The 69445-nt window shown below is 42.9% G+C and overlaps 1 protein-coding gene across 1 annotated transcript; it reads left to right on the forward strand.

Moving 5' to 3' along the window:
• The first annotated feature begins 12214 nt into the window (after window positions 1-12214).
• RAB12 (RAB12, member RAS oncogene family) lies at window positions 12215-37069 on the forward strand. Its single transcript, XM_025886450.2, has 6 exons — window positions 12215-12731; window positions 25981-26041; window positions 32589-32727; window positions 33788-33877; window positions 34497-34601; window positions 35854-37069. Exons 1-6 carry the CDS (start codon window positions 12215-12217, stop codon window positions 35965-35967), a joined length of 1026 nt encoding a protein of 341 aa, XP_025742235.2. The 3' UTR covers window positions 35968-37069.
• Window positions 37070-69445: the final 32376 nt, after the last annotated feature.

Here is a 69445-nt window from a genome sequence, read left to right on the forward strand (position 1 = left end):
AAAAAAGCCATGAATTCTTTGTGCAGTATTCCCCTAGCCCTGGATTTCTGCTTGTTCCCATTGATCGGTAAACCTGGTCTTGGCTGGCTGTTCTTGCTGATCTTCTGGGGGGAGGGGCTTGTTGCCATGGTTCCCAAATGTCTTTGCCAGAGGCAAAGTCTCCCCGGATCTCCCACTTTTTGGGTCCCTGCTGGAAGAGCAGTGGCCCACCTGCACAGCAGATCACGGTTTATGGCAAACCCGAGCTGAGAGTTCAATCCTTGGCTCTGTCTTTGCAGGCAGCTTCCCCGCTCCAATACCTGGGAGCTCTGCCACACTCGGGCACTCCCGGTCTTTCTGTAACCCCAAGGGTCCTGAGACCACAATGTCCCGGCGAGGGTTTCACCCCCACGCTTAGCCACTGGAGCGATATCCCTCAGCAGAGACAACTTCTAAAAGTTCCGATTTTGTGCTCCGCAGCTCTATCACTTGCCATAAGCGGCTGACTGACGCCCCCTCCTCTGCTGTTTATCTTCCTGAATATCACCTCGGATTCACTTCTCCGCACGTCCTACCTTCCAGAAAGGGGTCGCTTTTCTGTTCAAAAAGTTGTTGCCATTCTTTTCTTCAATCTCCTGTTGAGTTCGTAGGTGTTCAGAATGGTTTGATCCCTATCCAGCTGAATTCCTGGGACCAGTTGAAATCCAGGTCTCCTACACCTCCGCCATCTTGTTCTGCCCATACCTAGGCTCTCTATTCTGTTCCATTGATCTATGTGTCTGTTTTTGTGCCAGTACCATACTGTCTTGATGATGACAGCTTTGTAATAGAGCTGGAAGTCCGGAACTGTGATGCCGCCAGCTTTGCTTTTCTTTTTCAACATTCCTCTGGCTATTCGGAGTCTTTTCTGGTTCCATACAAATTTTAGGATTATTTGTTCCATTTCTTTGAAAAAAGTGGATGGTATTTTGTTAGGGATTGCATTGAATGTGTAGATTGCTCTAGGTAGCATTGACATCTCCACAATATTTGTTCTTCCAATCCATGAGCATGGAACGTTTTTCCATTTCTTTGTGTCTTCTCAATTTCTTTCATGAGTATTTTATAGTTTTCTGAGTACAGATTCTTTGCCTCTTTGGTTAGATTTATTCCTAGGTATCTTATGGTTTTGGGTCGAATTGTAAATGGAATCGACTCCTTAATTTCTCTTTTTTTCTGTCTTGTTGTTGGTGTATAGGAATGCCACTGATTTCATATCCTGCAACTTTACTGAATTCCTGTACGAGTTCTAGGAGTTTTGGGGTGGAGTCTTTTGGGTTTTCCACATAAAGTATCATATCATCTGCAAAGAGTGAGAGTTTGACTTCTTCTTTGCCAATTCGGATGATTTTATTTACTTTTGTTGTCTGATTGCTGTGGCTAGGATTTCTAATACTATGTTGAATAGCAGTGGTGATAGTGGACATCCCTGCCATGTACCTGACCTTAGGGGGAAAGCTCTCAGTTTCCCCCCATTGAGAATGATATTCGCTGTGGCTTTTATGATATTGAGGTATATACCCTCTATCCCTATACTCGGAAGAGTTTTGATCAAGAAAGGATGCTGTACTTTGTCAAATGCTTTTTCTGCATCTATTAAGAGGATCATATGGTTCTTGTTCTTTCTTTTACTAATCACATTGATTGATTTGCAGATGTTAAACCAACCTTGAAGCTCAGGGATTAAATCCCACTTGGTCGTGGTGAATAATCCTTTTAATGTACTGTTGGATCCTATTGGCTAGTATTTTGGTGAGAAATTTTGCATCCATGTTCATCAGGGCTGTTGGTCTGTAATTCTACTTTTTGATGGGGTCTCTGTCTGGTTTGGGGATCAAGGTAATGGTGGCCTCATAAAATGAGTTTGGAAGTTTTCCTTCCATTTCTATTTTTTGGAACAGTTTCAGAAGAATAGGTATTAATTCTTCTTTAAATGTTTCGTAGAATTCCCCTAGGAAGCCATCTGGCCCTGAGCTTTTGTTTGTTGGGAGATTTTTGATGACTGCTTCAATTTCCTTAGTGGTTATAGGTCTGTTCAGGTTTTCTATTTCTTCCAGGTTCAGTTTTGGTAATTGGTCCATCTCTAGGAATGCATCCATTTCTTCCAGATTATCTAATTTGCTGGCATAGAGTTGCTCATAATATGTTCTTGTAATTGTATTTCTTTGGTGTTGGTTGTGATCTCTCCTCTTTCATTCATGATTTTGTTGATTTGGGTCCTTTCTCTTTTCTTTTTGATAAATCTGGCCGGGGGTTTATCAATCTTGTTAATTCTTTCAAAGAACCAACTCTTAGTTTCGTTGATCTGTTCTACTGTTCTTTTGCTTTCTGTTTAATTGATTCCTTTTTTTTTTTAAGATTTTATTTATTTGACAGAGAAAGACACAGCGAGAGAGGGAACACAAGCAGGGGGTGTGGGAGAGGGAGAAGCAGGCTTCTCGTAGAGCAGGGAGCCCGATGAGGGGCTCCATCCCAGGATGCTGGGATCATGACCTAAGCCGAAGGCAGACGCTTAACACCTGAGCCACTTGGCGCCCTATTTCATTTATTTCTGCTCTGATCTTTATTATTTCTCTTCTCCTGTGGAATTTAGGCTTTATTTGCTGTTCTTTCTCCAGCTCCTTTAGGTGTAGAGTTAGATTGTGTATTTGACACCTTTCTTGTTTCTCGAGAAAGGCTTGTATTGCTATATACTTTCCTCTTAGGACTGCCTTTGCTCCACCCAAAGATTTTGAACAGTTGTGTTTTCATTTTCATTGATTTCCATGAATTTTTTTAATTCTTCTTTAATTTCCTGGTTGACCCATTCATTCTTTAGTAGGATGCTCTTTAGCCTCCAGGTATTTGAGGTCTTTCCAACTTTCCTCTTGTGATTGAGTTCTAGTTTCAAAGCATTGTGGTCTGAAAATAGGCAGGGAATGATCCCAATCTTTTGGTACCGGTTGAGACCTGATTTGTGACGTAGGATGTGATCTATTCTGGAGAATGTTCCATGGGCACTAGAGAAGAATGTGTATTCTGTTGCTTTGGGATGGAATGTTCTGAATAGATCTGTGAAGTCCATTTGGTCCAGTGTGTCATTTAAAGTCTTTATTTCCTTGTTGATCTTTTGCTTAGATGATCTGTCCATTTCAGTGAGGGGGGTGTTAACTGTATTGTTGTGGATGTGTTTCTTTGTTTTTGTTATTAATTGGCTTATATAATTGGCTTCTCCCATGTTAGGGGCATAGATATTTACAATTGTTAGATCTTCCTGTTGGATAGACCCTTTCAGTATAATATAGTGTCCTTCCTCGTCTCTTATTATAGTCTCCGGTTTAAAATCTAATTTGTCTGATATAAGGATTGCCACCCCAGCTTTCTTTTGGTGTCCATTAGCATGGTAAATTGTTTTCCTCCCCTCACTTGCAATCTGGGGGTGTCTTTGGGTCTAAAATGTGTCTCTTGCACACAGCTTATCGATGAGTCTTGTTTTTTTTATCCAATCTGATAGCCTGTGTCTTTTGATTGGAGAATTTAGCCCATTTACATTCAGGGTAACTATTTAAAGGTAAGAACTTAGTGCCATTGTATTGCCTGTAAGGTGACTGTTACTCTACATTGTCTGTGTTCCTTTCTGGTCTATGTTTGAGAGAGCTTTTAGTCTCTCTCTTTGCTTAGACCACCCCTTTCAATATTTCTTTTAGGGCTGGTTTTGTGTTTGCAAAGTCTTTTAGTTTTTGTTTGTCCCGGAAGCTTATTATCTCTCCTTCTATTTTCAATGACAGCCTAGCTGGATATAGTATTCTTGGCTGCATATTTTTCTCGTTTAGTGCTCTGAATATATCATGCCAGTCCTTTACAGCCTGCCAGATCTCTGTGGATAGGTCTGTTGCCAATCTAATGTTTCTACCATTGTAGGTTACAGATCTCTTCTCCCGAGCTGCTTTCAGGATTTTCTCTGTCTCTGAGACTTGTAAGTTTTACTACTAGATGTCAGGTTGTTGACTATTTTTATTGATTTTGAGGGGGGTTCTCTGTGCCTCCTGGATTTTGATGCCTGTTTCCTTCCCCAAATTAGGGAAGTTCTCTGCTATAATTTCCTCCAATATACCTTCTGCCCCTCTCTTTCTTTCTTCTTCTTCTGGGATCCCAATTATTCTAATATTGTTTCATCTTATGGTATCACTTATCTCTCAAATTCTGCCCTCGTGATCCAGTAGTTGTTTATCTCTCTTTTTCTCAGCTTCATTTTCCATCATTTGGTCTTCTATATCACTAATTCTTTCTTCTGCTCCATTTATCCTAGCAGTTAGAGCCTCCATTTTTTATTGCACCTCATTAATAGCCTTTTTGATTTCGACTTGGTTAGATTTTACTTCTTTTATTTCTCCAGAGAGGGTTTCTCTAATATCTTCCATGCTTTTTTCAAGACCAGCTAGTATCTTTAAAATCGTCATTCTGAACTCTAGTTCGGACATTGTACTAATGTCCATATTGATTAGGTCCCTGGCAGTTGGTACTGCCTCTTGTTCTTTTTTGTTGAGGTGATTTTTTTTCCGTCTTGTCATTTTGTCCAGAGGAGAATAGATGAATGAGAGAACAAAATGCTAACAGGTAACAACGACCCCAGAAGAGTATACACTAAACAAATGAGAAGAGTCCTCAAACCAGGGGAAAAGAAAGGGAAAGAAAGAAAAAGAAGAATATGATCAAATATGATCAGGTTGGTGAATAGATCATTGCCACACACTAGATTTTGGGCATATTTCAGTCTGTTAGAAAAACTGTGTCCCAAAATTTTAAAGAAAGAATAACTTATATTTGTACAAAAATAAGGGTAAATACGATAAAGGGATGGAATACGACTGTAAAGATGCAAATTATAAAAGATTTTATAAAAGGAATAGGTAAGATAAGAAAATGGTTGAAAAAAGAAAGAAGAGAAATTTAAAAAAAAGGGGGGTGAGAATGTGATCGGGCAGGAGAGTAGAACAAAGCCATACACTAGAGATTTAGGGTATATTTTGGTCTGTTAGAAGAAACTGTATCCCAAATTTTAAAGAGAGAACAACTTATATATATACCAAAAATAAGGTTAACTACAATGAAGGGACAGAATATGATTCTAAAAATGAAAAATAAAAAAGATTTTAAAAAAGGGATTGAGGGGAGCCTGGGTGGCTCAGTCATTAAGCCTCTGCCTTCTGCTCAGGTCATGATCCTAGGGTCCTGGGATCGAGCCCTGCATCGGGCTCCCTGCTCAGCAGAGAGCCACTTCTCCCTCTCCCACTCCCCCTGCTTGTGCTGTCTCTCGCTATCTCTCTCTCTGTCAAATTATAAATAAGATCTTTAAAAAAAAAAGTATTGATAAGATGTTGGCTGAAAAAGAGAAAAAGAAAAAAAAAGAAAATTTAAAAATTAACTTTGAAAGACTAAAGAATACGGGAAAAAAGCCATGAATTCTATGTGCACTATTTCCCTAGAGCTGGAGTTCTGCCGGTCTCATTGATCAGTAAACTTGGTCTTTGTTGGCTGTTCGTGCTGATCTTCTGGGGGAGGCGCCTGTTGCCGTGGTTCCCAAATGTCTTTGTCGGAGGCGGAATTGCCCCGCCCTTGCCAGTCGGGCTAAGTAATCTGCTCGGGTTTGCTCTCGGGAGCTTTTGTTCCCTGCAAGCTTTCCGTACAGCTTTGGAGGATGACAGTGAAAATGGCAGCCTCCCAATCTCCGCCCCACAGGAGCGGAGAACTCGGGGCCCCGCTCCTCAGTGCGCCCCCCGAGAAAAGCAGTCAGTCACTCCCGTCTCCCCGGTCTCTGGCCGCACTCCGTGCTCACCCGGCCTGTGACCGAGCGTTTCTATCTCTGGCACTCGACCCTGTGTGGAGTCTCCAAACCCAGCAGATCCCTGCGGTGTGCTCCCGCACCGCTCCTCCTGGGGGAGGAAGGGGAGTCTCCCCAGGTCTGCCGCTTGTTGGGTCCCTGCTGGAGGAGCAGTGGCCTGACTGTGTCACTGATCACGGTTTATGGCAACCCCGAGCTGAGAGCCCGCGCCTTGGCTCCGTCTCTGCAGCCGGCTTCCCCGCTCTGATACCTCAGGCACCCCCAGTCTTTCTGTGACCCTGAGGGTCCTGTGACCACACTGTCCAAGTGAGGGTTCCACCCCCCACTTAGCCACTGGTGCAATGTCCCTCAGTGGAGCCGACTTCTAAAAGTTCCGATTTTGTGCTCCGCGGCTCTATCACTTGCCAGAAGCTGCTGACGGAGGCCCCCTCCCCTGCTGTCTATCCTCCCAAATATCGCCTCAGATTCACTTCTCCTCATGACCTACCTTCCAGAAAGTGTCACTTTGCTGTTCAGAGACTTGCTGCTATTCTTTACTTAGATCTCCTGTTGAGTTTGTAGGTGTTCAGAATGGTTTAATACCTATCTAGCTGAATTTAATAATATATTTATATTACATTTCATCTGCTTTGTCTTTTCCAGTACATACAGAGAAGGCACTGGTGGATGACACACTCTCCAGAGCTTAGGGCTTCTGAAGTCTTGATCTGGCCTTGGACTTCATAGAGATAATAACATAATGATGGTTAAGAGGCCCTGAGCATTCTTGACACGATTTTTTTTCCCTCTTCTTGCAAAATTATTGATCACCATCCACCACCCCCTTCTCTGAGGAAAGGGTCAGCACTCATTCTCCCATATTTTCCAGGGTTGACTCTATTGATTATTCCCACATTAAATTTCTAACTCTCCCTTGTCAACAAATTCTTACTCAGAATCCCCAAATATAACAGATGTCTTTTTCAAGTGTAAATATATTTGAGACATTTATTCATCTTAATTGAGTAACAAGGAGGAAAAGATTATTTTGATTTTGGTTAAAATATAAGCATGGAGTTGGGATTTATGCAGCTGCAGATTTATCATATGGAGCTTAAGCTTTAGGATCCTTTGTTTGCAGAGGCCTGGGAGTGATCTCAGCACTGTGTTCTCATAACCAAGAGTCTGTAAAGTTTAGAGGAAAATAACTTGAGTGCAATTTCTTAAGGCTGCGGCCTCTTCCCGAGCTTTCTCTCCTTCCGTCACACTTCCCTGTGTGTCAGGTGGCGTTTGAGTGGCCATACCTATGGGGACATTGAACTGGGCATATTTTTAGTTTAGGCTTAATGGGATATACTATGTGGATCGCAGTCACTTATATGTACAGTCAAATTACTATGCTATTAATTTCCGGGAAGGAATTAGCTTTCTGACCACTATGCCAACTAACGTGACATCAAGGTTCATCTTCAGAAGTCATATTGCAATTAGAACATGTCCTGCTAGCTGGCACCAAAAATACATGGACACTGGAGGGGAAATGGCAGGTGCAGCCAGAAACGCATCTGAGGAGTGTTCTTCCAATAATCAGAAGCACAAAATTCTAAGTGGAAAATTCAGTCCTCATCAGTGCCCAAGCAAAGTGGAATTCTTTCCAGTAAAGGATGCACTTAATAGTGAAGTGTAGACAGGGAATCTGGGTGGTTCAGTCGGTTAAGCAACTGACTCTTGATTTCGGTTCAGGTGTTGAGCTCATGGTGGTGGGATGGAGCCTGGCTCCTCGCTCAGCGGGGAGTCTGCTTGGGAGTCTCTCTCTCTCCCTCTCCCTCTGCTCCTCCCCCGCCCCGCTCTCTAAAATAAATGAATAAATCTTTTTTTAAAAAAAAGCGAAGTGTAAACAATTATAAACACATGATACATTTTGTTTTCTTTTTGAATGAAAATGGTGTTGATCAGAATTCCTGTGTTTGTAGGACAAAAACCTATAGCAGAATGTGAACAGAGAGTATGTCTGGATAGGAAGTCTCATGTGTTTTACTTGTTCCAACAATCAGTAACAAAATGTTAAAAATTCCAATCAACCACGCTAGAAGAAAGACTGCATTTCAATTCTCTCTGTAAAAGATATTACAAAATTATTTCGTATAATCAATGTATGCAGCCAACAAATGTAGTAAAAATAAATTCCAGATACGATTCAGGCAATTCACTAAAGAAAATACTAAGTTTTAAAATTTTGTTCAGAGCATTTATCAGCTCTTTTAAATTTGTGAATTATTGTTTATTTTATCATTCAGAAAAAATATTTACATTTTACCTAAATTTTGTTGGGAGATAATTTTCTGTGGGTCTCTTGTGCTTCTGCACATCTTGTAAGCAGGGGCACTGACAACCTTTGTTCCTGACAATCTTTTCAGGGATGTTTGTATAGCAAATGCCCTTGGAAGAATAAGATCCTAGCTCCTTTCAAGCCAGAGGGAGGATTTATCTGCTTACCAGTGTAATAGAGACAATGACTCCCTCCTGGCAAAGGCTGGGCTGGTTTGTTTGCATCCCTGTTAAAGACTGGGGTTCCCAAGCCTGAGGCTCCTCAGCTGCCTTGCAAACCCCACTCTGTCCAGCATCTGCCTGGACCCAGTTCCACAGCAGTTGTGGGACTTGGGGACAAAGGGAACTGAGGTGAATATGATGCTCATGTTGCTCGCTGTGCTAGGAGTAATAAAGCAATAAGGTCAACTAATAAAATGTGTCCTTCTGTTGGTGGGATTATAAATGGGTGTGGCCACTGTGGGAAACAGTATGGAGGTTCCTCAAAACATTGAAAATGGCACTACCATCTGGTCCAGCAATTCTACTTCTGGGTAGTTATCCAAAAAAATGAAAGCACTATCTCAAAAAGATATCTGCGCCCCATGTTCACTGCAGCATTGTTTATAATAGCCAAGACATAGAAACAAGTGAAGTGTACATCAATGGATGAATGGATAAGAAATTTGTTATGTGCACATACACACATGGAATATAATTCAGCCTTTAAAAAGAAGGAAATCCTGCCATTTGCAACAATAAGGATGGAGCTTGAGGGTATCATGCTAAGTGAAATAAGTCAGAGAGACAAATACTGTATGATCTCATTTTTATGTGGAATCTAAAAGAAGTGAAGTTGAAGATACAAAAAACAGATTGGTGGTTGCCAGAGGTGGCAACGTGAGAGTAGGTGAAATGGGTGAACGGGGTCAAAGAGTACAAACTTCCAGTTATAAAATAAGCAAGTCATAGGCGGTAATGTACAGCATGGAAACTGTAGTTAACAATACTGTGGTGTATATTTGAAAGTTGCTAGAAGAGTAAAAAAAAGAGGTCTCATTACACACAAAAAATCCTAACTATGGGAGTTGATGGGTGTTAACTTTGTTGTGTTGATCATTTTACAATATATAAAAATATCCAATCATTATGTTTCACACTTCGGACTAAAATAATGTTATATGTCAGTTACATAGTAAAACTTGGGGGTTGGGGGCAAGGCAGTGTGTCTTGGCAGGAAAAAAACCGAGACTTACTTGCCTCTCCACGTGTCCATGCCTTTGACCCAGGAGCCTCCTGTCTTTTGCCAGCACCCATGAAACTGTGTTGAGCTAACTTGTTAGCTTGCAAGTATGTAACATCTCAGACCCTGAGCAGTTCTCCATTTCCTGATGGTTTTGCATTTGTAATTTTGAAATTTCTTTTCTTAAAAAATGACCCCCAAATTGCCACGCTCCACAAAACCTGGATCTACTCTGAGTTTTTGGATGATGCTTTTTTATAGCAGTCTCCATGTCCAATAGAATGTTATTTGGACTTCTGATTTAGGGAAATATATTGAATTTGGTATTCTTCTTTAGCTATTCCCGCCTGTTGCCTTCCCTTCATTGCTAGTACGCAGCCCAGTTCTGAATGGCAGGACCACGAAACACTTGTGCGTTGTGACCAGTTGTCAGGCACATCACAGGTAATTTGTTACTGATAAAGTACATTCTTTAAAAAAGATTAGGGCTGATTCAAGCTTACCTCTATAATATATTTGTAAGCATGCATTCCCTGTATTTGTTAGGATTCTCTCAGCTCCATATATGAAAAAACCTACCTCAAAAGACTTAAACAACAATTATTCTCTTGCATGGTAAGATGTCCCTAGGTGGGGTGGGGCAGGGCTCTCTCCATGGTTGGTTAATTCAGTGCCTTCACAACCACATCTAAGTCCCAGGGTTTTTTTCATCTGTCCACTCTGCCATCTACAACCTGTCAGCTAGCTCAAGACAGCAAGATGGCTGAAACTCCTATAAGCATTACACCTTTCACACAAAAGGTCAAAGGCAGAAGAGGAACTATCTCTTCCTTGGGCCTTTTTTGTTTTGTTTTTGTTTTTGTTCACCCTCCCCCCCCCCCCGAGTCTTTTTTAAAGAGCTGCAAAACCTTTTACCAGAAGCTCTGCCCTCTTAAAGATTTCCCTGCATTTCTCATTGACCAGACTTTGGTCAAATGCCCTTCTTTTGAGCCACTTACTGGCAAGGAGGATAGAATCTGAGTGACTGACTGAGACAAAACAACATTCTTCCCCCTGGTCCTGAAGCTTGGGCACACTTTACCTGAAGCACATGACTTGACAGAGCAGTGTGAGTGTCTGGACAAAACTCAGAGATCTGTTAGCAGAGAATGATGCAATCTGATTCCCACCCTTATTATAATGAACGCTTTTTGGTACAGACAGTAATCTCTTTGCAGGCTTGGATAAGCAGAAATTTCAGTTACCACAATTTAGTTAAATAACACCATTTCCCCAACAGTTCAAGTTTCCCTTACCACAGTATATTGACTATGAGTAATTGCATAGAGCACAAACTTCACAACTAGCTCTTCAGGCCACAGAGCATTACAAAAATACCAGGTGCGCATCATTATCAATGACCAACATGTCTATCATGGACACACCGGACAACAGGAGGGACTCCCACCAAAGTTTGGTATGGACGTCAGGACTGATGAGGCCATGCATGCTCCAAGAGGGATGTGCTTGCTTCCTGACATTGCTAAATGGCAAGAGGGTCACTACTCTCCTTCCTTTGGCAGAGGAGAGAAACCCACAGTTGAGAGTGGTTCCTTGATTGTAAATGATGGAGCTGTGTTTAAAATTATAGAGATTTAAAATTATAGAGATCCAATCATATTTCAAATATCGTAAGAACTAGTGAAAAAAGAAAAAAACTATTATGATTGCTTTTGGAAAGCTAAAAGGACTCTCCTACAATTAATTTATGGGCAATACAAGATTTTTACAAATCAGGTTTGTAGAGTAACATCCACATGTACTATGCATTACCAAACCCAGTTCTAAATAAAGCTTAAATCCGGTGGGTTACGTGATCATTCTCAGCAAATGTGCCAGCTCCTATCATATTTAGAACCCTGTGTTCTAAGGTGCTCAAATTCACGCTGAGGAATTTGCTAAACAAATCCCTGGCGAAGAATCACAACAGTGATTTTCTGTATCCTTAAATCCTTTCAGCTAGAAGTGGCAAAACACCCTGCGCGAGTCCATAATTCCTAAATTTTGGCGTGTCAATCTTGGGAGTTCCTTACTACTGTTTGAGGTTTAACTCACTCGCTCCCCCAAAGGAGCATGCCATTTATTTATATTAAAAGTGAAACGGAATAAAAACTGCTGAACTCTGAATGAGGCAGCAATCAGGGCTAAAAATAACGGATTTCGTGTGTTTCCTATGGAAAAGACATGACATTTCTTCCTGTGAAAGACAGACATGACAGGGAAAGACGAAGAAATCTACCTCCCACAGGGAGAGAGTGGGACCTTGGCGTGATTGGGTCTGAACAGGAGTCCCCATTTGACAGGGTGTGACGGAGAAGGCCTGGCTCAGGCACTTGCGAGCGTCCCAGCTCGCACAGCTCAAATACAAGGAATGCATGCTTACAAACTCAAACCCATCTTGAGTTTGCAACACTGATTTGGGCATGTTATCTTGAGAATGTAACAGGTTTGGGGGATAGATGGCTAATAAACTGCGGTGGTGTTTGGGGACTGTGCTTAGTGAAAGAAGGGAAAGGACCAGTGAAAAAGGAAAAGGGGGGAGGATGAAGAAGAGAGAGAAGTTACAAGAGCCGACAGAAAGAAGAGACAGGGAAAAATGGGCAACGGAACCGGCGCAGCAGCCTACGGGAGAGTAAGGACGAGGTGTACGCAAACAGAAGACGGCAGCGACAGACCGGGAGCGCTAGGCGCGCGGTCCTCCCGCCGGCAGGGGACGCGCGAGCCCCTCGCGGGTCCCGCGGCCCCGCCCCGCCCCGCCCCGCCCGCCCCGTGCCTGCGCCTGCGCTTCCTGCCCCTCCTTGTCCGGGATGCTGCTGCCGCTGCTGCGGAGTAGCTGCTTCCCTTCCTCCTCCCCCGGCGGTGGTGGTGGTGGCGGCGGCGGCGGCGGCGGCGGCGCGGACGCTGTCGCGGGGGGCCGGCCGGCGGCGCAGTTGCAGCGCGGAGCCCACGAGCCGCCGGGGCCGATCGAGCGGGCGGACGCCGAGCCCGGGGTCGACCCCCGGCGCGCGGCGGAGGCCGAGGGGGCGCCGGGGCCCGGGGCGCGCGGCCCGGGAGCGGGCGGCGGCGGGCGGCGGGCCGAGCGGGAGCCGTATGCGTGCATGGATCCGGGCGCCGCGCTGCAGAGGCGGGCCGGGGGCGGCGGCGGCCTGGGCGCGGGCTCCCCGGCGCTGTCGGGCGGCCAGGCTCGCCGGAGGAAGCAGCCCCCCAGGCCGGCCGACTTCAAGCTGCAGGTCATCATCATCGGCTCCCGCGGCGTGGGCAAGACCAGCCTGATGGAGCGCTTCACAGACGATACCTTCTGCGAGGCCTGCAAGTCCACCGTGGGTAAGGGCGCCGGGGCTGGGCCGGACCCCGGCTGGGCCCCTCCGCCGCCGGCGCTGCCCTCCCGGGTGCCCAGCGCCCTACCGGCTTCGTTTCTCTTCGCGTTTGTGAGCCTTTCCCTCTCCAGCTGGGTGGCCTTGCATTCGGTGGATGGGCCTCTCGGTGAAATTTAGGGGGAGGGGCGGCCCCAGTGGAAGTCCCTCGATACTGTTCCTAAAGCCAGACCGAGGTTTTCGTGTAGTCTCCACGCAGACTTGTCCTTGGGGCCTCCGGGCCGTCCATTCTCCCCCGGCACAAACCCCTCACGCCCCTCCCACGTCCCTGATCCGAGCTGGTTATTGAACCAGCGTCCCCTCTCTCACCCCCCAAGGGCCGGTCATAAGACCAGGGTGATACATTGGTCCCGTCCAGCATTCAAGAACAGTGTGAGAATCTCTCCACGGAAACTCCTGGCCCTTCCATTACTCAGCCAAGAGAAAAGGTGATACGAGGTGGGAAGCAGTCGGGCAGTGTAGTGAAGTTGAAGCTGTGCGCCTGGCTAAATGGCCAAAGTGGGTCATCTTGAGCGAATTCCAGTGCTTACCCTCGCCTTGTGAGAACCAGGGCTTCTTTGCTAATTTTGAACTCACTTTTCTGATCCACTGAAATAATGAAGTTTGAAATTCCCTGCGGAGGATCTATGGAGAATATTAAGACTAAAACTGCACTAAATTTCTCGTTTTAACTGTCAATGCGGGTCAGAGGGACTTCAGCTGTACTTGGCCATGACCTCAGATAACCCTGAGGACTTGCTGAAATGGGGAGGAGTCCTCCAAAATCTCCTAGGTGGGTGAAGTACAGCAATAAAGTAAATGCAGTAACTCTCCAGGTCAGAAAGTATTTTGTCTTGAGGATCTAAAATTGAAACTGCAGAGGGGAAGTTTTTTTAATGAAGTCAAATTTTAGGGGACTTGGAATCGAGGTTTGTCAGGTTGGTGTGGGTAGTAGTTTTTTTCTGTGGAAAACCCGTTAAAGTTGTCAAAGCTAGGGGAACCACATAGATGAGGTAATTCTTCAAAGTAAAGGGCTGTCACCTTCAGTGATAGGCATTAAAGGATTTCCCCAAGGAGGTCCAAGAAACATTGAGTAGTATTTAAATGTGAAATAGAGAATTAAAAGTATCCTATTTAGCATTATAACCAGCGGTAGCCAAGGCAGTACAATTTGGTTAAGAATCGTTTTTTAAATGTCATGTAACAGAACAATGCTACATTTTCAATGTCTAATTGGAAAATTAAACCCCCAAATTTCATACTGTCTTTTTTGTTTCACCTTTGAGAAGTGTTTCCCTTGGTCCTTTTTTGGAATAGACTATTTGGGAAATACTTAGGCTCTCTGTACCCTTTGTTTTTAAAATGATGCCCTTGGGACCATGGTATTAAAATTGAGTAGCATAACCAAACCTGTTTTAAATATCCAGTCTTGGATCATATAAAGGATAGAGAGTTACTGAACGATCAAATGAGGTTTACATTGTTATTTTAGTACCTGATATAAATAGAGGTAAAAGCAATTTAGAAGTATCAGTATTTATGGCTGCACACTTCAAAATGTATAAAAATGAGGGATAATATGATGGTACGGTGTGATAAAGAGAAATCAGCCCATGCAATGATGGGTGGATAAATGAGAGGTTGGGTGGGTGGAGGGGGGCTTAGGAGATAGGCAAAGATGTGCTTTAGAGTGGGAAAGAGAAGAGGTGAAGAAGAGTTTTCTGAGTAGGGGCTAAGGGGTCAGTCGGGCAAAACTGCTCCCCCCACTTCAGAGCCAACTGCAGGTGCAGGTTTTCACTTGTACTTCTGAATGACCAGCTGTAGATCAGAGATTCCCACAACCACCTCCTTAGGCTTGATTAATTTGCTAGAGCAGCTCACAGAACTCGGAGAAACCTCCTTCCTAGATTATCAGTTGATTATAAAAGGATGTAATTCAGGAACGGGTCCAGTGTTTCCACGGTCTCTGAGCATGACATCTCCCCAGTATACCGCCGTGTTCACCAGCCCCCAAGCTCTGAACGTGCCCTTTTGGATTTTATGGAGGCTTCATTATATAGGCATGGTTAAATCATTAACCATTCGTGATTGGGCTCAGTCTCCAGCCCCTTTATTCTCCTTGGGGTGGGGGACAAAAATTCACACCCTCTAATCACTTAGTTGGTTCTTCTGTTGACCAGCCCCCATCTTTTAGTGAGCTGGGGGCATTCCAAAAGTCACCTCATTAACATACTAAAAGACACCTTTATAATTTGCTCCCTAGAAAATTCCAATCACAGAATCCAATTCTGTGATTGGAATGGGGACAAAGGCCAAATTTTTATTTCTTAGTGTAAATCACAATCTCATGGCCACATTCTGGGAAAGACTCATTAGTAGACTTTAGGAATAAAGCTTCAAGACTTGACTGCCATCCTAAGGAGCATGGACTTTATCCCATAGCAGTTGGAGCTGGAAAGGCCTCTGAATATAGCGTTGGCATGGAGACAGTGAAACTTAATTTGGCAGTATTACATAGGATATTTATTTGGGAATGATGAAGAAACAGGAGGCAAGGAGACCAGGCAGTTTGGTTCTCTGTCCTCTTGGCAAACATAAATATATACACTTCACATATCTCCCACGCTGCTACCACTGTGGGGTTCCTTATGTGGTTGGGTTTTTGTCTTGCTCATTTTTGTTTCTTCCAAATATAGCCTATAGTTCTTGGCTCGCTAACTGTTTATTAATTGTGGGAAGTTCAGAGAAAGTTGATAACCTCTGGTCTAATCCAGAGTATGAAGACACTTCAAGAATGCTAACTAGCCCCCCTTCAATCTCTGCCTCTGAGTTGTTTTTTCCTTCTTACTATCAGATCATTTACTGAGCACCTACTGGGTGTGAGTACTATGCTACCCACTGGAGATTCAGTGGTAAACGGGACATGGCCTCTCTCCAGAAGTGGCTCAGAGCCTGTGGGGAACAGGTTGACCCATGTTGGTAAGAGCAGTGGTGGAGATGTGTACGGAACATTTGAAGAACGCAGTGGAAGGCCAGGCCCCTCCAATGCGGGCAGTAGGAAGAGGGCTTGTTGTCTGGGAGGCTAGCTCCTGACTGGAATGCTGTAGAGATAAATTCATTCTGCAGGTTCCTTTAGAAAAATGCTATTTAAATGTAATGTTGGGTGTGGTGTAGAATTGTGGTTGCCTCACCTGAATGCCTACTGGCTGAGCAGTTTAGCTCATGGCAAATTGTCCTTCTGAGGTAGTTTTTCAAGTTTCAGTAGTACAGTTGGATCCACATAGAGAAAGATTCACTTCCACAGTGGACTTTCCCTGTCTGGGCTTACGGATGTGTACTGCTCATGACAGCAGAGTCTGGAAAAGACCCCAGGCCCCACAGCATGGCAGGGAAGAGCCTGAGAATACGCCAACCCAGGTGGGTCACTAAAGTGACGGCCTCATGTAATTCAGAGATTAGAAGAGTGGCCCCAGTAAGTACCTTTTTACAGAGAGTCAGATTCACTTGAACTTTCTATAAAAGATTGTAGTGGAAATCCCAAGGGATTTGAGATAACTTATTTTGTAAAATTATAAATGAGCAAAATGTTGATTTTTTTTTTTTTGGTATTGTTTATCAAATCAAGTTGATTTGGTTTAAAACACACACAAAATTTACCAGGATATGAAAAGCTAAAGAGATTGTATTTACTTAAAAAAATTTAAGTAAAAATTTTTTTTAAAAGACTATTTACTAATTGACCTATTTAATGGAAACTGTCTAGGTGGAGTATTATTTTCAAGTGGGATTTTGTATCCACAGAATTGAATTAGCCTGATATAACTAGCATAATTTGAGAGGTCCTTAAAAAAGTACAAGGCAGGCACGCCTGGCTGGCTCAGTTGGAAGAGTATGTGACTCTTGCTCTTGGGGTCATAAGTTTGAGCCCCACGTTGGGTGTACAGATTACTTAAATAAATAAACTTTAAAAAAGTACAGGAGCAGTTTTATGAAGTTTAAGAAATGGAAACAAATTAGTTCTATTGTAGAAGTTTACAACTATATAAGAAAACAAACCCATAAAATTTTATATTTCTCAGCCTTTGTTTTATTTTTGTGTAACTGTTGGAAGCTAGCTGTTAACTTTGAATTAAAATGATTGTACCACGTAGCATCCACCTTCACCCCCCCCTCACCCGCACCGGCAGCATTGCATTCTAGAAAAAAACTGGAGTAAGAATGAGGAACCTGGGCTTTTCATTTAAGGCTCTGTCACTAACTAGCTTGTGACTTTGGTTAAGTACTTTACTTGTCTGCGCATACAAAATGTAACATTCTATTCACAGTAGCTCCTATTTATTGAGCACTTACTATATGCCAGCAGAAGGGACACTGTCTGATCCTCACAGCAATCCTGGAATTTATTCCCATTTTACAGAGGAGGAAGCAAAGATTCAGAGAGGTAAGCACCTTACCCTCTGTGGCACTCTGGTCAGGGCCAGGACTACAAGTGAGTTTTTTGTTTGTTTCTTCGCTTACTCTGAGATTTAAAGTTACTTTGCTGTGTGAAAATTCTGTGGCTCAGAATCAACCACCACAGAGTCCTTCAAGACTTAATGGAATCTGGTCACCCTGCAGGCCTGTGAAGATAGTGAAGTCGTTGATCTATGGTATTACTGAAATTGACTTTCTTTAACAGTGCCACTATCATCACTTGTCACTTGCCCTGGATTTTAAAATATGCTCTAAGAATTGGATTTCTTACCTAAATATCAGTCATTCAAACATCTTCAGCCTTTTGCATATTTATTAAAATTTTCCAAAATTTTATATGTATGAATAGAGGAAAAGTAGGAGTAAGGCAGTCTAGACCAGAATTCTGATTTTCCTGGGTGGTAAGATTTCCCCCGGGGGGGCGGAAGCCAACCTGGGATTGCCAGTTTTATTTTGCCAATTAAAGACATTTTTTGAAAATCTGCTATCGCCAGGTTTTCAAAAAAAGGAAGAGGGAAAAAAGATGAAGTAGAACAAAAAAAAATTAGGAGAGACATACTATCAGAATTAAAAAGTTCTCTGAATTTAGTTCTGAGGACCTTACCATTCTTCATTTTCCTCATTGTGCATCAGTGCATTAGACTCCACAAGCTGGCCCCGGAGAGTAACTGGTCGTAGGTGATGGTGCTTCTCTCAGAGCCCAGAGTTAAGCCAAAGGTGCACTGAGGGTCCCTGCTTCCTGGGCAGGAAACAGCGGTACAGGTGGGGAACTGTATTTTAGCAGGAAAGAGGTGAATGCTAATCCCCTGCAGAAACGGCTTTCTGCGGGTCTGGCCTTGAGTGTTAGGGGACATGCTGGATGAAATGCAGCCCACGAGGGTCTGGTCAGCTTTACCTGGAAGCAGGGGAAGCTGACTGCTTGTGCTTCGTTCTGGAAACAGGTCGGACATTTTTGCCGGACAACCCAGAATGAGCATCTAGTACTGGATTAAAATTCTAAGTTGTGTATTTTATTTTGCTCTTGTTTGCTCATATGCAGTCTTCCACGCCATGGCTGATCTGCCTAAGTGTTTTCAGTTAAAAGAGAATCAGGGAGAGTCGTCCAGAATTCCCACCCCTAGAGCCCAATACCGAGCCTCTTCGGTGCTGTCTCACTCCCCTGCCAAAATGATGTAACACGATGACTCAGGGAGAAGTGAGTATGAAAGGAACAGATGCAGACGGTTAACATTTCGTTTTTATACCAGCAGATGCTGTGCATTGTCATTAGCTTGATTTATTTAATGAACTTGGTGCAAAGGGGTAGGCTTGTGCAGAGCACGTCCCTTCTTGTGGAATAGTTAGCTTTCAAAGAAAGTATGGAAATTTGGTTGCCGTCTGGTTGATTAAGTTGAATAAAAATCTATTTAAAGACCTGGCTTAAGTGCATTCAGCCTTTCTCTCACTATGCTGCATGGAAGAAGAAAGGTTTCATTATGCATGATGGAGATTCAGGTTCTTAGAGATTGCCTCTCTCCCTCTAGCCCATGGAATCTGCCAGGAACAATCTGCTAGCAGATCTTAGAACTGGTTTCAGAAGGCAGAGTAGGCTCCTTTGAGAATTGCTAAGTCTAAATTATTCTCCAGCCTTGAGTGCCAGGTATGTTTTTCTAATTAAGCATTTGTTGGCATGTGTAAAGAAAATGTAGCTTTGAATAGTGCAGTCAGTCAGCAGGTATTAGGCTAGAGGCTGTATTTATGTAAGACTGTTCTGCTAGCCATTTTGTAGGGCGCAAAGCTAGTGCCTCCTTACCTGGCTTGTCCTTTTTAGAAGGGTAAGGGAGGGAGTCATGGAGATAGCCACGATAAAATGTTAGAAAAGAGGTAAAATGCTATGTTGCTGTACTTGAACAGAGGAAGAAATTGATTATTTTCCTTTTGTCCTTTGATTGTACGTCTTTGACATTTGGAAAACCAAAACTACAGGACCTAAAATAGTGCCCTTGACTGAATGTGATTATGTTTTTTTCAGAAACTCCTTATCCTTTAAAACCAGAAAACACAATGCCGGCTTAACAGAACACTATATTCCCTCCAAAGCCTTCCCCCCATCTCATCCCCCCGCCCCCCGAATCTGACAGCCTCCACTGTTTGGTTTGTAATGCCTTCTTAGTTTACAAAACCAAACAAAAGCCTGCAACTCCACCTCAGGCAGGCTTATGGTGGAAGTAGCTGATGAATAAAATTCTAGTTTTCCCACCTTAATTAGGTAGGATTCAGGACCCCGTGAGCCTGAGCCGGGACCCAGGTGAAGGGACAGGCCTCTGGAGAGCTTTGGTATTCACATGCCTTCTCTCCCTCCTCAGGCCCACTGCACCAGAACCTCGGGCCTGGTTGACTGTTAATGAATCACACCTACAGTCTTTCACTTTTAATTTTCACTTCTCTTTAGAAGTGAAAAGCACTCCACCTTCTCCTTGGCCACTACTCCTAGAGATGCTCCTCCGTCCCCTACCCCAATGGTATGATAGGTGGAAGGATTGGATTTGAAAGGTGGATGCAGGGTCCCGGGTGGGAGTCCCCCCTCTGCCACAAGCAGTGTGTCTTTAAATGAGCAACTTAATTTCAGTTTCCTCATTCACGGAAAGAAATAGGTAGGACTTACATGCTTTTCTTATCTCCTGGTATAGGAGTAAATGGGGATGGAATATCTTGGGTACCTGGCCTGAAAGAGGCAATTATAAACATCAGTTATGTTCCCTTCTCCTAATTTATACCCTAGATGCAAAACCTCTGAAACACTCCAAAAATGAATCTTTATCCTTTAGAGATAACATACTGAAATATGTCGGTGAATATGAAAACCAAAATGTAGGGGTACCTGGATGGCTCAGTCGGTTGAGCATCTGACTCCTGGTTTCTGCTCAGATCATGATCTCAGTGTCATGGGATCAAGCCCAGCGTGGGGCTCCGTGCTTTGTATGGAGCCTGCTTAAGGTTCTCTCCCTCTCCCTCTGCCCCTGCCTGCCCCTATGCATGCTCTCTCTCTAAAATAAATAAACACATCTTAAAAAAATGTAAACACATGACCCAGGTGAAGTGCAAAATACATTTGACAGTCTGCATTTTTATGGACCCAATCTGAGTAATAGTCAAGTTAATGTTTTTTTGCATATGAAGAAAATACTACTGATCCACTGTTGATCATCTGAGGTTTTGGGTTTTTTTCCCTAGATTCTCCTCCCCTCCCTCAATATTCTCTTCCTCTTATGACAAGCAAGTTAATTCTGCCTTTTCAGAGAGGGTTCTGTCTGTAACCGGGGAGCAGGGGAAGGCTTGCTGGTACAGGAACGGTCTGTCCAAGGCAGCCAGCAAGCCTCACTCTTACTTTTTAAAAACATTTCCCTAGCAATGCAAAACTAATATATCTAAAGATATGTTTATACCTTCCAGCTGTGCCCTCCTCTTCTTATCCTTAGAGGAGGCTGCACAGTGAGGTGGGGGTATTGTAGCCTGGAGCCACCCACCAGGTTCAAATCGGTGCCCTAATACTTACCTGCTTGGTGACTCTGGGCAGCTACTAGCCCCTCTGACGTCAGTGTTCTCATCTGTAGAATGGGGACAACAGCATCTCATAAAATATATCCTCATAAGATTGTTAATTCACTGTAGTGAATTAGTAGACATAAAGCCCTTAGAATAGGGGCGCCTGGGTGGCTCAGTCGTTAAGCATCTGCCTTCGGCTCAGGTCATGATCCCACGGTCCTGGGATTGAGCTCCGCTTCGGGCTCCCTGCTCAGTGGGGAACCTGCTTCTCCCTCTCCCACTCCCTCTGCTTGTGTTCCCTCTCTTGCTGTGTCTCTTCAAATAAATAAATAAAATCTTTAAAAAAAAAAAAAAAGCCCCAGAATAGTACCGAAGCATAGTAAACAGCATAAAAGAGTTCTTAATCTATTAGGGAGGGAACAAACCCCTTCCTGTGAAAGTCTTTCCTAAGGGTATATACTTCGAGAAAATGCAGCCGCCTGCCCGTTCTGACGGGCTCTCTGAGGCACACACACTCACTTCCCTCCCTGTTTCTCCTTTGAAGTCAGTCACCTCAGATTCTCCCTGCCTCATGCAGTTCGTGGTACTCCTGTGTTTGTCCAGTGAAGTGCAAGGCTCCCTCTTTGTGCCGTGTGTGTCCGGGACGGGGAGACCCTGGCTGGCCTTTATTTGCTGGAGTGGAGGCATGTCCAGCTTGGCATGAAAGAGGCAGGTCTTACAGGATGGAGACTTCATGTCCTCGGGCCTGATGAGCATTTTTAATGTCATACCATCATTTTACTATTTTAATAATAGTACCAACTGCCGAATATTTTACAGTCATAGCACTTGGTTTCTATTGTGTTGAATCCTTTTCTTCACGTGGTGCTTTCCTGTGGGGACTTAACGTTGTACTCTCTTCTGGTAGGTGGCATTTGGGCAGAAGACTGGCTCCACGGTTGGGTGACTTGTTTTCCGATGTTAAATTTAACTCTCTCTATGTGACTTTGACGCCTTTCTTAATTTATTTTCTCACTCTCAACTCCATGAAAACACCGGAAATCCTCTCCCTTAGTAGAAATATCACGTCCGAAATTGGATGACACTATATAAAATCTTTATCCTTGGAAGAAAAGCCACTGTATAAACTTAAGATAGTTATTTTAAAAGTGGCAGTAACATCACAACCACTGTTTGAATGGAGACAAATTTAATTTCAAAGTCTGAAATCTTTCAACCTCCTAAAAGTGTTAAGTAAAATAAAATCAGATCTTGGGGGTGTGGGGGGGACGTGGGCAAAGAAGTAAAAGGGGAGAAGTCCATTCGGCTGTCATTGTAAGTGTGGATCATGGTGTTATTTTTGCTTTTATTTGTTTAGCTTTTTGCTGGAATGTGAAGAAAGAAGCTTCTGTTTGTTTTTGCATTTTCATTTTTGTAGCTTCTTATGGCCTGGCAGAAAGAAATATGGTAATGTTGTAGAAATGTTTTGCCTTAAGGGGAACTTAGAAATCTTACCAGCACTAATTATGCCAATTCTTTATGCTATTGCTAAGATTTATGAAAGACAAATACAAAGAAGGCCAAGTGCAAAGTTAAGCTTTGTCCTTTAACAGCTCAATTAGGGTGGTTCTGGGCCATTTACAGAACATTTCATACCTTGCCTTTTATTCCATGCATATGACTTTTATTATAACAAGTTTCCATTGTGGGCGGTGTTATAAATTTGACTCTAGGCTGCCACTCAGCTAGCATGTGAGATGACCTTAAAGCAAATCCCCTTGCCCGCTCTCCACCCTGGTGTCTCCCTCTGTAAAATGAGGATAATAATGCCCACTTCATTGGGCCGCTACAGGATCCCATGTCAGCAGAGAGGGTTTGACAGATGCCCACCATCATTGTTATTAAAGAAAAGTAAGATGAAGAAGACATGGTGACTCAAATAGAACCATCTGTGCTCATTGATAAAGGAATTATAGCCCTATGAATTGTGTCCTTTCTGAATAAAATATTTTTAGAAAGACTTCTGTAGCATTTGTAAGCTTAAAGAAAGGTAAGCTCCTACTGCAAGAATAATTCACTTAGTGAACCACTTCTCATCTAAGTGACTGAAGCAACTATTACCATAATAATTTCCTGGGATGAGTGCATTGGGGGAGAGGGTATGAGCATATTAGGACTGCCCCATCCTTTAAGGATTTACCATCAACAATTGGAATTGTAGGAGAAATGAAATACTCTGTTTCTAGGGTGACTGTGTGCTGGGCACCAGACAGAATGTCTGCTTTTCCTTCCTACTAAGGTGTTTTGTGTGAGTTTTGTTGTCTTGTTTTGTTTTTACTAATCAGTCCTCCTGAATTTCCTTAATTTTTCCAAAAAGAGTCAGCATTTCTCCTTATGTGTCCAGCATCTGTTGAAGAGGACGTGGCTTTCATTGATGAGATTTATCAAGTTGCTGTTGTGTGCCAGACAGTGTCCTAGGCTGTGGGGAGTCAGAGATGACGGTGTCCTCAGGGAGGCACCACACAACAAAGAAGGAATGATGTGAGAAGGGATAGGAGAGAGTTCAGGTCCAAGAACAGAGTGCACAGATAGGACTGTGGGGCAGGCAGAAGGGTTCAGATGCGGAATCACCTGGGACATAAAAGGTTTCCGGACAGACAAGGAGGTTCTCTAAGAAGAGAGAACAATAAGGAAAGGCACTTCTTTGCCAACTGCATGGGCTGTTGATTTAGGTCAGTATGACAGCCCTTTGAGGGCAGAGACTGTCCCCATCAACTGATGGTGGGGCTGACTGCTTCCCCTGGTCGTCAGGTTACCTGTAGGAAACTGGGTTTTCAACAAGGGCCGGAGATGGAGATGCCGCTCTTTTTGCCCCTTACCTGTTCATAAACATTGGTCCTAGCAGCTCCTCAGGGCCAACTCTGTGCTAACTTTATGAATCCACTGAATATTTGAGGCTATTGAGGACTTTCTACCTTCTCTATGAAGAATCATTAAAACTTTTATGACGTGCAAATTCTTAAAACACTTCATGTAAGAAGGTTTTTAGAAACATTTAGTTGTATACTTTGATACAAGCCATAAGTTGGAGTGAGTTTCCAGTTGTTACAAGCTACTGAGTGGTGGTTAAATGGGGTAAAGGATACTGAGTTCAAGAGAGAGGGCTATTTTAATGGGCTCTTTTCTTTATGGGGTTTTAGATTTAGCCACTGGCTATTTTTCTGTTGTTAGTGAAGTTGTCATTAATCTCACTAAAACTAGACAGTCACTGTCGGTTCATCTTTGTTTTGTTTTCCTATCAAATTAGTAATGTATTTACCGTCACATGGTGATAACATTACCATTTATTTCCTGATTTTGAACACCAACACCTTTAGCTTTTACTTTTATTCATTAAACTTTGTGGTTACAAGGATTGTTTGTAAAAGTTGCATAAGTTGTTCAAGTACGTTGAAGAAGAGTGACATATTCAGGCTCAGAATAATTCTTGAGAGAAAACAGCCTAATCAAAACAAAAATTGCTGGCACTGGCTGTTTCAGGGGATTCTTTTAGTTGACCTGAAGCAGAGCTCACAAAAGAGGTATCATCTGCCTATTTAATAAAGTAGCATCTACTTGATAAAGTAGCGGCTAAAAGTTACAGCCCCCTTAGCTGAACAACAAAACAAAACCTCAAAGTAACTGGAAACAAAATAGAATAGTGGTCAAGGCAAAAATATGAATTTGATTTGTAGTTTGCCATCACAGAGGAACACGGTAAGACCCTAACTGTAGCTAATATCAGCAGGATGGGTGTTCTGTCTTTAAGCTGTGCCAGTTTAAAATCAGAACATAACAAATGTCTCCAGGCTGTTCTTTGTGCCTTGTAGAATATCACTTTAAATTATGTTCTTCCCTGTGGTTGAGTCATTCAGGAACTCTGAGGATATTGGTAGTCCACAAACATGCTTCCTGTTTCAAGGCTGGTTAGAGTGTCATTTGAGTTTGAAGAACAAATCGGTTCCAGAACTGAAAGTGAAATGGAATTAACCAGCTTTCGCTCAGTGACATTTGAAATTATGGCTGGTGTAAGAAATTAAGAATTAAAACGTCCAGTATTCCCTAGCTTTGTTCTCTTGTGACAGTTTATATTCCTGCAACTTCTCTTTATTGTACAGACCAAGAGCTGGTCTCCCCCCGCCCCTGGGTTGTAAACATGTCTTTCTGTATTGCACTGGTGTCTGCAGTATGTTACTAATTATAAAAGTCAGTCACATGTCTTTTGCGTCACCTCAAGAACATCATCTGACTTTGTGGTGCTGCATCAGATCTCTGAGATGGAGAGCCTGGGAGGGGGTCCTTACCCGCTGTGCGGCTGCAGAGCACTCACTGGCCCATGCGGGCCCCTGCCCTGTAGAGGCCTTTCAGCATGGCGACCCTGGATCCTAAGAAGCAGGCAGGAAGTGGTTCCTGTAGGGGAATGTTTCTAACTCTCAAATTCAGTTGGCATCCCTTTGGTTTGTTTTTCTTAGTTGCGAAAATGGTGTAAAAAACATTGTTTTGAAATCTACAAATTTTCTATAACTGAGACCCATATCAGGTAACATATACAAATGAAAATTTGGGTTAAAAAATTACCTGAAGCTTTAAGGGCTTAATTAGGAAAGGACAGTGAGTGATACATGATGGTTTTGCTCATTGTTAAAATGAATAAAAATTAAAATTGGATATGTTAGCCTGTATAAGTTTTTTAAAATAATTTCTGTTGCACGCTATTGACAATGTAATAAAGAAGTCATGTTTATATATTAACTAAATTTTTTGTGAATGCTGCAGAATTTAATACAATGATTTCTAAATTCAGACTAAGGCTATTTGAAATCAAGATTGTTTCCAGCATTTCCCCTAAGAATTTTCCCCAATATATCATTCTTTTAAAAACATTCAGTTGTTAATGTAATTACCAAATGCAATTTTTAAATGGCTTTTATGCTGAACTTGTATTACATTACATTACATATTACATTTAGCAAATGCTACGTAGGTAGTTTGGGGTAAAACATCGCGTAGGTTGACTTCGTACAGTTCTTTATGGACGTGTAGACTGAGCGTCACAGGCATTGGTGGACTGCTTTTCCTTTTGGGATTTAGTGACATCAGGTTTTTTGTTTTTCTGATAATGATACAAAATGTACAAATAGGATTCTTTTTTATGGCAAAATGCATCTTTATTTTTTGTTCACTTTCATTTGTTTTATTTGCAGGTGTTGACTTTAAAATCAAAACTGTAGAGCTAAGAGGAAAGAAAATCAGATTACAGATCTGGTAAGTGGGGGATCTGCCCCCAGTAACCGCCGTGTGTGTTCACAGTCCGTACGCCTGTCTAATAAAATTAACTGCCCAAGCTGGCTTGCCTCTCCTACTTTTCCTCTCCTTTGCTCATCTTTAAATAAAATGAACAGTGAGAAAATTTAGAAAAGTCTACTGATTTCATCCTCCATTTGCATATGGGGAGTGGTGAAAGAAGAATGTTACTTTAATAATAGCTAATTTGGAGCCTTGTTGCCTTTTTTCCAATCATTTGACATAATAGCCAAATTGTCATCACTAAGATGATTGCTCAAATGCTTTGTCTTCACGTTTTTAAAGTGATTTTGTTTGATAGTATGCAAAAAAAAAAAAAAAAAAAAAAAAAAGCAGCATGTTCCTGACCAGATCTATGCAGTTTCGAGGCAGATCACTCACAGCCAGTTCGGGGGCTGCCCGGGGTGGCATAGCGGGAGCACCGCGGTGGGGTGCGCATGCTCCCGCTGGCCACGGGGCTCATGCTGCGTGACGTGAGCCCCACCTGTGCCAGCTGGGAATGAATCCAGAGCTGCTCTCTGAGGAGAAGCCCCGTTCTCACATCATCGCGAATGAGCAGCTAAACCAGCCCTGTCGTAGCTATCTGGCGCGAGGAGATTTCCATGGGCTCCCAGCAGCCTGCAGGCGGCCCTAGGAATCCCACCTGCGGGGTGCGGAGCCGATCTGGTGGTGGCTTCCACGTGGCACCGCTGAGGGGCTCCGAGAATGCCCTTTTGTTGGTAACATCCCAGCTGCCGTGTACTCAGCCTACTAACTCCTCTGCAGGTCCACCTCAGCTCTGAGTGTTTGTCCACCGTGTGTGTGTTTGCTTTCATCTGCGTTACTTGCTCCTCATCTGTGGCATCATCGGTCACCTAGTGCTTGAGTGTTAGTGCCATGCCTTCATTCTTCACCCGCGCCCCTGTGTGGGCACGGCTGCAGCGAGCCGGCATTGCTGCCTCCCGGAGGTGTCTGAGGTAATGTCTTCGTTTGGTCACCTGCTGCTATGTAACCCACTGTAAAGACGGTTTGAGGGTTTGGGGGTTTTGGCTTTTGGTTTGATTATGAAACATAAACAGTCTTGTCTAAATACTTAATGACCAAAAAATGGGTATTTTTTATTTTATTAGTCCTTTTTTGGAAAGTCCGCAAACTTTGGTACGTTGCGGCCCATTTTTTGAACTCTGGAAGTGACAAGGGAGTACCTTTCACATGAGCTGGTGTTTCTGATTGTCAGCTCTCCCAGGACCATCTTTAGAAGGATCTTGGGGGTTGTTCATCTCTACCTAGCGCCTGTGGGTGAGATCCTTTGTGAAGGGGATTACTGAACAGAGGGTGATCGAGCACACATTAGACTGTCTGTGGAGCTTGCTTAGTGAATGACAGCAGTGTCTAGGTGATGACATCATAGCCTGGCTAAGCAGACATACTTTAGTGACTGTATTCACACTTCAGTTTTCATCTCAGGCAGTAGTAATCGGACCTATAAAAAGTATGTCCAGATGTCCTGTGGCTCCCTGGAACTCAGCCCACGAAGGCTGTCTGTGCCAGTGACATTGGATATTTCTGGAATCTCAGGACAGTGCCTGTGAGTCTATCTGAGAGGGCCTCCCCTGTGAGTCCCACCCTGTGGGGAAAAGTATGCTGGTGCACAGGACGCTCCACAACCGCGTCTCTCTTGGATGTAAATGCACTCCCCAGCGTAACTCCTCTGCTTCTCCTTGACTGTTGTGAAGAATACAACTGAGGAAAGAAAACGAGATTCAGGGACTGTATTGAAAGGTTGATTACAGGTTTTCCACCAGAAACATCCCAGTGATTCGGTGAGAAAGGAGCACTTAAGTTTTCCCAAAGGGGTTTTCGGCAGTGGATAACACGTCCACAAAATGCCCACCACTTGTTAATCACACAATACTCCAAGGTAAGATTGTTGTCATCCGAAGGGTTTTGTGTAGAGGGTTAAACATCTCCTTCATTTTTTTTATGCAGTGGATAGAAAGGAAGTATGGGAGTGGAGGCTCGCTACTTAAAGTAATTCACGACTCATTTCAGAGTTAGAAGCCGCGCTCATGCTGTTGCTGTAGTCTGCTTTGTTGCAAGCACGCTGTCACCACTTTGCTGTCAGAGTTGAGGGCCCAGAAAGAGCCAGTATAGTTGGAGAGGGCTCTTCAAAGAGCCTCAGTAGCCTTGCTCTGCTAAGAATAGCTGTGCTCTGATTTTCTAGAATGTTAGTCCACGGACATTCCCAGGTGGTTTTCACAGAGATCTGATTAGAAGAAATGCATTTTTTTTCTTGATGATTTCTGTATATAGCTAATCTGCGGAAATACTAACCAGAGGTTCCTAAAAGTTTAAGGTACCAAAAGCTCCAGATGGCATTGTCACACTTCTATGCTACATTTTATATCATTGCCACATTTTTCAGTCCCTTGATTATCTGTGGTCGGAAAAAAGGACCATTTTCTCATCTCTGTACTTAAAAGCGTTTCTTCGTGTATGTGTATAAGACCTTTATGTAAGTGTAGCTAAAATAAAGTGTGTCAGCTAGAATATAGCTTCATGAATTGACATTCAGATGCTGTCCTGAAGATTAAACACAGGGAGTTAACATGCATCATATAGGGACCCCTTCGTCCCGTCCACCACACCAGTCTTCCCTGTGGGGGAAGTTTTACGGTTTTAGCCAGCATTCTTATGTCGACATCGGGCTCATTTTTCATTCTCTGCTTGGAAGAAGTGGGACATTTCATATACAGAAATTGGCTCCTGCCCTGCAAATTAATAATTATATCTTTAAGTGGATATATTAAATACAAGTAAGAATCTTTGAGTTTTCAAAGCATGGTCTTATTACGAAACTGGGGAAACAGAATTGCAGGAATTTTTCAGTTTGCACCAAAAAGCAGAGAGAGAAATAATCACCTCATATTCTAGCCGCAGCAAATGACAATTTAGCTGACATTAATACACTGCAGATCTCGAGAAATCAGCTCTTTATCATGACAGTGAAAACTCGGGTTTATGGAGATAAAGAGAGGAAATATTAGGATTCTGCATCTTCACAGAAAGAAGCACGATCAGTGCATTGGTGTCGTCTTAGCAGCTAATTTTTGAGAAGTAGGAACTTGGGTGGGACTTTTATGGTACTGGTGCATAGGAGATCTGTCATAAATACTCACCGAACTGGGTCTGCATTTCATTTCCCTGTTCTTTGACCGTATGTGGTAGCAGATAATTTAGTAGGGGAAACAAGTTAAGCAAAGGAGCTCCAGAGGAATAGAAATAGAGAATAGTCTCTCAAAGGAAGATGTTTTTCTACCTCAAGCATTCAGAGCTAGACACAAAAAGTCGGAATTTAAGGAATGACCTTAAGTAAGAGTGGCAAATTGATTGTTTCCTCACTGGGGTTTTTGTAAACTGGACTTACTGGCTCATTTATTTGTATTAGAATGATTGCCTCAGATTTTGCATCTTGAGGTCTGTCTTCTCTGTCTGAGTGAAAGCCAACAGAGACAGTTAATTTCTTAATGTTTTTAAGATTCCTCACTGTGTCACCCAGGCAACAGGTGTGTTTAACTTTATGAGAAATGCCCTTTATTCTCTCTGTTCTTCAACTGTTGGCTTTTTTATTATTTATTTTTTATTCTAGAAATCTGTACAACATTGTGCCTATACATAACATTATTTTACACCCAAAACCCTGTTAAAAAAGAGTAGGTTTCATGTCAGGTCTTCTTACCACAATAAATAAAAGCATTTAAAATTAGGGGCACCTGGGTGGCTCAGTCGGTTAAGTGGCTGCCCTCAGCTCGGGTCATGATCCCAGGGTCCTGGGATCAAGTCTCGAATCGGGCTCCCTGCTCAGCGGGGAGCCTACTTCTTCCTCTGACCCTCTCCCCTCTCATGCTGTTTCTCTCTTTCTCTCAAATAAATAAATAAAATCTCTAAATTAATTATTTAAAAAACCGTTAACCTCTAATTTCACTGTTTTTGAGCTCCCAGTGTCTAGATTCTAATTCTTTGTGTGCAGAAATTGTCAGTTGAGTTACACTAAGTAGTCAGATTAAAGTTGCTTAGAATAAAAGCTTATTCTAGGGCTCCTGGGTGGCTCAGTTGGTTAAGTGACTGCCTTCGACTCAGGTCATGATCCTGGAGTCCCAGGATCCAGTCCCGCATCAGGCTCCCTGCTCAGCAGGGAGTCTGCTTCTCCCTCTGACCCTCCCCCCATCTCATGCTTGCGCTCTCTATCTCATTCTCTCTCTCAAATAAATAAATCTTTAAAAAAAAAAACTTATTCTATTAAATTGTTAAAGATTGTGCTAACCAAAGATTTCACAGTAGAAAAAGATGTAGTTTTCTTGACTTTTTAAAGAAATGAGATACTGTTTCTTAACAGTATCCAAACAACACAGCATATTTTTTAAAACATTAAAAATATTTGATCAGCTCCTAATTCGATCAAGCCATAACTTGTGATAGACTGGGAAACCATGCTCTGAAAGATTTAACTCTTTATTGATTCAAAAGCATTAATTGTAGGGGGGCCGGGGTGGCTCAGTTGGTTAAGCATCCGACTCTTGATTTTGGCTCAGGTCATGATCTTAGGGTCCTGGGATCGAGCCCAGCGTCAAGCTCCACACGCTGGACATGGAACCTGCTTAAGATTCTCTGTCTCCCTCTCCCTCTGCCCCTCCCCCCTCAAAAAAAAAAGATTAATTATACCCCTGAATGCCTAGGATTCCAGAAATAATTTTATTCATTGATTCCTTGTGTAAATGGTATCTGAATCTGTTCCTTCTCACTAACCTTGAAGGTGCAGTGCCCATCAGTGTGGTCTTTAAGGTTTTTCAAGAATCTTGAAGAATTCAGTTCCCATCTATCCTATTCCATTTTCCAGTTTTTTGGCATTTCTAGGTCAAAAAGTTTATTTTGCCTTGAAGTGGCATCCGCTCCCACATTTTAAGCATGTAAACTTTTGTTCAGCACCTGCTTATTGACAGCCTGCTATGGGCCAGGCACCCTGCTGGACCCTGGTGGACAGAAACAGACCAGCCTTGGCCCTCTTGGGCCTTCCAGTCAGAAGCCTCAAGGCATTCTTACATCCTCTGGAACAAAGCAAATGGCTTTGCTTTATGTGAAAATGAATTTGCCAGCAAGCTTTTTTGTTTATTTGGCCTAACAATGCCATCGCTAATGTGAACTAATTTGGTGGCAAGGCCAGTCTAAATGAAGCTGTAAATTACAACACCTCTTGCCTAAGGGAAGGGTATTTTAGGGATACTGCCCCACAGAGTGCACCTCAAGGGAAGTAGTCTTTGATCAGATGCATTTGGGAAAAGCTGCCTGTTCTCTCCACCTCTCGGAAACCCACATGCTCTCATTTTGGGAGGCCTTGAATGGCCTTGCAGTGAAGAAACCTATTTTCACTGCATTGCCCCCTGGCAATGTTACTGCAGGACCCACCTGTCTCACGTGGCCTCCGGGGGTATGCTGTGAATTTGGGTTCTTTGGGAAGAGCTAAATTACATTATCTTTAGAGGAATTTGTCTCCAGGTCAGAAGCCCTGCTCCGTTGAGCTCATTCATAAATACACGATGGTTTTCAGCAGTTTCTTGGCTTATTAGCTGGAGAAAATAATGTCTCAACCAGATGCTGTACACTATTAGTAAGCTTACATCATTCTTCATGTTGAAATGATCGACTTCAGCCTGGAGAATATTCTGGCTTTTTTTTTTTTTTTAAGATTTTATTTATTCATTTGAGACACAGAGATACAGAGAGAAAGAGCATGAGTAGGGGGAGAGGGAGAGGGAGAAGCAGGCTCCCCGCTGAGCCAGGAGCCTTATGTGGGGCTTGATCCCAAGACCCCGGGATCATGACCCAAGCCGAAGTCAGACGCTTAACCATCTGAGCCACCCAGGCGCCCCCAACTTCCGGCTTTTAAAGTAGCAGTCAGACAATAATGAACTTTACCGCATTTGGAAACCTATTTGGTATCTTCTCCCTGCCCCCTTTGACCCCTTTTCTATTTTAGAAGGATTAAGAAAATAAGACTGGATTTACAGTACTTTTCATTAGCCAGCAACTCTTGGTCATCTTCTCAACAAAATCAGATGTAACCATTGATGTTGGTTAAAAGGGAGTTTGAAGGGGTTGTGCCTGGCTGGCTCAGTTGGTAGAACATGCAACTCTTGAACTTGGGGTTGTGAGTTCAAGCCCCACATGGGGCATAGAGATTACTTTCTAAAAAAAAAAAGTTTGCACAGGATTTTACACTTTCCATCATTTTACACATGGTTTTCTTATTTTCAAAATCTTGGTTTGAGAGAAATTGGGACTGTTTTTGTCTGAAAGTAACTCAGAAAAACTACCTCCCCCCCACACACACTAATACTGATGCATATGCATGGATAGGACTAGAAGCCCCCTGTAGGGGGCTGGGTGGGGCCTCCACTCCTCTCCGTGTTGGAAGGTGGAGTTGCTCCCTCTGGTTACTGTTTGGGAGCTGATTGTTGCTGCTGTTTCATAGGGACACAGCAGGTCAGGAGAGATTCAACAGCATTACCTCAGCTTATTACAGAAGTGCCAAGGGGATCATACTAGTATATGACATCACTAAGAAGGAGACTTTTGATGATTTGCCAAAATGGATGAAGATGATTGATAAGGTAAGTTGTGTTTTCCTGTGAGAACCTGGATTAATCCTGTAGTCCAAAAAGCCATGGCCTCAAGCCTCAGGGCCCCGTGAAGTACTCACTTTGTGGATCTCCTGAGGTCTTGAGATCTAACGCTCTCCCCGCTTTTATACTTTTGCTCTTTACCTTTTTGTGAATAAGTGCTCTCATTGCTCCAGCACTTCCCATGCTTGTTCTGCAGCAGCCTCGATGGTGGGCGCTGTTCTGCTACCATACTCCACACACACAAGGAGACTGAGACCTTTGAGTAACTTGGCCAAGGTCACACCATTCAGGTGCCTTTTGCTGCAGCCTGTCTCAAGTCATTGTTTAGAATACACAGAATTAAATGAGTTATTCAAGAGAGTTTAGTCTTTTTGAGGAGAGATCCTACTGTGGCTACATTTTTTTTTTAAACTTAGAAATGTAGCTTAACTTTTTTCCTGATTATAAGATTAATAATATCTTGTCATGATAGAAAATTTGGAAAATCAATAACAAAAGTAAATTTAAAAATGTATACTTTTGCTGTTCTGAAGAACCAAATTCAATCCATAGTCCATGTAGTTTTAGAGCCTGCCTGCTTCACTGAGTGTTCTGTCATGCCAGCCTTCTTGTGTCATGTGAATGTTCTTCTAAAGCATGGGTGGTTTGGGTTTTTTTTTAATGGCTGCATTCTTTTTAGGTACCTTAACTTACTTCATTCTCCATCTATTTTGTTGGACTTTCTTCAGTGGATGACCATCTTAAGTATAGGGCTTTGCCGGTGATGTAATTCATTTGCTTTAGTATAGATTCTTAGAAATTATTGGTGAAAGGCCCAGAATGTTGTGGGTTCATAACGCATGTTACCGCATCGCTCTCTAAAGCCCTGAGCCCCGTGAGGACTGTCTCAGACCCCACCTGAGTCGGTCCTGCCTGGGATAGGGCCGATGCTGAGATGTGCGGAGTGGATGAACACACAGTGATCACAAAGCAACAGAGTGGTTTACGTTTCCTGTCAGGATATGACAGTGCCCACCTTTGATATGCAGCTTCTTTTAAAATTCCACAGTATGCTTCAGAAGATGCAGAACTTCTCTTAGTTGGAAATAAGTTGGACTGTGAAACTGACCGAGAAATCACCAGGCAGCAAGGTGAAAAGGTGAGAGAAATGGGGAGCAGAAGGGATGTCACTGTCCACATACTGTGCAGTCCACCATTGTGAGACTTTTTTAATTATGAAATAATTATAGAGTCACATCCTTCTCATTTGTTTGGATTTAAAGGAGCAGGAAGTTTTAAAAAGCATTTCGAAACGGAGTGGGGGAGCGTCCACATCAGTATATCAGCATATACCGCATTATTCTCTAACCCGAAATTCCCTACAGAGAAATGTGTTTTAAGCCGTAAAATTGCTTCCATGATTTGCTCTGGAGTATTGTTACCTTCCGTGGAGAATCTGTGATATTCACGTTGTAAATGTCAGATGCATTACAATTTTGGGAAAGTTGAACTTCCCGACCCACACGTCACCTCGGGGATTTTGTTTCGTGTTGTCACTTACTCTCCATGCCATGGTTTGCCCCATGTGCCTACTTACCACGTAGGGGTTTGCCGCGCACATGAACTCTGTGTTTGAGCCTACATGGGGCTTCACAAACCTGGCCCACCCCTCCCTTCGAGCAGAGGCCCAAATGCTGTGATTCCCTCAGTCACAGGCCCGCTGGCCACCTGCTCCACCAGGTAGCACCCCCACAGAAAACATGAATCTGTGTCCTTAGTTCGCACAGCAGATAACCGGGATGCGGTTCTGTGAAGCGAGTGCCAAGGACAACTTCAACGTGGACGAGATATTTCTGAAGCTTGTTGATGACATTCTGAAAAAGGTAAAATAATGACACCAGGCAAATATGTGAAAACCCGTTGTTCACTTTATGATGTTTTGGTTGAGAATGTTTTACTTAGAAAGTGGGCAGGGTACTTACTCAGAGGTGAACCAGGTGCGGTGGCTGCCGTGGCCAGAAGCCTCCGCTGTGGCGGCCTCTGTGTCTGCCCGGGGCCTCTCCATGTCCAGTGTTGGTGTCCAGTAGATGTGCTGAGCCCTGAAGATGGTTTGGTGAAGTGACTGGAGCAGGTATAACCACCGGCCATGTTGATTTGACATTTGCTTTTGTTCTTTTCCCATTTTCCCACAAGAATTAAGATAAATACAGGTGGTGGGGACCGCGTGGAGCATGCAGGTGTTCTCATTGAGGAGGGAGCCCCTGGGCCCTGCTTCGCCCTCAGTGCGGTGCTCCCCAACGGGGTCTGGTTCCCTTCCCCAGGCCTTTCCGTGATGCTCAGTTGCAGGAAAATTGCTGGACAGCTTTGTTGGACAGCAGTTTCTTCAAGCATCTGTAGGCTTAAATTCAAAGGGTTTTTTTATTTTATTTATTTTTTTTTAAGATTTTATTTATTTATTTGACAGAGAGAGACACAGCGAGAGAGGGACACAAGCAGGGGGAGTGGGAGAGGGAGAAGCAGGCTTCCCGCAGAGCAGGGAGCCCGATGCGGGGCTCGATCCCAGGACCCTGGGATCATGACCTGAGCCGAAGGCAGATCCTTAAGAACTGAGCCACCCAGGCGGTCTTATTAAAAAGTTTTTTTTTTAATAAGACCTTTCCTTAAGTTTATGTTATTACTACATATAATCTAATTCATTACTACATATAATCTGCTAATTCAAACAATTCAGAAGCTTCTAATAAAATGATCCTTTATATAATTGCTAAGTTATTTCTTCCCTTAGTGATGCTATTACCCCTGAGAATGCAGAACCATTTTTCCCCCCTGTATTAATGCATTAAATTTCCATTATTACTAGGTTCTGTGAAAATACATGTTAATGAGATAGATCCATCTGGTTTCTTTTACCATAGGGTATGATGCACACTTGGCTGGTGTTTGTGTGTGACACAGAATGCCCTGAATCTGGTTTTCATTGTTCTGGCTTAATGTTTGAACATCTAATTAAACGTTGATGATTGGAAATCTTTATGTAAAAATACTTTGCTCATATATAATTGTGTTATCTGCAGAGCACTTCCATATACATTGCATGGTTAAATGTATGTGTTTTTTTTTTCCTTTATCCTTAAGATGCCTCTGGATATTTTAAGGAATGAGTTGTCCAATAGCATCCTCTCATTACAACCGGAACCTGAGATCCCACCAGAACTGCCTCCACCAAGACCACACGTTCGATGCTGTTGATTTGCTACTTTGGAGACAAAGTGGAAATGATTCCTGGAAAGGGGAAAATGTTCTCTTCTGCACTACAATCATTTTGACAATTTCCTTTCGCACTTTGTAATCCAAGTCAGAGCTATACACTAACTTGTAAATATGCAAATATGCAATCTTGGGTAAGTTTTGGTTATAAATTACATATTTCCCTCCAAATTATTATATTTCATTCATTATCCCAGCATCTAGTGTACATACACTGGGAAACATAGTACTTCTAATATGAAGAATGGGAGAAATGAAAGGTATAATGTTTCTTGAAATAAATAACGTAATTGTCCTCGTTAATTATATTATGAGGACAGAAGATATTCTGATAAGAAGAAAGTGGTGCTTTGCTTACTGTTTTAAAGAAAATTTGTAAAACTAAAGACTCTTTGGGAAAAAAGATAAAGCTATCATAAAGTGCTTTTTCTCTATTTACAAGACATTTCCCCCAGCCGTAGCATCTCTGAAGTATGGGAGTATTTTCTGCCACAAAGCAAAGCTCCGTTCATAGCTGTCTTTGAAGGGTATTTATTAATGTTATGTCATGGTAGAGTACTACTAGGTAGAGAGTAGGGGTTTGACTTGGTCCTGAGGCTGCAGAATCTCTCTCATGGTTTCCTAATGGACATACCCTGTGCTTTTAAGAACTACAAAGATTCAGTAAAGAAAGAAGTGTTTTTGAAACTATATAAGATTTTAAAACAACGCTGCTGTCCTAAACAAATCCTGTTTAAAGGAATTTTAAAGAGATACATTTTACTATATCAAAGAACATACATGTATTTACCTAAACATACTATACCTTTGTAATGATAAAACTTCTCCCCTTTATGGTGAAGCTTATTCCTATTAAGCCTAGACTGTGTTCTTTTCTTTTTTTTTTTTTTTTTTGGTCTGATAATGAATTTGTGAACTCTATCTTTGGTATATCTTTTATTAAACTGCACTGTTTTGTTTAGTCCAGGTAAATAAGTAATTATGTATTTGAATAACGGCGTGTCTTGAGTGTCGTGATATGAAAAGCATTGTGGTCTTTCTACACTAATGAAGTGCAAATAAAATTTTGTATTTATGAATGACAGTAGAGTTGCCACATTTATTTGTGTAATTACAAATTGTACATCTGACAGTATTTTTCAGAAACTCTGCATCTTACTTAATCTTTTGAGCATTTTAGATAAGAAAAATACAGCATCCTCCACTATGGAAAACAGCCAGGCTGCTTCTCAAAAGGTTAAACAGAACTACAGTATGACCCAGAAATCCCGCCTGGAGGTACATACCAAAATAAAAATAGAAAGCACGGACCCAAACAGATACTCATATACCGGTGTTCAGAGCATCATTCACAATAGCCGGAAGGGGAAACACACCAGCTGTCCATCAACAGATCAGTGGGTAAACCGAAGTGGTCTGTGCGTACCGTGGAGTATTATTCAACCTTAGAGGAAATTCTGACCCCATGCCACAACGTGGACTAACCCGGAGGACATTCTGCTAAATGCAGTAAGCCAAGCACAAACGACGAGATTCCAATTATATGAGGGACCTAGGGTAGTCCAATTCATAGACAAAGTGGAATGGTGGTTGTCAGGGGCTGGGAGTAGGGGCAATTTTAGTTTGGGAAGATGAAAAAGTGCTGGCAGTGGATGGTGGTGATGGTTATATACAATGTGAATGTGCTTAGTGTCACTTAACTGTACACTTTACAATTAAATATTTATTTATATACTGTCCTCAAGAAAATGTTCTCGTTTGTACCTTTTACCGTCCCAACGGTCAGTCACAGGTTGTGTGAATTAGTGACCTGTTACTGCCACACCTTCCCTTGTGGCTCTGCTCTCTGATGCGGGGCTGGGACCCTGGACCATTCACCAGACCCTCCTGTTCCTCTTAAACCAACTGATGGGAGAGACTTGAAGGACTGGGAAGGAGAGAGGAGGGATTTGCTTGCCATTTTCCTGTTGCTGTCAGCCCCCAGCTCCCGGCACCGCACATACCAGCAGCAGCCTTGGGGTGGGTTGGTGTCCTGCCTGCCGGTCCCCAGCCCCTGCTGACCCCCTCCTCAGATGTCCGTCTGCCCAGCGGTCCTGCCCCTGCTCAGCATCAGCACCTGCCAGGCTGGCAGCGCCCTCAGAAGCTTGGGCCAGGTCGGTAGGAGACCTTTCTCTGAGCTCCAAAGTTTGGGTGACACTCACTCTTCTTTTTTGCTGCCCTCAGCGCTGACAGAATCTGCCTCCTTCAGTTGTCTGTCAGGGACTACCTCAGCGTTCCCTCTTTGTTGGGTTAGCATTTGAACAATGATGTGGCTGCTATAGTTAAGAGTCTCTTACGGTTTGTCTCCATCTCTGATTTCGTCTTATTTTTCCCTCCCTTCCCCTATGATCCTCTGTTTTGTTTCTTAAATTCCAATATGAGTGAGATCATGTGATAATTGTATTTCTGTGACTTATTTTGCTTAGCATAACACCTTGCATAGTTCCATCCACGTTGTTGCAAATGATAAGATTTTGTTTTCTGATGGCTGAGTAATATTCTACTGTATATATATATACCACATCTTTATCCATTCATGGAGGGGAGGGGGGTGGGGGGATGGGGTAACTGGGTGATGGACATTAAAAAGGGCCCTTGATGTAATGAGGACTGGGTATTATTGCAACTGATGAATCACTAAACTCTACCTCTGAAACTGATAATACACTATAAATTGAATGAATTTAAATTTAAAAAATAAAAGTTGAGCATTAAATTAAAAAAATTTTTTTAAATGAAGTTTGAAAAAAAAAATGATGTGGCCAGTTTCCTATGGTGAATCCCTGTTTAAAAATGCCTGGGGACGCCAGGGTGGCTCAGTCAGTTAAGCATCTGCCTCTGGCTCAAGTCATGATCCCAGGGTCCTGGGATCTAGTCCCACAAGGGGCTCCTTGCTCAGCAGGGAGCCTGCTTCTCCCTCTGCCTGCCACTCCCCCTGCTTGTGCGCTCTTTCTCTCTGACAAATAATAAAATCTTTTTTAAAAAATAAATTTTAGACTTTGGGGAGGGTGTGTGCTATGGTGAGCGCTGTGAATTGTGCAAGACTGTTAAATCACATCTGTACCTCTGAAACAAATAATGCAATATATATTAAGAAAAAGAAGATAGCAGGAGGGGAAGAATGAAGGGGGGTGAATCGGAGGGGGAGATGAACCACGAGAGACCATAGACTCTGAAAAACAAACTGAGGGTTCTAGAGGGGAGGGGGTGGGGGGATGGGTTAGCCTGGTGATGGGTATTAAAGAGGGCACGTTCTGCATGGAGCACTGAGTGTTATGCACAAACAATGAATCATGGAACACTACATCAAAAACTAATGATGTAATGTATGGTGATTAACATAACAATAAAAATTTAAAGAAAAAATAAATTTTAAAAATTAAAAACAAAATGCCTGATTTCCATCTGTTTTTCTGACTGCTAGAGGGCACGGTATTGGGAGTGGTCTCGGGAAACATGCTCAAGGATGAGTAAGAAAAAACAGTTTTGTTTGCCATGGGCTTTTGTGGCTACTTCTGTGCGCTTTCATATTTATATTCGCTCCGGCATGTGTGCGTGTCCGCTGTAGTATCAACAAAAGAGCCCTTGTTCAGTAGCGTAGTTTCGGGGTTAAAGGTAGGAGTTTGCAAGATGTCTTTGTGTGGTTTATAGCTCTTGCCTTTCATTAGTTTTCCAGTGTGCTTTCCCAGCTCTAGTTTTCCAGTATGCTTCTAAGGTTTTTCTCTAATCAGTAGGATTTTAGACAGTGTGACGAGGACAATCCGGTGTTCTACACTACAATCCTCCACAGTCTTTTAGGGGCTGGTGATTCAGTGTCAACTTTTTGAGCAGTTTTCTTGACTCGTGGCCCATCTTGCCCACGGGATGGTCCATCATGTGAGAAACTGAAACTCAATGTCATCTGTCTTGATTTTTAAAAAGGACTCTCCTTTTGAAAAACAGCTGTAAATAATGCATTATGTTTTTATAGTTCATTGTCCTAGATGAGTGCTCTTTTGACTCTCAGGAACCGAGATGAGTAGAGAGACCAGTGTAAAATGCATTTTTAGTTGTCCATGTAGACAGAGAAGAACAAAGTCTGAGAGAGTACAAATAAAAATCACCTATCGCCCCAAGATCTGTAGATTTTGTTAAGGCCACAAAATCCTATCGCTAGTCTGTGGAGTAGATATTAAAACGAGGTTGAATTTCACCTACTTCGTAGAGAGTTACCTGTGAGTCAGTTACTTCGAACGCAGTAGGGGAACGACACGGTGGTTCTGTGCGTGAAAATCCATCACTTTCTTCTGCCTCCTCCACCATGGTGCTTGTTTCAAGTTGGCAGGTGGTTTTGCTTAATGGTTCAAATTTGAATGTTAAAACCAAGGGTTGGTATTAATTGATGACACAATAAAACACGAGCTTAGCCCAGCTTGTCTCTAGCCGTAAACAAAATACCTAACATCAGTTGGTTTTGTTTTGTTTTGTTTTGTTTTGTTTCCATGAGCAACTCTCAGGGGAGAGAGAGTACTTGCACGGATTATTTATCACCTTGATGTTATAACTGCGCTGACAAATTGCAGTTCAGGGTGGTCAGGACATGGTACACGGCCTGTTATTTAGTTGCAGTACTGTAGTTGGCAGAGTTGAAATGTATTGGGTGGTTGCTATATGCAAGGCCCTGTGCCGGGGTGCTCGAGGGCGTACGACAGATAAATGGGACAGTCCCCGCCCTTGAGTTCAAATGCAGGAGACAGAGGGACACCATTAAACAATGAATAAACTTCTGGGGAAGCAGAGGAGGGAGAAGCCAAGGCCAGGGTGGGGGAAGATGGGAGGATAACTCTTCCCTCGCCCTCAAGAATGAGTTGACTATGGACTGTTGGCCAGGCAATGTCTTCAAAAACCCAGGGGAACCTCTGGAAAAAGGCTACATAGTAAAGCATGCGCGGTTAGCGATTCCAATAGCTTCCTAAACACTTGGCTCCTTCTTGTAAATGTTTGATGAAGCCTGTTCTCATGATAGAAGGTAATTACTGGAAATACAGTTGAACTGTCTGCCTGCATACAAAAAAAGTAAAGCATGTCTCATTCCAATACATTTTACAATGGTTACTGAAAAGAGTTGTGAAAAATCTGCCTTCGTATTTTTAGCAAGAGGAAGCTGATGAGTCTAATCTATTTGTAGACCAGCCAGGCTTGTTCCTATGGCTTAAATCAACCATTTGACAAACCGAGAGGGTAAACAGCCCCAATTCATCTGCTATTGGTGAAAACGACTCACCACCACACATGTCCAGTGGGATGGAAAGTTCCTCACAGTGCGTACCCAGCAAAGACAGCAGGTGCTCCCAAAGCCATGAGAGCTTTGTTTAGCTCTCGGTGGGCAACACTTAACAACAGAATCCCTAGATTTTACTAGATTTCTTTCTTTAAAGAAATCACAGACCTTTCTGATGCTAGTCCAAATATGTTTAATAGATGCTTGTGATGAAAATAGGTTACATTCCATTATATCAGAGAAGAACGTAGGGTTTGTAAGACAAGGGATGCCAGTCCTGAAGGTCTCCCAGGTAGACACTGGTGGTCCCAGTGTGTCTCAGTCCTGAGGCCTGCTCAGCTTTACCCTCCGGGTCGGCTAGTGAAGCCTAGGGTTACCTCAGGGGCCCCTCCACCCGTGAAAGGACCTCTGCCCTAATTTGTTGGAATGCCCTAAACTGGGAAAAGCAGCTGTTCACTCCGTAATTCAAAGCAGAAAGCTTTAATATACGAAACCTGTTCATTTGGATTCCCAACAAAGCGTAATCCATCATCCAACAAGTACAAAGAACTGGAGACAGCTGGGAGGGGGAAGGCACCGGGCACCTGAAGGGGCTTCATGAAAATAAGGGAAGAGAAGGGTCGGAAAGAAAACGAGAGCGGAGACAACTGGGCTAAGTTTGCATTTCCCTGTGTGGCTTCCGCCAGGCTGGGACAGAGGTGCCTCGGGGCCTCCTCCCACACAGAACCCTGCCACCTAGCGTCCCTCTCTCCTGTGAGTTCCAGTTATCCCCTGCAGCTGGCATGTCCCCTGGGCCCAAATGAGCCCGTTGGGAAGGCCCTCCTCTGTCCCCAGCTGGAGCCCCCACGTCTCTCTGAAGTTCATCTTCTTGTAGGAGCCAGTCACACTCGCTCTCTGTGCTCTCACCCGCTGGGCTCACCTCACAGGTCACTGCCACATGGTTCTCCACAAAATGTCACCAACAACCTGCTGGTGCTAAACCTGGTGGACAAGCATCAGCATGCTTGGTGTCTCTGCAGCACCGAGCACTGAGCGTGCCCCCTGCTGTCACACAGTGTCTGGGTGGCCCTTCCAGTAAGACCACTTCCTGAGCAATAGTAGAGCGCAGCGGTCAGGAGTATGGTCTCCAAAGCCAAGTCGTATGAGTTCGAATCTCAATCAGACTGCCTGCCAGCTAGCTGCATTATCATTTAGCAGATTACTTAGCTTCTGTGTGCCTCAGTTTCCTCATCTGAGAAATGGGGATAAAATTAGATGCTGGCTACTTCATAGGGTTGTTGTGAGGATTAAATGAGTGAATATCTGTGTACTTCCTAGAAGGAATCCTGGCACACAGCAAATACTCAGTAATCAGCTATTACTGTTGTAGCTTTATCAAACTTTTTATTTTCTAATAATTTTAGACTGACAGGAAATTGCAAAAATGTAGTCATCACATACCCTTTCCTCAGTTTCCCCTGATGACAGCATCTTCTAGAACTATAGCACAGTTATCAAACCTGGAACATTGACATTAGTACAACACCATTAACGAAGCTATAGACCTTATTCCCATTTCACTGGTTAATTTTTGTTTTTAATCATCATGTTTTCTTTCCAGAATCTCTTCTTCTTTCTTAGGGGGCTTCTATGGCCCCTAATGTCAGTGTCCTCAGAATATTTCCAAGCATCTCCCTTGGCTTATCTTTTAGGTGTTATGCTCCCCAGGGAGTGGCTGGCCTTTGGGCTTCTATCCAATGGTCATTTCCTCACTTCTTTCCTTTTGTTTAGGTAGGGAATGGCTGTGTGCTTCCTGGAGCAGCCATGGGGGTGAATCTTAACTGGTATACGCCCATCACAACTCCATCCCTTCTTCTGATGATTATTTGGGGATGGGCATGGGACTACATGCCAACAAACATGAGGTTTAGCCCACTAAGTGGTTTCTGGAAAGGCTTTTGCTCTTAAAAACAGACTCATACACAGGTTCTCTAATGCCTCTGGAACTGGTTATCCTCTGGGATGCTTGGAACTGCAGCAGCCATCTTGGACCCATAAAGAAAGTCTCCCTGAAGGACAGTCAAAATATCAGAGAAGACAGATGAGGAAAATGGAAAGAACATAGGCCCTTCAGTTTCAGAGCCGCAGTTAACTGGGTCATCTTGCTATGTAAGATGATAACAGCTTACACCACTTTCAGTTGGAATGTTCCTTACTAACAACTGAAAGCATCCTCACTAATACCGCAGGGGTCCATCCTTTAGCCCACTTTCCAGTGTATACACTCACCCATGCCTATGGCTCCAACCACCACCTATAGGCCAATGGCTTCCAAGTCTCTAGCCCAGCCCCCTCAAGAGCATAGATCAGGCTACCTACTGACACCTCCGCCCTCGTTTGCCACAGACTCCTCAAACTCAACTGACATTTAAAACTGATACCACCTTCTATTCGTGAGCCAGCCCCTCCAACCTGTCCTGTCTTCTGTATCTCAGTGAAAGAGCCACTATCTACCGAATTTCCCAAATCTGACACTTGAAAGTGGCCCTGGATCTCTCCCTTTTGTATCCTGTGTACCCAACTGGTCTTTGCACCCCATTGAACAGAGTCTTCTCTCTCTCTCTCGCCTGAATTATCCGAAGCCTCAGGGCTCCTTGTTTGCATTCTTAGAACAGTCACTGATTCGTATATATATCCTAACTAGTCTCCCTGACTTAAAAAAAAAAAACAAAAACAAACAAACAAACAAAAACTCTCAAGTTGACTATGAATATTTATTAAATTCTCTTTTATCATCCAAACACATTCAGAAATTCCATCTTTTCTAGAGTATTTTCCCCAAGTGGAGAGATCTTTTCCCCCGGCTCTACCCAAGATTCAGAGATAGATCCTCCAACTGCTGGTAAGTATTATTTCATCCATTTGAGCCTCAAGGAGATTAGAAGCTTGTCCAGATCTGCAGAGCTAGCAGAGGGTAGAGTTAAGACCAAGCCCCAAGTCTTTGTACTCATTGCTGCCTTCTGTCATAGTCTCTGAAAAGATTTAGGAACACTTTGGGTTAAATATATAGTATATATTTAAATATATAGTAACCTGTTCCTTATCTAAATTTTATTAACCACTCAATGGGCAATTGACTTCCTGCCAAGGGGAAGATGGCCCAAAAAGCTTGTGTTCTTATAGTCATTACAGTTCCTAAAAATCACTAGTGTGATTATAGCACAAGCCCTGCCTTTAGATATCTTTTAAAAGCAAACATAAATAGGGGCTCCTGGGTGGCTCAGTCATTGGGCGTCTGCCTTCAGCTCAGGTCATGATCCCAGGGTCCTGGGATCGAGCCCGGCATTGGGCTCCCTGCTCAGCTGGAAACCTGCTTCTCCCGCTCCCACTCCCCCTGCTTGTGTTCCCTCTCTCGCTGTGTCTCTCTCTGTCAAAAAATAAATAAAATCTTAAAAATAAATAAATAAAAGCAAACATAAATAGAAAACAGCTATCAAGATGGTGAAATTTATTCCAACCATATTAATAATTACATTAACTATAAACAGCCTAAACCTACACATTAATAGATATTGTCATATAAAAAAGCAAGACCCAACTATACGCTATCTACAACAAACACATTTTTAAATATGACGAAGACCAGTTAAGATTGTAAAAAGTTATGTCATGAGGGGCGCCTGGGTGGCTCAGTCGGTTAAGTGTCTGCCTTCGGCTCAGGTCATGATCCCAGGGTCCTGGGATCCAGCCCCATGTCGGGCTCCCTGCTCAGCAGGGAGCCTGCTTCTCCCTCTCCCTCTGCCTGCCGCTCTGCCTGTTTGGGCTCTCTATCTCTCTGTCAAATAAATAAATAAAATCTTTAAAAAAAGAGTTATGTCATGAGAGCACTAATCAAAAGAAAGCTGGATTGGTTATATTAATATCAGAAAAAGTTGATTTCAGAATAAGAAACATTAGGAAAAAAGAGGAGCATTATATAATGATAAAGGAATCAATTCACCTAGAAGACAACAATCTTCAACTTGCAAGCACCTAACAACAGAGTTTCAAAATGCATGAGGCCAAAATTGGTAAAACTGAAAGGAGAGAAAATACAGATCCACAATTGTAGTTAGATTTCAGTCCTCAATAGGACAAGCAGACAGAAAGAAAATCAGTGAGGTTATCAAAGACCTAAACAATAGCTTGACCTAATTGAACTCCATCCAAGAACAGAACATATATTCTTTTCAAATGCACATGAAACATTTGCCAACATAGATCATATTCTGGGCCATAAAACAAATTTAATAAATTCAAAAGAAAAGAAATCAGGAACACGTGCTTGGCTCAGTTAGACAAGCATGTGTCTCTTGATCTTGAGATCATGAGTTTAAGCCCCACATTGGGTGTAGAGATTCAGTAAATAAACAAACAAACTTAAAAAAATTTTTTTCAACAAGATTTTGTTTTTAAGTAATTGCTACACCCAACACAGGGCTTGAACTCACAACCCTGAGAGTAAGAGTTGCATGGTCCACCAAATGAGCCAGCCAGGCACCCCAAACTATAAACGTTTTTAAAAAAAGTAAATCATATGTAATATGTTCTCTGGCCATAACTGAATTAAACTAGAACAATAACAGAAAATATCTGTAAAATCTCCAAATAGTTGGAAAATAAACAAAACACTTTTAACCAACCCATGTGTCAAAAAGAAGTCAAAGGGAAATTTGAAAATGTTTTAAATTGAATGAAAATGCAAATACAACATATCAAAATTTGTGGAAGGTAGCTAAAGTAGTACACAGAAGAAAATTTAAAGCATTAAGGGCTTATATTAGCAAAGAAAGAAGGTCTTGGGTAACTGATCTAAGTTTTCACTTTAAGAAACCAGGTGTGAGGGGAAAGCAAGTTAACCTCAATGCGAGACGAGGAAGCAAATAACAAAGATGAAGCATTAATCAATGAAATCAAGAATATAAAAATAATAGGAAAAAATCAATAAACCAAAAACTGTATTCAAACAACTCAACAACAACAAAAAACAAACAACCCAATTTAAAAATGGACAAAAGATAGTCATTAAGGAAGAGCAACACAAAACCAAAATGAGATACCACTTCACCCATTAAAATGACTATTATCGAAAAACCAAAATAACAAATGTTGGCTAGGATGTGGAGAAATTGCAAGTTTTATGCACTGCCAGTAGGAATGTAAAATGGTGCAGTCTCTGTAGAAAATGGTATGGTGATTCCTTAAAATACTAAATATAGAATTACCATATGATCCAGCAATTCTACTTCTGGGTTTATGCCCAAAGAAGTGAAAGCAGGGACTGAAACAGATACTTTGTACATCCATGTTAATAGCAGTATTATTGGAAATAGTCAAAAGGTGGAAGTAACCCACCCAGTGCCCACTGATGGATGAATGAATAAACAAATTGTGGTATGTGATATATACATAAAATGAAATATTATTCAGCCTTAAAAAGGAGGGAAATTTTGACACATGTTACAACATGGATGAACCTTGTAGACGTTATGCTAAGTGAAATAAGCCAGCCACAAAGGACAAATACTGACAAATAAATTATTCCATTTATATGGAGTACCTAGAGTAGTCAAATTCATAGAGACAGAAAGTAGAATGACAGTTACCAGGGCCTGGGGGAAGGGGGACAGGGAGATAATGTTTAGCGGGTACAGAGTTTCAGTTGGGGAGGGTGACAAAGTTCTGGAATTAGATGGTGGTGATGGCTGCACAACAATGTGAATGTACTTGATGTCACTAAACGGTACATTTAAAAATAGTTAACATGGGAGGCGCCCAGGTGTCTCAGTTGATTAAGCATCCGACTCTTGATTTTGGCTCAGGTAATGATCTCAGGGTTGTGGGATCGGGTCCTGCATGGGGTTTCGCGCTAAGTACGGAGTCTGCTTGGGATTCCCTCTCTGTCCCTCTGCCCTTTCCTCCTCTTGCGTGTTCTCTCTCCTTAAAATAAATAAATAAATCTTTTAAAAAATAGTTAAAATGGTAAATTTATGTTATATATATTTTATCACAATAAAAATTTTAAAGAAATGGGGGTAAACTATTTTTGTAAAGATCAACAAACTGATAAACCTTCTAGCCAAATTCATTAAGAAATACAGAGAAAAGACACAAGTTATCCGTATTTGTACTGAAAGAGGAGACATCATTACAGACACTAAAGACATTAAAAGACTAATAATGAAACACCATGAACTAGTCTATGCCTAAAATTGTAATAACTTAAATCAAAATGAATGAATTTCTTGAAAACACAAACTGCCAAAACTCATTCAAAAGAAATAGGGAACTTTCTCAACTTGCTAAAGGTCACCTATAAAAAACGAACAAAGAACTTCATACTTAATGGTGAAATACTGATTGCTTTCCCTCTAAAATTAGGATATTTGTTCTTTAATTAGTGTCAAAGCAGCTGTCCTAGCCTGCAATAAAGCAAGAAAAAGGAATAAAAGGAAATAAATAAATATAAACAAAATTGTCTCGATTCACATATGGCATGATTGTCTACATAGAAATTCACAGAGAATTTATAACAAAGTTATTAGAACTAATAATAGACTTTAGCTAGGTCACAAGATACAAGGTCAATATACAAAAATCAACTGTATTTTTATTTATTAGCAATAAACATTTTGAGATTGAATTTTTATACTACCATTTAAATAGCACCCGTCCCCAGAAAAGCCAAGAAATTCTTAGATACAAATCTAACAACATATATGCAAGATTTGTATGCTGAAAACTATAAAATCTTGATTAAAAAAAGATCTAAATAAATGAAGAGATTACTGTTTTTATGGATTAGAAGTCTCAAAATTGTTAAGATGTCCACTCTCCCTAGACTTATCTATAGATTTGATGCCAATCTAATAAAAATCCCTAAAGAAGTTTTTGTAGAAATCAACAAGCTAATTCTAAACTTCATATGTAAAAGCAAATGAACTGGAGTAGTCAAAGCAATTTTGAAGAAGAACAAAATTAGAAGGCTCACACTTTTTGATTTCATGACTTAACTATAAATCTACAGTAGTCAAGACATGATGGAGAAGGATAGACATATAGATGAGTGGAACAGAATTAAGTCAAGAAATAGACCCACACATATATGGTGAATTGACTTTCAACAAATGTAGAAAGAGGCAAGTCAATGGAGAAATAATAAGGTTTTTTTCAATTAATGGTACTGGAACAATTGTTATAGATATCCCTATGCAAAAAATGAACCTCAATCTATTCCTCTCACCCTATACAAAAACTAACTCAAATAGGATCACAGACCTAAATGTGACACTTGGAACTACAAATATCCTAGAAGAAAACAGAGGAGGAAAATTCACTTCCTTCTCCATCTCCCCCACGACGGATCCGAAAATACCTTACCACAGCCTATTTTAGAAAAGCCAATAGAAGAAGTATTTAGTGATTGCGCATGAATCAAATACCAAGAATGATGTTGTACGGCCATACATTCAGTCTAGCATTTTCATTGGCTTTTTGTTTTCCACCAAAAATGAAGGCAGCCCTCCCATCTGCTTAGTGATTTAAAAACATATGGATTATTCTTAATCAGCTCCACAAATTTCCCACACTCCAAGCTGCTGAAATTGAACACAAGTTTCAAGTACCTGCTGCTCAACTCTATCAAAAATTCTGTAATGCAGAGTTTAACAGTCACACTCTCTATTCCTTTCTTTCATATTACTCCCCAGGTCAAGGCAGCTCATAGGAAAGCTGGGCGAAGAAACACATCGTCTTGATTAACATAACAATAAAAAAATTTAAAAAAAATGCTATGAACATGTTAACAGCTCCGCATGTTGGGATCTCTGTGGAGCCCCGACGAAAGGGCACAAATCCTCTCCTGCCATGTCTGAGCAATTTCAAAAATAAAACCAGGTTAATATTGAAACCAAAAAAAAAAAAAAAAAAAAAGAAACACATCGTCTTGACTCCTGGAATTGTCTTCACTGGGCTTGAAGTCATGCCTTCAACTAACATTGGAACAACCAGAGGAAACCTCTTGTGGAATCCATTATTACCTTTAGAGAAGGGCTGTTGTTGAAGACACTGTAAGCCTGAACTTCTTTTTCCCCCACTATATTATGTGTGTATATTAATAAGCCACCTCAAACCCCTAGGGAAACTACTTGGACTATAAAACAATGAAAAATATCTTAGGGGTCCTGGAATAAAATCCCGGAAGCGCTTCTGCAATAATGCAAACTGTCCATCAGGGGGAACCAGAGCACTAACGATAAAGAAAAAAAAAAAACCCTGCAGGTTAAAATAACATTTACAAATAGCACCATTATTTCTAAATTGGAGTCTTTGTTATTTTAATGTATTCTACCATATATAAAAGGCATCATTTGAATAGACGGTATAACTTAGAAAAGGGAAGTAAATCTTTAAAATCATGCCCTACATTTTAGCAGTAATCTGAACTGACCTAATGAATTTAATTTGAACACGGGAATTTTCCTAAATCCAAAGTGAAGATTTTTATGCATAAAGAAGTGTTAGAGGTGGACAGAGTATAATGGTAGCTTTAAAGATAATTCTTCCCGTAAACTTTATTGTTTGGTTTTTATCTAGGTGTCATTCAAGGAAGACAAACTATTTTATTCTCTACATCGACTTGGCAATTTGCTTTGTAAATTGTGGCCCTGGAGCACACTGAGGTCAGGACTCCTGGCTGTGGGCATATATGGCAGGAGCAGGTGAGGAGAAGGGAGGGGACTCAGCCAGGGGGTGATGGGTAAGGAATTCAAACAGCATGAAACGGATAGCCAGGGGACTGGTTTCCACAAGGTGGCATAGCCCCTGCTGATGGGGAAGAATTTTAGAGAGGACACCACAAGGTCAGGTACAGCGTGAGGAACAAGGGGGCTGGAAATATATAAACTTTTCTGAGAAGGAGAAAAAGAGAGGGAGAATTTGAGTGGACACTATCATGAATTTTCTAAGTATGGAGCCTTGGCAAGAATACCTTGAAGAGTTATGATCTAGCTTATACCACCTGGAAATAAAGCATGATTTCCCTTGCCATATGATGGCATTAGGTAATGATTAGGTTTAGGATGTAAGAAAAGGATACTAACTCTCCCCTGGTTTCTCCTTGTCAATTGGGATCAGGCAGAGAGAGTTCTTGGTGAGGCCATTGAGAAGTAAACAGGAGGTGAGGAGAGAAAGGTAGTCCTCTCTGGGCCTCTCAGAAGTTGGGGGATCGTCAACAGGTGGCCAGCAGTGGCTCCCAGAGGGAAGACGGTCCTGCGGACTGGACGGAACGCGCTTCTCAAGGGCAAGATCTCCCAGAGGTTTTTAGTTTGGCTCTATTCTGTCTTCATCATCTTTTCTTTTTTTTAAGATTGATTTATTTATTTCAGAGAGAGAGTGAGGAGGGAAGGAGCAGAGAGAGAGGGAAAGAGAATCAAGCAGACTCCCTGCTGAGCATGGAGCCCCACGTGGGGCTTGATCTCATGACCCTGAGATCAGGACCTGAGCTGAAACCAAGAGTTGAATGCTTAAGTGACTGCGCCACCCAGGCGCCCCTGTCTTCATCATCTTTATCACAGGATAACATACATAAATCATGAGTTGCCCAGCTGATAGACTTCTTGAAGTGAGCAAGAAAGGGTGGCACCAAAGCCTCAGAAGAACCCTCTTACACATACATGATCCTAACCTCTCACTCCAGAGACTGGTTTGCTGGGTTTTGAACTTTCTATAAATGAATTATTCATAAGGTGCTCTTTCATGCTACTTCTTCCGCTCAACACTATGTGAGATTTATTTATCTGTGTTGTCGCAGCAAGTCATGGTGTGTCCATCCTCATTGTGTCCAGTAATCCATTGTAGGACTAAACTGATTTATCCATCCTGCATAGATGGACATCTGGATACCTTGCAGTTATTAAAAACAGGGCTGGGGATGCCTGGGTGGCTCAGTCGGTTAAGTGTCTGCCTTTGGCTCAGGTCATGATCCTGGGGTCCTGGGATCGAGCCCCGCATCAGGCTCCTTGCTCGGCAGGAAGCCTGCTTCTCCCCCTGCTTGTGTGCGCGCGCTCTCTCTCTCTCGCGCGCGCGCGCTGACAAATAAATAAAATCTTTAAAAAATAAAAAATAAAAATAAGGCTGATGTGAACATTCCTGTTTGTTCTTTTGGTGAATACAGGTATGAATTTCTGTTGGGTGTCCCTAGGAGTAGAATTACTGGGTCATAGGGTATGTATATTCAGCTTTTTTTTAAAGGATTTTATTTATTTATATGACAGAGAGATAGATAGCACAAGTAGGCAGAGTGGCAGGCAGAGGGAGAGGGAGAAGCAAGTTCTCCACTGAGCAGGGAGCCGGACGTGGGGCTCGATCCCAGGACCCCAGGATCATGACCTGAGCCGAAGGCAGCCACTTAACCGACTGAGCCACCCAGGCGCCCCTATATTCAGCTTTAATAGATACTGGCAAAGAAGTTCCCCACAGTATTGGTACCAATTTACAGCACGTGTGTTTATCAGCAGCTGTATAATTAAGCTGCTGGTATTTAATATTACTAAAATAACAATTTATTATTTTATAATAAAATACTATAATTATTCAAATAATCAAATACATATAACTAGTAATTATAATCATATTAATATAACTTCTCAGAAAGTTGAAATTGCCTATTTTTTTTATCTTATCCACTCTGATGGGTATATAATGGTATTTCATTGTGGTTTTAATTCTTTTTCCCCATCTTTTGCCCATTTTTCCTATTGTGTTGTCTGCATTTTACATATTGATTTATAGGAGCTCTTTATATATATTGGATATTCTCCTGAAATATTCTTATAGAGATATGAATGCTAACTCATGACACCAGAGGAACCAATGTCTCTGAGCAGACAGAGCTTCAGAGAGAAAATCCAAAATGGTGAGTCCTCACTTGGTCACAGTGTGGCTTCCCAGGACTGTGGTTCAGAGAGCAGCAGATGTCAACACCATCTTGCTTGGATCAATTCCAGGAAACAAGGGAATAAGTTAAACTCAATCCAAAGGGTATGTGACTTTGTGTTTTACTGGACAACTTTTTTGTCACATCTTCCACAGAAAGTCACAAAATGTTTGAGAGCAAGTTCTGGAATGAGCCATTCCTTCAAACGTGGTCCACATGATTTGTTGGCAAAGCAAGGAAGTTTCACGTATGGCTAATGACACCCTTTACTATGAGCCCAACCTGGCACTAAACAGGGTCTTAGCATTGTTTCACTGTTTTGGAAACAATAACACTTAGGTTCAATCAGATGAATTTATAAAGCAAATACTAGCCACCGTCGCTCAAGAGTTAGGGCTTTTCAGGTTAGCCTGTTGAGAGTCAGGAAGGCTGGAGACTTTCTCAGGGATGACCCTGACTCAGGTTTTAATCCTATGTCTGCAACTCCTGGCAGGCTGCCCCTTGAGTCCTCTTACTTCAACACTGAGAGCCAATTACTCACCCCAACTGCCCCCCCCCCGGAAATAGCTCACGTCTCACCAGGTGAATAAGAGTGGTCACGTGAAGAACATATTCGATAAAAACCATGAACACCTGCTGGTTTGACCTAACCTAAAAATAAGGCATGCCTACTCAAAACCATCCTGACTCTTTTGTGCATTTTGTGCCTGGTATAATTTGTGAGGCCTACTTGAAACTGCCACTTAAATTAAATCCATTTCACATTACAAGAAAGGTCTGATTTCATAGGATTAAATACTTTAAATTCAAGGCAGCTCAAAATCTCTAGCCATCTGCCGCCCTGACGTACAACTCTCGGTGTGCTCCTGGCTGAGGGCAGCTGCAGCTAGCTATTCCACTTCTAACAGAAGCCTGGCTTTGTCATTGCCAAGGTCACTCCCAGCCCCTCCCTGTCACTCACTGCCCCCAGGCTGCAGGCTGGGGAGCTGCCTCAGACGCTTTCATTGACTTTCTCCCTCGGTTCAAAAGATCCAGGTTGTTCCCTTTTTTCTCCGTCTTTTGTCCTTGGGTAGGATTTTAATTTTTTTCCACCACGATACTGTGTTCTCACTATGCCACGCCTTTTGAATGCCCAGCAGCTGGTCCCTTTCAGGTGTTCTGGTGCTTTTCTCTGCCGTTGGTATTAACTCTCTTCACCAACGTTTTACAATTTTTCCGTGCATTAGGGAAAGAACGCTGTAAGTCCTACATACCCTTTAAGCTCTCTCCAGAACAGCGCAGCCCACTACGCCACCCTCGCTCCACCGCGTGCGAGCCTAGCCGCGGCCCGGCCTACCTCCTTGCAGAGCCCCGCCCTGCCGGGCCCGGGGAGGCGGCCACGTTGCCATGGCAACGAGCCACCCGCCGAGTCAGCTCGCTGCCGCTGTGCTTCGCTGGGGCCTCGGCCGCGGGCCCAGCCCTCAGAGCCTCCCTCCGCACTGCGCGGAAACAGCCCATTCGTCGCCCTACAAGTCGTGGCAGGATCCTGCCAGCTCCCTGTGCTCACTTGTCTTGGTAGTTGCTTGTGAGGGGGAAGCTCCCGCCCAGTGAGGGTCCACCGGAAGCTCTAGCTATTTTCCCCATAGGGAAATCAGTCCTCACTCTGTCCTCAGAGTCGGTTTATTCGAAAGCCCGAACGAATGCCTTAAGCTGAAATGATGGTCTCCACCTGGTCGTGGTGTCTTCTTAGGAATTTGGTTGGGGGCGGGGAGAAGAGAAGGACTCTTAAGAAACGGGAGGGGTAAAAATCTAGGCGGATGTTCTCTCGTTGGCAGTTTTTATTGTATTTTCAACATCTTGCTGCTCTTAAACGACAGGAGTAGCTCGATCTGCCCAGGGAAGGGTTCCCATCAGCCCCGTGGAATTTCTCTCTCCAGTGCTTCTTTGTGAAGTAGCTGGAACACAACATGGAGGGACCCACAATCATTTATAAACTGCTTTGTCACAAAAGATGTCAATGTCACCGGGACAGGCAAATAAGTCCCAGAGAGGGAGCTGGGGAGGGATGGGCCTGGTGGCCTCAGCTGCCGCCAGCCGCCAGTCTGACCTGAAGATAAAAATCCCTATTGATCTGACGGCTGTCTGGGCACTTCTAGATCATGAAGTAAAAAAGGGCTTATTCTTTGCCTCCTGTGACTGAGCTACTAATGATGCTGATATTAATAACCACGTTCAAACCGAGAGGCGGGTTCCTCACAGGCTGTAAATAAAAGAAGCAGCGGCTGGAGACAGGGTGGCCGGGGACGGAGCTCACCTGTCTGGGGACCAAAAAGCCAGCTCAGTTCATAACGTCCACTGACTGTACCTCGGAAAGGGCCCTGCCTGAGCTCGAACGGATTTTGATTTTTGCTTTCAGTTTGCCACTTACCTGACCATGAGTTTGGAAAATACCCTGGACTTCCTACAGCCTCTATCTCCTGCCATCTGGAGAACGAGATTATGGGGAGGATATGGCACCTGTGTGGAGGAGACAGATCCTGGCCTGGAGTGTTCAAATTCCCGCCATTTCGGGCGCCTGGGTGGCTCAGTCGGTTAAGCTTCTGCCTTCGGCTCGGGTCATGATCCTGGAGTCCTGGGATTGAGCCCCGCAATGGGGGCTCCCTCCCCCCTCTCCTGCTCTCTCTTTCTCCCTCTCTCTCAAATAAATAAATAAAATCTTTAAAAACAAAATAAAACAAATTTCCCCCATTTGGTGCCACAGAGAAGGTCCCGTGCCCTGGGAGCCAGGCAGAGCTGCAGAGAGGCCGGTGCCATTCTTGCCCGCCAGCTACCCCCACAAATCCTCCGTGGGTCCCCCCTCACCTTCCTCTGCATCTGCCTCCACCCTCCGCTGGCCCAGCAGCCTCTCCTCACGGGAAACTGGAGTAGGCCCTTGGCTTCCAAGGATTTATCATTGGCTATTTGGAAGCTCTTCAAAGATGACTCTAAGGCATCAAAAGAGGCATAACGATGATTTTGCGGGAGCTGGAACCAGAGCCTGAAGCTTGCCTGCCTGTGAGTGCTCCTGAAAGCTCCTCCTGACCCCCTGTGCTGCACAGGCTGGACCAGCCTCTGGAAAGAGAAGCCATGGCAGACTCAGCTGGGGCTCTCTGACCTTGGCTCCCCGCCACCCCCCCGCCCCCCACCCGTCTCAGATTCTACGTGGCTTCCTGGATGATTCTTGCAGCTATGATGAGAACTGTGTACTCTAAGAAAAATCTGGATGTGAAAATCCGAACGAAATAAAGTTGGTTAATCGGGGTCATTGCAAAATGATGATAATTTCCTTGCTTTGCAAAATGATTCACTGTCGGATTGCTTTAAATAGTAAGCTCCCTCTCTGACTTTTAAAACAGGTGCTCTCAAATAAAGGGAACCAATTTCCAGGAATATATTCATGCCTATATCAAGACACACCTGATTGGACCATATTTATGTTTTCATTCAGTTATTTATTCCTTTCTCCTGCTTTAGCTGCCAGCCTCAGGGGAGGGGAGGAAATGCCGTGGGGAGCCAGGCTCTGTGTGGAGGTGGGGGCAAGGACAGGAATTTGGGACTGTGAACATTAAAGTGAACTTCTTGACTCCACAGGCTGGTGAAAGCTGCTTGACATGTGGGTTATAATTACTTTTTGTGCCTGTGTTCCCAACTAGATTGTGAAGGAAGGCAGGGGACATGTCAGTCTTTGAAAATGAGTGTCTGACCCAAAGCAAACATTCAATGAATGTATGCTGACAGTATATCGGGCAAGAAAGAGAGACAGAGAGAGGAGGGAGAAAGGGATGGAAAGGCGGAAGGCAGGCAGGCAGGCAGGCTACGTGCTTGTGTAGAGCTGGGGGGTTTCTGGGTAGGTGCGTGAATGGCTGCGTAAGCCAAAGCCTTACAGGGTTATTGAAGAATTGCCATTTCTCTGTAATTCTAAGACAGAGAAAGAGAAGTCTTTATGCTCATGCAAGCCTCATTATCCTATTGTAACTTGACAGTTTAGCATTAATTGCTACACAGAAAGCAAATGTAACTCATTTGTAAAAACACAGATTGCAGTTGTGCTTTTTTTAATCTACTAATACAAGTTGAATAATAAGTTGGTGAACAATCAAACCTGCAATTGATGGTATTGATTGTAAGAAGGATTAGGGAGGTAGGCCATGTTAAAATATAGTCCACCATTCCCAGTGATTGTTGGAGGTCAGCCTTTTTAGTGAAAAGGTTTAGTTCATTGCTCAGGTTCATTTTTCTACTAATTATTACCTCCTGCCCCTCCCTGTGAATTTACTAAGGAAAACAGCACCGTCTGTCACCTAGGAAACTGGCTCACGCTGGCTGATAGAGTTTGAAGTCGGCACCCTTTCTCATTATAAATTTGCATTTGCAGCTGAGCTCTGGGTGAGCTTCCCCAGGGACAGAAAGCAAATCCGATGAGGGTAAGTGAGGATGCTGGGGCCCCATGCCACCCACCCGACACCCTGAGGACCGAGCCCCTGGGAGCCCACAGATCTGCCTCTGCTGCCCTGCCACGGGGAGTGTTTAAGCTGTTAAACACACCCATTTCTTTAAGAAGGAGGCTGCAGGGACACCTGGATGGCTTAGTTGGTTAAGCTGCCTTCAGCTCGGGTCATGATCCTGGAGTCCTGGGATTGAGCCCCACGTTGGGCTCCTTCCTCAGCAGGGAGCCTGCTTCTCCCTCTCCCTCTGCCTGCCACTCCACCTGCTTGTGCTCTCCCTCTCTCTATCAAATAAATAATAAAATCTTTAAAAAAAAGGAGGCTGTGAAGTGTTTTTGTTTGGAAAATGATTTAAAATAATAATAATGCTCTCTGAATTGTAACTCTGCAAGGCCGTGTGGTTTCTTTGCTTTAACCACCTTTCTTTTCACCAAGTTCCCAAAGAGCCTGCAGGTGAGCCCTGAACTTGAGACTGATTGAGAGGAGGACAAAGGCCTTGGATTCCCAGTTTAGTCAGGTTAATTTAAAAGGGGTGAGGGAGAGTGTGCCTGGACAAAAGGAATCCCATGGCACTTGTCAGCAGGCTAAGTCTTTATTCAGTGGCTTTGGCAACAGCGGCTCCTTTCTCTGCCCCGTGGTGTGCCTGTTGGCTCAGAGACTTCTGTCGAGAGAGAGTCCGTGCTCCAGCTGTATGCAAAGTGCGGGGTCCCAGGGTGGGCGCAGTGGAGCCGGGCAGCTGCACGCATTCTCTCTCTACCACTGGTTTCCCCTGCCTTCGTCCTGCTCCCCTTGGTGTAATGACAACAGCTAACTAACACCTTTAGCTACTAGGTGCCATCCTAAGCACATCACATGTATGAAATGACTTAATTCTTACAACGGCCTATGAGATGGGCACTTTTGTATTCTGATTTTAGACCTGCGGACTCACAGACACACAGATCTTGGGGCTTGTCTGGCCCCAGAGCCAGGGGTAGCTGGGTGAGGGCATGGTCTGGCTTCAAGACCCTTGGTACTCTGCCCCCACCACACCCCAACCCCATGCACTTGCAGCTGGTGTGAGAGGTTCTGCCCGGGACGTGGATGGGAGTGCGAGGCACAAACCTCTGGATTTGGCAGGTTCAGGAGCCCAGACTAAGGTCTGCCAGGCTAGCTGTTATCCAGCACCGGCTCCCCCTCTGTGCCCTGGACAAAGGACTGCCACCCCCTCCCCATCTGTGGCTCCTTGGCTCCTTGTCCTGAATTGTCCCCTCCTGCACACAGCCTGGTTTCAGTGCCGGGGGCAGCACCAGTGCCCAATGCTCCCTGCAGGACAGTTGGAATCCAAGGGAGAAGATGCTTCATACTCGTCCAAAGGGAGGCTATATATATGTGTGTCTTATACTGGAAAACAACTGACTAGTTAATGATCTTAAACGGCATTTTATGAGCACCTACCTGTGCCCAGCTGTGCTGGGGGTGGTGTGTGATGCTCTGTGGAGGCAGTGGAGGATCCATGCCTCATGGGCTGACCTTCCAAAAACAATGAACAGACCAAGGAAGTAGCAAGAGGCATGAGGAAAAGCCAAGGTGATCATAGGAAAAGGAGTGATGGCAGAGTGAGGGGACGCCTTAGGTCGAGTGCTCAGAGAACAGCTCCAGGGACAGGTGCCGGGATGCGCTTTGGAGCAGGAATGAACCAGATGTGCTGGGCCAGCAGGGGACAGAGGCAAGGGGCAGGCAAATAGCCACGCAAGGCCCCGAAAGCCCCGAAATAAGGAATCTGCCTTATTCTGGCTGCAATTGTTCACCTAAGAGTCAGGAAGGCAGCTGGGCTGGTGAAGGATTCACTGCGCAGTTTCTCTTACAGATGAGATGAGATTATGCATAAACGTTGCTGACACAAAGCAGTAGATGGAAAAAAAAGTGCTTCCTGTAGGTCAAGGACTTGCCTGCGTCACCTTGTTATGCCCAATCGTGTGCAGGCTCAGAGATGGGACCTTCCCCAGACCCACCCAGCAGTCAGGGGTCTCCTCTACCCCCACTTGCTGCTTCAGTGGGCGTCACTATGAGGACAGTGAGTCACGTTCATCGACAGTTCCCCATGCGCCAGGCATTGCTAAGGGGGGTAAATCAAATGTGAGTGATTTGGAGAGTACAATATTTGAATTTGTGTTGAACTTATAAAGTCATTTTCATATCTGTGATTGATCTTATGCAGTCCCTTTTATACAAAGGATGTGTGTGTGTGTGTGTGTGTGTGTGTATTTCCTAATATTTGAATGTGCTTGTAACATTACAGTACAATAAATGAGTGGGGAAAAAAGGGGAATAAACAGAAGGTAAGGATTTTGAAAGAGAGAACTAAAGACGGAAAAAGAAGAAAATATTTAGCAAATTAAGAGATCAGGGTTTTATTTTGTTTTTGCTGCAAAGGGCAGTAATTAGTTATTTTTTGTTGTCTCAAGGATAATGAGCCCAAGTTCCCACACTGAAATCTAACTACAGTAGTCAAAAATCTAAAACATTTTTCATTTGGTAATAGGTACTCAAGTCCCTGATTAAGATGGAATATCCAGAATGTTCTGGACCCCCCTACATCGCACCAGGCACAAAAATGAACTCAAAATGAACCACAAGCCTAAATCTAAGAACTAAAACTACAAAACTCTTAGAAGATGACTTAGGAGTAAATCTTCATGACCTTTGGTAGTGGCCTCAGATATGGCACCAAAAGCATAAGCAACAGGGGCACCTGGGTGGCTCAGTTGGTTAAGCGTCTGCCTTTGTCTCAGGTCATGATCCCAGCGCCCTGGGATTGAGTCCTGCATCAGACTCCCTGCTCAATGGGGAGTCTGCTTCTCCCTCTCCCTCTGCTCCTGCTCTCTCTCTTACTCCCTCTCTCTCTCTCAAATAAACAAATAAAATCTTTTAAAAAAAAGCATAAGCAACAGGAGAAAAAAATAGGTAATTTTAGACTTCATCAAAATTTAAAAATCTGTGCTGCAAACAATGCTATCAAGGAAGTGAAAAAACGTCTATACATCCATAAAATGAAGTCTGTCTGTATCGCAATATTTACAAATCATATCTGATAAAATATTTATATCCAAAATATGTAAAGAAATCTAACAGTTCAACAGTGAAAAGACAAATAACCCAATTTATAATGGGGGAAGGATTCAAATAGACATTTATCCAAAGGAAACATACAAATGACCATTAAACATATGAAAAAATGCTCAGTATCATTGGTCATTAGGGAGATACAAATCAAAACCACAATGAGAAGCCATTTTACACCCATATGGATGGCTAGCACAAAAAAGACACACCATACCAAGTGTTGGCAAGGATGTAGAGAAATCGGAAGCCTCATGCAATGATGGCAGCAAAATGTTAAATGTGCTGCTGCTTGGAAAGAAGTTGGGCAGCTCCTCAGAAAGTTAAACACAGAGTTACCCTATGACCCAGGAATTCTACCCTCTTGGATAGATGCCCAAGAGAATGAAAACATGTCCACATAAAAACTTGTAGCCCCAAACCAGAAACAACCCAAATGTCCATCAACTGATGAACAGTTAAACAAAATATTATCTACCCTTAAGAGGAATATTACTCAGCCATAAAAGAAATAAATGCGGCAACATTGGTAAGCCTTGAAAACATTACACTAAGTAAAAGGAGCCAGCCACAAAAGACCTACACACTGTATCATTCCATTCAGATGAAATGTCCACAGTAGGCAAATCCCTAGAGACAGAAAGTAGATCGGTGGTTGCCAGAGGCTGGGAGTGAGGGTGGAGAATGGGGAGTGACCGCTGTCTGTATGAGCTTTCCCTGGGCGGCAATGAAAGAAGCAGGTGCCCTAGTGCAGCCCCATCCTATAACTTAAGAAAATGGGAGAAAAGAAAGAAAATAAGAAGGTGAGATACTGAGAAATTAAAAGAGCCAAAAGCTTTTCAGATTCAAATCAACCCCCTGGTCTTATCTGTGGTTCTGAACAGAGACTTAATACATGGAGGGAGAGGGTCTCCTCTCTGGCTTCCTACTAAAGAATGTTTTATTTTATTTTATTTATTTTACTGTGGTTTTTTTTTTTAGGAAAAAACATTTTAAAATAATGCTAAAAAGTAAGCACAAGGTTAAATATTTTCAAGTTACATTATATAACAGCCAGGAAAGCTACTTATGTTAGGATTTAAGGGAAAAGACATAAAATTAAATTAATATAGTGTAATAATGACTATATTTGACAAAAAATGCAAGAGTCCTATGGACAGAGAAAATGTTGAAGAGGACTACAGTTCTTTCAGCAACTCTTAGTTTGTTATTTTAAATTATACAGAATAATGTACACTCAAAAAGTTGCTCTTTGTTGAGTATGCATTATCTTAATGACAAAAAAGTTAACCCTAAGGATTTAATTTTAAAAAAGAAGAAACAATAAGCCAGTGGGAGGTTGAAGACCTCAGTTTTTGTCTCCGATCTTGGCTAAAGTGGGGTCCGGATGGTATGTGGAAAGGGCTTTCTTGCTCCACATATTCTGAATTTAATGGACCACTGTGGATGATCTTCTCTAGGTTTTCCAGAAATACTTTCATTCCCTCTTCCATTTCACACCAATATGTTTCTTCTATACATAATGATAAAACATTTTTTGTATTGTTGGCCTGGCCACAGCCGTTGGCCTCTACAGCTTGTTCTCAGCCTTCTCTGAGCATCAGAATTACCCCAGGAAACTTTAAAGATTCCCAATGCTTGGCCTTTGCCCGGAGACCTGGATTTAACTTGACTGGTATGGGGTCAGCCATCAGAGTTCTGAGTAATTCTCATGAGCAGGGATGCAGGGGTTCGGCACCACTGGACATTTTTGACATATTTTTCTCCCAGAAATGTGGAAATTTGGGAATAATGTTTCTGTCCTGGAAATTGGAGGTGAGGAGGAGAGACAGGACCAGTGGCTGGGGGGGCACGGAGTCAGGCTGGGGCACAAAGGATGTGTGTGAGTTGGCATTACGGGCCACACAGCCTGAAAGAGCGAAGGCAGCAGGTTGGTGAAGAGGAGAGGGTGATAAAGAGACTGCCCGCGAGCGAGAAGAAAGCCAGCTCTCACGGCCTTCCCGCTCCCACGGCCAGTGTGCACGCAGGAGACAGACCCTGGTCTCTTTGAAACAAGGTGGGACTCCTTCAAAGTAGGAAGTTGGAACTTTTCTCTGCTGGAAATAAGTGTGTGTGTGGGGGGGGGTAGGGGGGATGAAAAGGCAGGAAATAAGAACTGGAAGATCTCTTGAGAACAGTTACTCTGCTAATGTCAGTGCTTTGTGAGGGAGTCCTTGATCTGGAAGTCGGGAACTGAAGGGCTGCTGTTGGTTGTGAGTCTCCTCGGAAGGTCAGGTAGAATTTTCTGGGCATTTGTGCATAAATGCATTTTAGAGAGGAGAAGGACTTAGGTTTTATTCTCAAAGGAGTCCATGACCTCATAATTTAAAACAACGACCCTATAAAATAGAACATTTCAATGACATCTGTCCTTCCGAACCTAGGAATTTATTTTTATTTTTTTATTATGTTATGTTAATCACCATACATTACATCATTAGTTTTTCATGTACTGTTCCATAATTCATTGTTTGCATATAACACCCAGTGCTCCATGCAGAACGTGCCCTCTTTAATACCCATCACCAGGCTAACCCATCCCCCCACCCCCCCTCCCCTCTAGAACCCTCAGTTTGTTTTTCAGAGTCCATAGTCTCTCATGGTTCGTCTCCCCCTCCGATTTCCCCCCTTCATTTTTCCCCTCCTGCTACCTTCTTCTTTTTTTTTTTTTTTTAACATATAATGTATTATTTGCTTCAGGGGTACAGGTCTGTGATTCAACAGTCTTGCACAATTCACAGTGCTCACCATAGCACATACCCTCCCCAATGTCTATCCCCCAGCCACCCCATCCCTCCCACCCCCCACCACTCCAGCAACCCTCAGTTTGTTTCCTGAGATTAAGAATTCCTCATATCAGTGAGGTCATATGATACATGCGTTTCTCTGATTGACTTATCTCACTTGGCGTAATACCCTCCACTTCTATCCACGTCGTTGCAAATGGCAAGATTTCATTCTTTTTGATGGCTGCATAATATTCCATTGAGTATATATACCACCTCTTCTTCATCCATTCATCTGTCGATGGACATCTTGGTTCTTTCCACGGTTTGGCTATTGTGGACATTGCTGCTATAAACATTGGGGTGCACGTACCCCTTCAGATCCCTACATTTGTATTTTGGGGGTAAATACCCAGTAGTGCAATTGCTGGATCGTATGGTAGTCTATTTTCAACTTTTTTTTTTAATTTTATTATTTTATGTTAGTCACCATACAATACATTAGTTTTTGATGTGGTGATCCACGATACATTGTTTTCGTATAACACCCAGTGCTCCATGCGGTACGTGCCTTCCTTAATACCCATCACCAAGCTAACCAATTCCCCCTCCCCCTTCTCCTTTAAAACCCTGTTTGTTTCTCAGAGTCCATAGTCTCTCATGGTTCATCTCTCCCTCCGATTCCTCCCCCTTCATTTTTCCCTTCCTTCTCCTAATGTCCTCCCTGCTATTCCTTATGTTCCACAAATAAGTGAAACCATATGATAATTGACTTTCTCTGCTTGACTTATTTCACTTAGCATAATCTCCTCCAGTCCCATCCATGTGGATGTAAAAGTTGGGTATTCATCCTTTCTGATGGCTGAGTAATAGTCCATTGTATATATGGACCACATCTTCTTTATCCATTCATCTGTTGAAGGGCATCTCGGCTCTTTCCACAGCTTGGCTATTGTGGACATTACTGCTGTGAGCATTGGGGTGCATATGGCCCTTCTTTTCACTACATCTGTGTCTTTGGGGTAAATACCCAGTACTGCAATTGCTGAGTCATAGGGTAGCTCTATTTTTAAATTTTTGAGGAACCTCCACACTGTTTTCCAAAGTGGCTGTACCAACGTGCATTCCCACCAACAGTGTAAGAGGGTTCCCCTTTCTCCACAACCTCTCCAACATTTGTTGTCTCTTTCCCTGTCCATTTTTGCCATTCTAACTGGTGTAAGGTGGTATCTCAATGTGGTTTTGATTTTAATTTCCCTGATAGCTAATGATGATGAATATTTTTTCATGTGTCTGTTAGCCATTTGTATGTCTTCTTCAGAGAAGTGTCTTTTCATATCTTCTGCCCACTTTTTGACTTGATCATTTGATTTTGGGTGTTGAGTTGGAGAAGTTCTTTATAGATCTTGGATACCAGGCCTTTATCTGTAGTGTCATTTGCAAATATCTTCTCCCATTCTGTAGGTTGCCCCTTTGTTTTGTTGACTGCTTCCTTTGCTGTGCAGAAGCTTTTTATCTTGATGAAGTCCCAAAAGTTCATTTTTGCTTTTGTTTCACTAGCTTTTGGAGATGTATCTTAAAGGAAGTTGCTGTGGGCGATGTCAAAGAGGTTACTGCCTATGTTCTCCTCTAGGATTGTGATGGATTCCTGTCTCACATTGAGGTCTTTCATCCACTTTGAGTTTATCTTTTTGAATGGTGTTAGAGAATGATCGAGTTTCATTCTTCTGCATGTGGCTGTCCAATTTTCCCAGCACCATTTACTGAAGAGACTGTCTTTTTTCCATTGCATGTTTTTTCCTGCTTTGTCAAAGATTATTTGACCATAGAGTTGAGAGTCCATATCTGGGTTCTCTATTCTGTTCCATTGGTCTATATGTCTGTTTTTGTGCCAGTACCATGCTGTTTTGGTGATCACAGCTTTGTAATATAGCTTGAAATCGGGCAATGTGATGCCCCCAGCTTTGTTTTTGTTTTTCAACATTTCCTTGGCGATTCGGGGTCTTTTCTGATTCCATACAAATTTTAGGATTGTTTGTTCCAGCACTTTGAAAAATGTCATTAGAATTTTGATTGGGATGGCACTGAAGGTAGAGATTGCTCTGGGTAGCATAGACATTTTAACAATGTTTATTCTTCCAATCCATGAGCATGGAATATTTTTCCATCTTTTTGTGTCTTCTTCAATTTCTTTCATGAGTGTTCTGTAGTTTCTAGAGTATAGATCCTTTACCTCTTTGGTTAGGTTTATTCCGAGGTATCTTATGGGTTTTGGTGCTATTGTAAATGGAATTGTTTCTCTAATTTCTCTTTCTACAGTTGCGTTGTTAGTGTATAATAAAGCAACAGATTTCTGTGCATTGATTTTGTATCCTGCCACATTACTGGATTGCTGTATGAGTTCTAGTAATTTGGGGGTGGAGTCTTTTGGGTTTTCCACATAAAGTATCATGTCGTCTGCGAAAAGAGAGTTTCACTTCTTCTTTGCCAATTTGAATACCTTTTATTTCTTCTCTGATTGCTGTTGCTAGGACTTCTACTACTGTGTTGAACAATAGTGGCAAGAGTGGGCATCCTTGATGTGTTCCTGATCTTAAGGGAAAGGTTCTCACCCCATTGAGGGTGCTATTCGCTGTGGGTATTTTGTAGATGGACTTTATGAACTTGAGGAATGTTCCCTCTACCCTATACTCTGAAGAGTTTTAATCAGGAAAGGATGTTGTATGTTGTCAAATGCTTTTTCTGCATCAATTGAGAGGACCATATGGTTCTTCTCCCTCCTCTTATTAATGTGTTCTATCACATTGATTGATTTGCGAATGTTGAACCACCCTTGCATCCCAGGGATAAAACCCACTTGGTCGTGGTGGATGATCCTTTGAAGGTATTGTTGGATCCTATTAGCTAGGATTTTGTTGAGGATTTTGGAATCCATATTTATCAGGGATATCAGTCTGAAATTCTCCTTTTTGATGGGGTCTTTGCCTGGTTTGGGGATTAAGGTAATGCTGGCCTCCTAGAATGAGTCTGGAAGTTTTCCTTCTGTTTCTATTTTTTGAAACAGCTTCAGTAGAATAGGTATTATTTCTTCTTTGAATGTTTGGTAGAATTCCCCAGGGAATCCATCAGGCCCTGGACTCTTGTCTTTTGGGAGGTTTTTGATCACTGCTTCAATCTCGTTACTGGTTATTGGCCTATTCAGGTTGTCAATTTCTTCCTGTTTCAGTCTTGGAAGCTTATAGGTTTCCAGGAAGGCCTCCATTTCATCCAGATTGCTCAGTTTATTGGCATATAGTTGTTGATAATAATTTCTAATAATTGTTTCTATTTCCTTGGTGTTAGTTGTGATCTCTCTCCTTTCATTCATAATTTTATTAATTTGGGTCCTTTCTCTTTTCTTTTGGATAAGTTTGGCCAGTGGTTTATCGATATTAATAATTCCTTCAAAGAACCAACTTCTAGTTCTGTTGATCTGATCTACTGTGTTTCTGGTTTAGAAACCAGTTCATTGATCTCTGCTCTAATTTTAATTATTTCTCTTCTAATGTGTGGCTTAGGCATCGTTTGTTGCTTTTTCTCTAGTTCTTTAAAGTGTAGAGTTAGTCGGTGAATTTGGGATTTTTCTATTTTTTTGAGTGAGGCTTGGATGGCTATGTATTTCCCCCTTAGGACCGCCTTTGCAGTATCCCATAGGTTTTGGACCGATGTGTTTTCATTCTCATTGATTTCCATGAATTGTTTAAGTTCTTCTTTGATTTCCTGGTTGATCCAAACATTCTTTTTTTTTTAAAGTGATTTTATTTATTTATTTATTTATTTATTTATTTAAGATTTTATTTATCTATTTGACAGAGAAAGACACAGCGAGAGAGGGAACACAAGCAGGGGGAGTGGGAGAGGGAGAAGCAGGCTTCCCGTGGAGCAGGGAGCCCGATGTGGGGCTCGATCCCAGGACCCTGGGATCATGACCCAAGCCGAAGGCAGATGCTCAACGACTGAGCCACCCAGGTGCCCCTGACCCAAACATTCTTAAGCAGAGTGGTCTTTAGCTTCCAAGTGTTTGAATTTCTGCCAAATTTTTTCTTGTGATTGAGTTCCAGTTTTAAAGCCTTGTGGTCTGAGAATATGCAGGGAATAATCTCAATCTTTTGGTATCGGTTGAGACCTGATTTGTGACCCGGTATGTGGTCTACTCTGGAGAAAGTTCCATGTGCGCTCCAGAAGAATGAGTATTCTGTTGTTTTAGGGTGGAATGTTCTGTAAATATCTATGAGGGCCATGTGATCCAGTGTATCATCCAAAGCTATTGTTTCCTTGTTGATTTTCTGCTTAGATGATCTGTCCATTGCTGAGAGTGGAGTATTGAGGTCTCCTACAATTAACGTATTGTTATCAATATGACTCTTTATTTTGGTTAACAGTTGGCTTATGTAGATGGCTGCTCCCATGTTGGGGGCACAGATATTTACAATTGTTAGATCTTCTTGTTGGATAGACCCTTTAAGAATGATATAGTGTCCTTCTGTGTCTCTAATTACAGACTTTAGTTTAAAATCTAATTTGTGTGATCTAAGAATTGCTACCCCAGCTTTCTTTTGAGGTCCGTTGGCATGGAAGATGGATCTCCATCCCTTCACTTTCAGTCTGGATGTATCTTTAGGTTCAAAATGAGTCTCTTGTAGGCAGCATATGGATGAGTCCTGTCTTTTTATCCAATCTGCAACCCTGTGCCGTTTTATGGGAGCATTTAGGCCATTCACGTTGAGAGTGATTATTGAAAGATATGAATTAATTGTCATCATGTTGCCTGTGAAGATGTTGTTTTTATAGATTATCCCTGTAAATTTCTGTTGTATATCACTCCTGGGGTCTCTCTCCTTTTATAGAACCCCCCTTAATATTTCTTGCAGGGCTGGCTTAGTGGTCACATATTCTTTCAGTTTCTGCCGGTGTGGAAGCTGCATCTCTCCATCCATTCTAAATGAAAGCCTTGCCGGGTAAAGTATTCTTGGCTGCGTGTTCTTCTCATTTAGTACCCTGAATATGTCTTGCCAGGCCTTTCTGGCTTGCCAGGTCTCTGTGGATAGGTCTGAGGTTATTCTGATGTTCCTCCCTCTGTACGTGAGGAATCTCTTCCCCCTAACTGCCCTTAAGATGGTTTCCTTGGTTCTAAGATTTGCAAGTTTTACTATTACATGCTGGGGTGTTGTCCTCTTTTCCTTGATCTTGGGAAGGGTCCTCTCTGCCTCTAGGACGCGAATGTTTGTTTCATTCCCCAGATTAGGGAAGTTCTCAGCTACGATTTCCTCAAATACATCTTCTAGTCCTCTCTCTCTCCACTCCCTCTGGGATTCCAATTATTCTGACATTGGAATGCTTCATGGTGTCACTTATTTCTCTGATTCTATTTTTATGGATTCTGAGCTGTTTTTCCCTGACCTCCTCTTTTCCCTTTTTATCTATTATATTTTCTCCCAGGTCGCTTATTCATTCTGCCTCAGTTACCCTAGCTGTTAGATTATCTAGATTGGATTGGATCTCATTGATAGCAATTTTAAGTTCTGCCAATTCAGCTTTCATTTCTGCCCTTAGAGACTCTATGTTGCCATTAATTGATTTCTCCATTCTAGCCATTGTTTTCACAATTGCTAGCCTGAATTCCATCTCCGACATCTTGGTTATATCTGCGTCCATTTGTAAATCTGCAGCATAAGTCATAATCTCTGAGTCTTTTCTATTTTGGGGGCTCCTTCTCCTAGTCATTCTGTTGATGGGTGTTTGAGGGAATGTATAGCATCCAAATTATTGACCAGACCCCAAGCAAGATGCACCTGTTTCCTTGGGACCTTAGGGTTGCTGGCCTCTTGTTTTCCCAGCCTGTCTTCTGGGGGAGGGGCCCGCCGCGCTGATACTCAGGCAACCCTGTTTGGGCGGAGTTGCCCTGCCCCCCTGGGGCGGGGGATGGGCTCCGCGGGAATCAGTTTTTGGGGTTTTTGTTCTCTGGTGGTTTTCCCTGGAGCTTTCAGCATCTTTTTCGTGAGTCAGAGCGCAAGAGACCGTTTCCAACCCTCTGCCTCAGAGTAGAGAGATCGCAATCTGTTCTTCAGTGAGCTCTCCAGGCCACACTGTCTTCGTTTCTGTCCCTGCTGCTATAAACTGCAGCACCTGGGTTGTGCACCCCTCCATGGCGCCCCCAGTCCTGCCTCCAGGTCGGGGCACGTCTCTGCCCTTTGTGCTTCTAAAACCACCGGCCGCCCCCAGATCGCACACGCGACTCTCTGCTGCGGGTTTCCGCCCCAGGAGGCTGCCCTAAAGTCCTTTCCACCGCAGCTACCGGTCTGCGAGTCTGTGCCCTGTCCCCAGCGTGCAAGACTGTCGCTCACTGGCGGTGTAGGATCCCCACTGCCAGGCTCCCTCCCGCTGCCATTTATCCTCCCTTATCTGCCCACAGAATCAAGGCTCCCAGCTTTGTACCTGGAAACCAACCACCTGCGATATTCTGTTTGTAGAGACCCAGATCTTCTTGTATCTCAGGCTGATTTCGTGGGTGCTCAGAGTGGTCTGGTAGATATCCAGCTCAATTCCGGGGACCAGTTGAAATAGGGTCCCCTACTCCTCCGCCATCTTTCCTAGTCCTCTATTTTCAACTTTTTGAAGAACCTCCATACTGTTTTCCAGAGTGGCTGCCCCAGCTTGCATTCCCACCAACAGTGTAGGAGGGTTCCCCTTTCTCCTCATCCCCGCCAACATCTGTCATTTCCTGACTTGTTACTTTTAGCCATTCTGACTGGTGTGAGGTTTTGATTTGGATTTCCCTGATGCTGAGCGATGTTGAGCACTTTTTCATGTGTCTGTTGGCTGTTTGGATGTCTTCTTT

This window comes from Callorhinus ursinus, unplaced genomic scaffold (genome assembly GCF_003265705.2).
Source record: "Callorhinus ursinus isolate GAN/ISIS: 27379988/994484 unplaced genomic scaffold, GSC_fseal_2.0 scaffold11, whole genome shotgun sequence".
Taxonomy (NCBI): Eukaryota; Metazoa; Chordata; class Mammalia; order Carnivora; family Otariidae; genus Callorhinus; species Callorhinus ursinus.

Excerpts from the sequence above, each read along its gene's own strand:
- RAB12 (XM_025886450.2), top strand. The coding sequence starts at position 12,215 with ATGCTGCTGCCGCTGCTGCGGAGTAGCTGCTTCCCTTCCTCCTCCCCC. Across the intron at positions 32,728-33,787 it reads GGATGAAGATGATTGATAAG|TATGCTTCAGAAGATGCAGA; the intron begins GTAAGTTGTGTT and ends AAAATTCCACAG. Across the intron at positions 33,878-34,496 it reads CCAGGCAGCAAGGTGAAAAG|TTCGCACAGCAGATAACCGG; the intron begins GTGAGAGAAATG and ends CTGTGTCCTTAG.